Raw genomic sequence first — 72,089 nt, 5'->3', positions numbered from 1 at the left:
CTGGGGAGAGGTGTATTAGTTATTAGTTGGAGATCTGTCCTGGAGAGGGAATTCTGAACTAGGGAAGATCTGCACTGGGAAGAGGTGTATTAGTTATTAGCTGGAGATCTTTCCTGGGCAGATTTCTGAACTAGGGAAAATCTGCTCTGAGGAGAGGTGTATTAGTTATTAGTTGGAGATCTGTCCTGGGGGGGGGGGGGGGGGGGAATTCTGAACTAGGGAAGATCTGCACTGGGAAGAGGTGTATTAGTTATTAGTTGGAGATCTTTCCTGGGCGGATTTCTGAACTAGGGAAGGTCTGCACTGGGGAGAGGTGTATTAGCTATTAGTTGGAGATCTGTCCTGGGGAGGGGGGATTCTGAACTAGGGAAGATCTGCACTGGGCAGAGGTGTATTATGTATTAGTTGGAGATCTGTCCTGGGGGGGGGGGGGGGTTCTGAACTAGGGAAGATCTGCACTGGGAAGAGGTGTATTATGTATTAGTTGGAGATCTGTCCTGGGGGGGGGGGGGTTCTGAACTAGGGAAGGGGTCTGCACTGGGGAGAGGTGTATTAGTTATTAGTTGGAGATCTGTCCTGGGGGGATTCTGAACTGGGGAAGATCTGCACTGGGAAGAGCTGTATTAGTTATTAATTGGAGATCTTTCCTGAGCGGATTTCTGAACTAGGAAAGATCTGCACTTGGGAGGGTTGTATTAGTTGTTAGTTGGAGATCTTTCCCGGGCGGATTTATGAACTAGGGAAGGTCTGCACTGGGGAGAGGTGTATTAGTTATTAGTTGGAGATCTGTCCTGGAGAGGGAATTCTGAACTAGGGAAGATCTGCACTGGGAAGAGGTGTATTAGTTATTAGCTGGAGATCTTTCCTGGGCAGATTTCTGAACTAGGGAAAATCTGCTCTGAGGAGAGGTGTATTAGTTATTAGTTGGAGATCTGTCCTGGGGGGGGGGGGGGGGGGGAATTCTGAACTAGGGAAGATCTGCACTGGGAAGAGGTGTATTAGTTATTAGTTGGAGATCTTTCCTGGGCGGATTTCTGAACTAGGGAAGGTCTGCACTGGGGAGAGGTGTATTAGCTATTAGTTGGAGATCTGTCCTGGGGAGGGGGGATTCTGAACTAGGGAAGATCTGCACTGGGCAGAGGTGTATTAGTTATTAGTTGGAGATCTGTCCTGGGGGGGGGGGGGATTCTGAACTAGGGAAGATCTGCACTGGGGAGAGGTGTATTAGTTATTAGTTGGAGATCTGTCCTGGGTGGATTTCTGAGCTAGGAAAGATCTGCACTTGGGAGAGTTGTATTAGTTGGAGATCTGTCCTGGGGGGGGGGGGGAATTATGAACTAGGGAAGATCTGCACTGGGGAGAGGTGTATTAGGTATTAGTTGGAGATCTGTCCTGGGCAGATTTCTGAACTAGGGAAGATCTGCACTTGGGAGAGCTGTGTTAGTTATTAGTTGGAGATCTGACTATGGGGGGGGGGATTTCTGAACAAGGGAAGATCTGCACTAGGGAGAGCTGTATTAGTAAGTAGTTGAAAGATCTGTCTGGGGAGGGGATTTCTGAACTAGGGAAGATCTGCACTGGGGACATCTGTATTAATTATTAGTTGGAGATCTGTCCTGGGCAGATTTATGAGCTAGAGAAGATCTGCACTGGGGAGAGGTGTATTAGTTATTAGTAGACTCAAGTGTTAAGCCCCCTCCCACTGTCAGCACAAATGTTGCAACAACCATTAGCCACTGGGCCACATTGTGAGTGCTGCCTAGTTGTTTTATACTTGCTTAAGGCTACCCCCCTTCCTAGCACAGAAATGATCTATGGCCCTCCATCATTGGCGATAGAGGAAGCAATAGTGCCCCATCATTGGTTTCAGTGAAATAAATATTGCCCCATCAATGGTATCAGTAGGAGAAATTGTGCGCCATTGTTGGTTTCAGTGGGAGGAATATTGGCCCAAGGGCTGGCGAAAGGCAGCAAAGTGCTGCAGTTTTAGGACTACTGCTCTATAACATTCCAAAGTTTTAACAGGCAATACTATAAATATTTTTATAAGATGGGAGAACACAGAGATGTCATCAACAGTGTTTTGCTGACCCTTTTTTGTCCAATCAGCTCTAATATTCAAATAGCTATTTGTACACCCCAAGCTTTATGGCTTTCAGAGTGCCCTACAAGGTAAGTGACCAAATGTGTAGGTTTAGGTACCTGCTATTCATTTCTGCTTGAAGATTAGAGTAGGTTCACTTGCATAGGCTGCAAAACATTGAAGCATTAAAGCCTTCTTAACTCATTGCTAATGCTTTGCAAGTTGCAGTGACTCTAGGCCAGGGGTCTCCAAACTTTCTAAACAAAAGACCAGTTTCCTGTCCCTCAGACTTTAGGGGTACCAAACTGTGGCCATTGGGAGTAGAAAAGGTCCCAACATTAGTGGGAAAAAATAATGCCCAGTGGTTTCTTTCAGTTCAAGTAATTGTGCCCCATCAATGGTGTCAGTGGGAGGAATTGCGACCCACTGTTTTTGCCACTGGGAGGAATTGTGCCCCATCATTGGTGTCTTTGGGAGGAATAGTGCCCCATAGTTGGTGTCTTTGGGAGAAATAGTGCCCCATCGTTGGTGTCAGTGGAAGGAATTTTGTCCCTTCATTGGTGTCAGTGGGGGAAAATTACACCCCATTGTTGGTATCGGTAGATGAAACAGTGCCCCAAGGGCTGGATACAATCAAGCAAATGGCTGCATCTGGCCCCTGGACCATAGTTTGGAGACCACTGCTCTAGGCATGTTAAGATTTGTCACTGTTCACTCATTTACCAGATGAAGTCCATATGGAGGAAACAGACGTCAGGTTGGAGTGAGTTTATCCCATGACATTGCGCCCTTTGGAGACCATTTGTGATGACAATTGAATTGCCTACTAGGAGGGTGCTACATGTCAGTGTCCAGGGAGTGCTAAAGCTGCTATTAGCGTAAATCTATCTTGTTATCAGTTTATTGTAACCCCTGTGAAAGAAGCACTGGGAAAGCCAGTTCAGTGGTGAAATGGTATCAGTTTCTGGAAAGGTTGGCCTAATAAGGCATCATTATTGTCACTGTTGTGGCTATCCTTTGTAGAGGAAGCAACTGCCTTAACCAAGAGTTTCTCAATTCCTTTAGGAAGAAACTAACTTCATTTACAGAAAGTGTAACTTTTCTACCTTTTAATAATCCTGGTTTTGATGATATTACACTATGTATCCGAGATATTTGAAGAGAAGCCGTCAACCTTTTAATGATGTTATACCAGTAAGGTTAATAACCTGCTACCTGTCTGACTCTTTGCTCCTCGCAGTGGAGTCCACGATTTCTGGTAAGCGCTTCTGACTTCCCTTATGGTGACGGTCGCACATTTGGTGACATCCTTTTACTTCCGAACATGGATTGTTCTCCTTTTCTTGATTTGATCCCCATTTCAAGGACTTTGAACTTTTTCAACATTTTTCTCTTTTTTTTGATGTGTATTGGCAGCACATTAATTGCAATTTGCAAATAGCATTTTGCACTTTATATATATATCTATTATAAATTTTTGCACAAATTCACATAGTCGTGATTAAGCACTTTATGTGTTAGAGCTTTCTGACACTTTTTTCATTTCACCATTTATTGTGATGTTTATGAGTATTACATTGTTTGTATTTTGCACATATATCTACTTGCACCTTATCCAGTTTTTGCACATACCTAGGCTATTATGATTTATCACTTTAGTGTTAGAGAATTCTGACATTTTCTTTATAGCGCCTGTTTTTAGATTTTAAGCAGAAGGGGTGGCCCTCTCAGAACAGGCCCCACGACACAGATCTGTACTCACTGTAGGCAAAATCAAATCCTCTCCAGTATCTACCTTCCAGTCAGCTCTGCTGGACTTCTGGGTAGAGGAAGGGCAGCCTCCCCCTCCTTCCGGGACCCTGCTCTCCAGTTGAAAGATCCAGAACCCATGTGCCCTCGGTATTTATACAGTATGCCAGCATGCACTGAGACACTTTCCTCTGCCAATCACCAGGGCTGTATTAAATTCCTGTGCACTCATTTTTCAGGTTTCCTCCCACTGTCCAATATGCCTCCCTATTGGACCAGTGTGAAACACTTCAGACAAGCTAAGCTGCACCTGGGCACCATTAACAGACCTCACTAACAGATCCTGCTCTCTGGTAGGCAGAGAACAATATAGATTTACCTGGCAATCTCTCTGGTAAGCAGAAAAGATCCAGAACTATACTCTCTAATCTAGCACCTACCTAGAAGGGTGCTACATGCAGGGCCGCCATCAGGGGGGTACAGGCAGTACTGGTGTAAGGGGCCCCAGCCTCTAGAGGGGCCCGGCGGGGAGTGCTTCCCTTACACTTTAAAAAAAAAAATATTTTCTGAACTTCCGACCGCCGCCCGCACCGGGCTCCCCCCGCCGGGGGGGGGGGGGATTATGGGATAATACTGTTAAATTGTGCATGTCTGTGTTTAATGGGGGTGGGGGCGCCGGCGTTCTAATCATCACCAGCAAGATCGTCGCCGCACGCCCCCACCGCTGCCGCCGTCTGACTGAGGAGAGAAGAAATCCCTGCATAATACAGGCTTACGAGTGGCCGTATATCCTGGCTGGCAAGTAGCCGATTGGCCAGCACTCAGCATGGGGGTGGAGTTATCACTATGCAGGAGGAAGTGTCCCCAGCCCGCTCGGTACATGCAGCAGAAAGAAGATCAGAGTGGAGGGTAAGTGACTGAACTTTGAATGTGCTGCCTGTCCACCTGTTCTTTTGTTTGCACAGGACTCCTGATGGGACACAGACAGACTGCAGACATGATGGAGTTGCATTGTGAAAATGGCTGGGGATGATTCTGAGTGGGGAAAGGAATTACACTGTGGAGAGCCTCTTCACTTAGTAACTTTCACTTCCACCCAGAATCATCCCCATCTATTTTCACAATGCAACTCCATCATCCCCATCCCCACCCAGGGGGGGCACACTGCATTGAAGGGGGCACGCACACACGCTGGTCACTACATTCTCAGGGGGCCTGTACACCTGTCACTACATTCTCAGGGGACCTGTCACTACATTCTCAGAGGGCCTGTATGCCTGTCACTACATTCTCAGGGGACATGTACGCCTGTCACTACATTCTCAGAGGACCTGTACACCTGTCACTACATTCTCAGGGGACATGTACGCCTGTCACTACATTCTCAGAGGGCCTGTACACCTGTCACTACATTCTCAGGGGACATGTACGCCTGTCACTACATTCTCAGGGGACATGTACGCCTGTCACTACATTCTCAGGGGGCCTGTACACCTGTCACTACATTCTCAGGGGGCCTGTACACCTGTCACTACATTCTCAGGGGACCTGTACACCTGTCACTACATTCTCAGGGGACCTGTACACCTGTCACTACATTCTCAGGGGACCTGTACACCTGTCACTACATTCTCAGGGGGCCTGTACACCTGTCACTACATTCTCAGGGGACCTGTACACCTGTCACTACATTCTCAGAGGGCCTGTATGCCTGTCACTACATTCTCAGGGGACATGTACGCCTGTCACTACATTCTCAGAGGGCCTGTACACCTGTCACTACATTCTCAGGGGACATGTACGCCTGTCACTACATTCTCAGGGGACATGTACGCCTGTCACTACATTCTCAGGGGGCCTGTACACCTGTCACTACATTCTCAGGGGGCCTGTACACCTGTCACTACATTCTCAGGGGACCTGTACACCTGTCACTACATTCTCAGGGGACCTGTACACCTGTCACTACATTCTCAGGGGACCTGTACACCTGTCACTACATTCTCAGGGGGCCTGTACACCTGTCACTACATTCTCAGGGGACCTGTACACCTGTCACTACATTCTCAGAGGGCCTGTATGCCTGTCACTACATTCTCAGGGGACATGTACGCCTGTCACTACATTCTCAGGGGGCCTGTACACCTGTCACTACATTCTAAGGGGACCTGTACACCTGTCACTACATTCTAAGGGGACCTGTACGCCTGTCACTACATTCTCAGGGGACCTGTACACCTGTCACTACATTCTCAGGGGGCCTGTACACCTGTCACTACATTCTCAGGGGGCCTGTACACCTGTCACTACATTCTCAGGGGACCTGTACACCTGTCACTACATTCTCAGAGGGCCTGTATGCCTGTCACTACATTCTCAGGGGACATGTACGCCTGTCACTACATTCTCAGAGGGCCTGTACACCTGTCACTACATTCTCAGGGGACATGTACGCCTGTCACTACATTCTCAGGGGACATGTACGCCTGTCACTACATTCTCAGGGGACATGTACGCCTGTCACTACATTCTCAGGGGGCCTGTACACCTGTCACTACATTCTCAGGGGGCCTGTACACCTGTCACTACATTCTCAGGGGACCTGTATGCTGGTCACTACATTCTCAGGGGACCTGTATGCTGGTCACTACATTCTCAGGGGGCCTGTACGCCTGTCACTACATTCTCAGAGGGCCTGTACACCTGTCACTACATTCTCAGGGGACCTGTACACCTGTCACTACATTCTCAGGGGGCCTGTACACCTGTCACTACATTCTCAGGGGGCCTGTACACCTGTCACTACATTCTCAGGGGGCCTGTACACCTGTCACTACATTCTCTGGGGACCTGTACACCTGTCACTACATTCTCAGAGGGCCTGTACACCTGTCACTACATTCTCAGGGGACCTGTACACCTGTCACTACATTCTCTGGGGACCTGTACACCTGTCACTACATTCTCAGAGGGCCTGTACACCTGTCACTACATTCTCAGGGGACCTGTACACCTGTCACTACATTCTCAGAGGGCCTGTACACCTGTCACTACATTCTCAGGGGACCTGTACACCTGTCACTACATTCTCAGGGGGCCTGTACACCTGTCACTACATTCTCAGGGGGCCTGTACACCTGTCACTACATTCTCAGAGGGCCTGTATGCCTGTCACTACATTCTCAGGGGACATGTACGCCTGTCACTACATTCTCAGAGGGCCTGTACACCTGTCACTACATTCTCAGGGGGCCTGTATGCCTGTCACTACATTCTCAGGGGGCCTGTACACCTGTCACCACATTCTCAGGGGACCTGTATGCTGGTCACTACATTCTCAGGGGACCTGTATGCCTGTCACTACATTCTCAGGGGACCTGTACACCTGTCACTACATTCTCAGGGGGCCTGTACACCTGTCACTACATTCTCAGGGGGCCTGTACACCTGTCACTACATTCTCAGGGGGCCTGTACACCTGTCACTACATTCTCAGGGGACCTGTACACCTGTCACTACATTCTCAGAGGGCCTGTATGCCTGTCACTACATTCTCAGGGGACATGTACACCTGTCACTACATTCTCAGGGGGCCTGTACACCTGTCACTACATTCTCAGGGGGCCTGTACACCTGTCACTACATTCTCAGGGGGCCTGTACACCTGTCACTACATTCTCAGGGGACCTGTACACCTGTCACTACATTCTCAGAGGGCCTGTATGCCTGTCACTACATTCTCAGGGGACATGTACACCTGTCACTACATTCTCAGGGGGCCTGTACACCTGTCACTACATTCTCAGGGGGCCTGTATGCCTGTCACTACATTCTCAGGGGACATGTACACCTGTCACTACATTCTCAGGGGACCTGTATGCTGGTCACTACATTCTCAGGGGACCTGTATGCTGGTCACTACATTCTCAGGGGACATGTACGCCTGTCACTACATTCTCAGAGGGCCTGTACACCTGTCACTACATTCTCAGGGGGCCTGTACACCTGTCACTACATTCTCAGGGGGCCTGTACACCTGTCACTACATTCTCAGGGGGCCTGTACGCCTGTCACTACATTCTCAGGGGACCTGTACACCTGTCACTACATTCTCAGGGGGCCTGTATGCCTGTCACTACATTCTCAGGGGACATGTACACCTGTCACTACATTCTCAGGGGGCCTGTACACCTGTCACTACATTCTCAGGGGACATGTATGCTGGTCACTACATTGAAAGGGGGCCTGTATGCTGGTCACTGCATTGAAAGGGGGCAAGCCGGTCTTTCTGCATTGAAAGGGGGCACACTATACCTTAATTACTGAAGGCCCCTTTCATACTTTTGCGACTTCAAAGTCACGCAATTTTTTATAGCGTTTTTGCCGCAAAGCAATAATTATTAAATTTTTCTGTTTGCGCCCCCCCAAAAATTTTAAGCACCAGCCGCCACTGAATGTAAGCTGCACTGTTATATATGGGCCCTGTGATGTAAGCAGCACTGATGTACGGGCACTGTGATGTAAGTGGAACTGTTATGTATAGGGGGCACAGTGATGTACGGGGCACTGTTACGTATAGGGGGCACAGTGATGTACGGGGCACTGTGGTTTACATTTTGGAAATTTGGTGGGACGGCCAGTGGGCGGGCCATGGGGAAGATTGGTGGTCAAGCACCGGGGGGCCCAGTCCTAAAGCTGTGTAAGGGGCCCCAACATTTCTGATGGCTGCCCTGGCTACATGTCAGTGTCCAGGGAGTGCTAAAGCTGCTATTAGCGTAAATCTATTTTGTTATCAGTTTATTGTAACCCCTGTGAAAGAAGCACTGGGAAAGCCAGTTCAGTGGTGAAATGGTATCGGTTTCTAGAAAGGTTGGCATAATAAGACATCATTATTGTCACTGTTGTGGCTATCCTTTGTAGAGGAAGCAACTGCCTTAACCAAGAGTTTCTCAATTCCTTTAGGAAGAAACAAACTTCATTTGCCCGCAGAGAGAAAGAGGGGTGCTGTGTGGTGGTACTCTTGTAATTAAAAAGCTTATTTTTTGTGGAGATGGACCTCTATGAACTTAACCAGGTGAAAGAATTGTGGAGATATGCTTTACTGAAAAATATATGGATTTTAGTAGTGACACTGCCACTGGGCAGAGCAGCAAAGATCACAAAGGATGCTTAAACAGCTTTTTAGGTTGAATGACAAATACATGAGATCTGCGCTGAACACAGATTGTGCCCGCTTCAAACATCTCCCTTATTAAAACATCTTCCAGATTAAAAAATCAGCAATAGAATCTATTTGCGGGATAAGTAATGTATGATATGATTACTGCCTTAACATTTTAAGCAGTTGAAGTTTTTTTTTTTTTTCCAAGAGTAAAGGTTTTCTACATGACTTCTCTGCTGCTTCATGTAGTGTTTCTGCCCTGAGGAGGCTGTCACCATCTTTTCTGATCTGAGATGACATTCTCCTCACCTGTATTGAGAACATCTGTGCTGTGCCTGATGCTGTCATGCTCTAAACTTTAAAGGATTGGAGATTTTTTCTGTTAGGTATGTTACTATTCTGACTATGTTGATAGAGGGATCCCTGACTATAATTGCTTTGTGAAAAAAAAAAAAACACTTTTGAGAATGCGTGCGCCTAAAAGTGAACCAAAATGTTGCTCATACAGTACCGAGGTGGTTCAATGCTTTTGTCCGTGTGTGTTTAGAGGGGTATCTGTAATCAAAGCCTATATTTCAGTGTCAGGACCCACTGTGAATGTTAGCCAACAAGATAGGGCTTGTACATGTTGTACTTTGTTTTTTTTTTGCATACAAGAGCCAAGAACAGTGAGGCACAAAAAGACCTTTCTATCCAATAAATACCTCTTCATCACTCCCAAATTTGATGTTCAATTTGGTATCAGCATGTGAGAATTTCTGGAGGTGTATGGGCACCTTAACACATTTGCACCTGTGTCTGGTTCTATAACTTTAGATTGAAGATTCTTACATATGGGCAGTAGATAACATGACACATAGTTAATAAAATCAAATAAAGATCATAATTAAATCAAACATGAAACTCACTATGATTTTAACTGTTCAAATGAAGTATAAAGTTGTAACATGAACTACACTCTAGAATTCAGATTTTTGATGAGTACAGATAGAGGCACTTTCATATGCTGTGTTCCTTTCAGAGATCATCCCACTCAGCTGCCAATATGGCTGCAATGTGTACATGTGCTTTGGTAATGTAGTGTTACTAAACGCACACTTTATCAAATAAGGACTGATAACTCGCCAAGTACCAGTTCTCCATCAAGTACTACTGAGACCCCTAAACTAAGCTCAGTTCTATCACATTAAGCCCAGTCCACCTGCTAACATCAGATAAAAATATGTGAGGGTGTTCTAGTTCAGACAGTTTTCTCTCCTTCTCTGCCTGCCAAAGATATCTTTGTTTTTAAAATCAGGTTCCGTTATGTACTCAGTTTACCATCCTGCATCCTGTAAAGCAGGCATTCCTAATTTCAAATATGCGAACCAAATGATGAAGGTGTGGAACTAAATATCTAAATAACTTAAAAAAGTGTTAGTGTAACAGATGGTAACATTACTGGTTGCAGAACTCTTTTTCTGCCACAACTTGGCAATAACAAACGTGCCTTGTTTAACTAGTATCTGACCTTAGGCAGTGGCACCATGGGAGATGTAGTTTTAAGGAGGATCTGGACTACAATTATGACTGGGAAGAAACTACAATGCCCAGGAGTACCTGAGAACATGAAATAGAACCTAAAAAAGTTGGCCAAGGTCACTTTAAGTTCAACATGGCACCTGATGGCAAAGAACTCTCTGAGGATCTAAAAAAAAAAAAAAAAGAATTACTGTACATAAAGATGGCCTAGGCTATAAGATTGCCAAGACCCTGAAATTGAGCTGCATCACTGTGGCCAAGACCATACAGTGGTTTAACAGGACAGGTTCCACAGGCCTTGCCATGGTTGACCAAAGAAGTTGAGTGCACGTGCTCAGCGTCATATCCAGAGGTTGTCTTTGGGAAATAAACATATGAGTGCTGCCAGCATTGGATGGGGTGGGGGTGGAAGGGGGCGGGGGGTTCAGCCTGTCAGCTGGCAGATGACAGCCATGGTCTGCATGGCTGTCATGCCAGAAGTAAGCCTCTTCTAAAGATGATGCACAAGAAAGCCTGCAAACAGGTTGCTGAAAATAAGCAGACTAAGGACATGGATTGCTGGAACCATGTCCTGTGGTCTGATGAGACCAAGATAAACGTATTTGGTTCAGATGGTGTCATGCGCGTGTGGTGGCACCCAGGCGAGGAGTACAAAGACAAATGTGTGTTGCCTACAGTCAAGCATGGTGGTGGGAGTGTCTTAACTTAGGGGTGTATTCACTTTTGTTGCCAGTGGTTTAGACATTAATGGCTGTGTGTTGAGTTATTTTGAGCGAACAGCAAATTTACACTGTTATACAAGCTGTACACTCACTACTTTACATTGTAGCAAAGTGTAATTTCTTCAGCGTTGTCACATGAAAAGTTATAATAAAATATTTACAAAAATGTGAGGGGTTTACTAAAAAAGCATGCGTGCTTCAATAATCATAGGGGAAGTCACTGTATTATGTGATGAAACACATCAGAGGGTGTACCCACTAGGGATGATCGAATTTTTGAAAAGTTCGGTTCGACCAGAACACCCAAACTTCCCAAAAGTTCGGCCCGGATTTCAGAACCCCATTGAAATCAATGGGACCCGAACTTCGGTAATCAAAAAACACCATTTTGAAGCCCTAAAACCCTATAAATGCCCCTAAAAAGTGCCTAGGGTTCTGGGTCATGCCCCAGGGACTATTAATCACACAAAAAAAGTTTTTAAAAATTGTCATTTTTGATAGAGAGCCAATTATTGAAAAAATGAGATTTTTTGATTTTGATTTAGTGTCTGGGGGGGTCTAAAAAGTGTACATGTGAAGTTTCAGCTCTGTAGCATGTCCAGAACCATAAAAAAAAGATTGTTTGTATTATGTCACTTATAGAACAGAGATATGGCAAAAAAATGCCCAAAAAAACGCCTGCTGCAAAAACACACCTGGGCGTTTTTTTTTGGCGCAGGTGTTTTTTTGGGCATTTTTTTGGGTTCTTTGGAGGCAGGCAAACATCTGAACTTCTGTATAGGGGTATATATATATATACACACACACACTAATATGTATTTTACACTTACACATATATAGGTGTGATAGGAGCGGAGCCATATTGGTGTTAATTATTTAATTAGCGCAAGTATAGTGTTCTGCTCCTTTCACACCTATATATGTGCAGGTGTATATATATATATATACCCCTATACACATGTTCAGATGTCATGCCTGACTCCAAACATGTCCTCAAAAATCCCTATAAACGCCTGCAGCCAAAAAGCAGGCTGACAGGCGAGAAGCCATATCAGTGCTCTGAATGTGACCTAAGAGAAACGATCTTTTCTCTATAGCGGTCACCCTGATATGGAAGGGTTTTGTCACCCTGCCATAGCAGTCAGAGTCAGTTAACCCTACACTACACTACGGTCCCTTTACACTTAACACTTTCCCTACAGAAACTAAATTATTAAAGCTAACTATAGTGGAAAATAGCACCCTAACTACACTAGATATCCCTTTCCTCACACTAAAAATTGCTAAATGACACTTTGTAGCAGAAGTAACAGAACTGCTTCCACTCTCTTCCATGTCCCTGTATAACAATGCTAGGAATTTGGCGGGGGCTATCTTATATACTGGGGGGCGTATTCACTAATGATTGGCCTAGGGACCCCCTAGTCACTCCAATCACATTCCTAGCATTCTCCTGCCCCCTCAATTGGCTTTTACTAATGGTTCTGGTCCAATCACAGGCTTTTAAAGCCCATTTCCTGTCCCATTGCATTTTGGTCGGTTCTGGTTGCCGAATTCCGAACTTTTTCAGCAAAAAGTTCTAAATTCGGCCGAACCAACACAGCCAATGTTCGGGTGGACCATCGGTTCGATCATCCCTAGTACCCATGTGATGTCATCACGCCTGGAAGTCCACAAGTGGCCATTTTAATTCATCTGTCTTGGAAGTCCTTGCTTAAGGGAGAAATACACCTAGATGTTACACTGGTAATTTTTTCCAGTGTACTGGAGCATAGAGTGCATTTTGTAAATAATCTTTCTTGGCTAATAAAAGATCAGAGTGTTTGGCATACTACACTATGGGGTTGATTTACTAAAGGCAAATCACTGTGCACTACAAGTGCACTTGTAAGTGCAGTCTCTGTAGATCTGAGGGGAAGATCTGAAATGAGGGGAAGCTCTGCTAATTTCTATCATCCAATCATGTGCAAGCAAAAATGCTGTTTTTTTTTTTTTTCCTTGCATGCCCCCGTTAGTTCTACAGCGAGTGCACATTCAAGTGCACTTGTAGTGCACAGTGGATTTGCTTTTAGTAGATAAACCCCTAGGGTAGTTTTCATTATTTATTTTCCCTGTTGACTGCAAAGGCTTTGTCATTTTTGGAGTGAAGTGAGACCTGTCTCATGACCCTTGGAATACTGCTGCAGTGTTTTAACCAGGAATCTGGAAATGTTTTATCTGACCTTACGTTATGTAGGTCTTTTTGCAAGTTAAGAAGCAGAGTGAATAGGTGGTGGAGCACAGCAGTGGAACACGGCTTTCTGCACATGCATTGACATTGAAGCACGCATTCTTTTTCATGCACTTTAATAAAGCGATCTTGCACATATCATTGGTGGGCTCATGATTTATATGATTTTTATGAATAATTTATGCACTGATTTATTTATCATTTAAATATATTATATTTGGTGGACTTTTCTATGATTTATATAGTTTTTAATAATTATTTATGGACTGATTTTATCCATCATTCAATGATATTATTACTTTCTTTTTTTAAGGAGGTTATGTGTGTAGCCCCTCCTAGTTAAGTGCTAGATAGGTAGAGTCGTTTTTGACTCTGGTTGCTTATCAGCAGAGCAACAGGCCAAAGTTTTGTGCTCTCTGCTATCAGGGAGCAGGATTTGCAGTTAGGCCTGTTCTATGTGTCCACTGTGTGATTCATCTGGGCTGAGGGAGGGTCCCCACTGTGTCCAATGGGGAGGCACATTGGACAGTGAAGGAAACCCAGCCAGTGACACACAGGCTTTTTGTTACTGCCCCAGGGATTGGCACAGACTGGTTGTCTCGGTGCATTATGGGGCAGGGTATATAAAGCCAAGGACACATGTGCTCAGTGTCTTTGGGCGGGAAGCCAGGTCCCAGAAGGGGGGTGACGGCTGTCTCCTCTTCTGTAAGCAGTGTATGGTGGTCACGGGCAGTCGGCCTGGTGAACCAGAGTGTGTGGCTGAATCCAGAGGTTCAGAAGAAGCTGACTGGCAGAGTTGGGGGCAATGGTGACTCTGGAAAAACAGTGTCCGTGAGTACAGAGGAACTTGCCCATGGGTCTGTTCAGGAAGGGGACCACTCCAGAGTATAGATTCAGTGGACAGGTGTCAGCACACAGAGTGAGAGAAAGGGAGTGCCAAGTTTAGAACCCTGAATAGAATTACAAGCATGAACACTTAAAGTATCTTCATTCCAGTGGCATGGAATGGAAGCGGCCTTGCGGCATCCTCAAGTCAGATGTCTTTAATACTGTGAATAGTTATTAGTTGGAGTATCCAACTCATCCCTTCTCCTATCCCATTTCTAAATAAAACTACAAAACAACATCCTCTGGACTAATCATTGACTGAGCCAAGGACTTAAGGTACCAATTTTCTGCAACCAGTTGCTACGGGTAACCCAGGGTAATCCTAAAGGTGTAATACTCAGCAGTCCTCTAGGGGGCAGTGCTACATGTGTATATACTGTACATATATAGTTATACATAGTTCTTGTTTTCCTGCTGCAGAATACATTTGGGGCCAATCACATGCCCTCCTGATGGTATGGCATGATGGATAAGTGGATAAGTATCTGCCTGTATTTCTCAGCATTGAGGACACCATTGATCCTGACCAAAGCTCCAACTCCATTTGCAGAAACAAAGCCCCAGATTTGCATGGAACCTCCACCATGCTTTACTGTCATGCAGAAACTTATTCTTGTACCACCCTCTGGCCTTTCATGAGAAAATGCCTTTTGCTACAGCCAAATATTTAAATTTTTGGCTCATTCTTCTAGAGCGCCTGCTGACATTTTTCTGCACACCGGTTCCTATATTTACATGCATAGTTGATTTGCTTAACCTTTTTTCCATGTCCTATGCCCAAAAATAGGTTAGCCAGGTCAGTAATGTTTAGTCTGCTTCTTATGCTCCCCATAAGTGCAACTAATAAAGCTTTAGTTATTTTAAAGCATAATTCCAGCCACAAATAACAAGATAGAAATTATTAGCCCATTAAATGACAAAACCTACTTTTGTTGCAGTATTAACCTTTGATTGAAAATTTTTTTACACTGTATTTTTTTCTGTTATTAGATGTCCTCAGTCAGGTGGCCAACATCATTCAAGCCACTTCTTCTGAGCCCAGGTTGTCCTGGACCCTTCCTAGACTGTAACTAGACAGTGAAAGGAAAAGCAGCACAGTCATGAGTTGCTTTCTCTTCCTATCAGTATTCTCTTCCCCTTTCCCTGCTTTCTCTTCCTATCAGTATTCTCTTTCCCTCTCCCTGCATGCATTAATTTATTTCCCACCATCAAAATAATGTTGCTGACGACTCCCATGAACCTTCTTACATACTATGTGTAAAGAAAGGTATCTTGGGTTATATAGTTCTGGGGGGGGGGGGCATGCCTATGTCATTAGAAACTGCCAAAAAGCACCCTGCCTGCTGATTCCTCCTTCCAGCAGCTGCGCTTGAAAGAATATTATGAGCCTGGTGATGACGTCACAAGTAGTAATAAATGCTGTTTTGAGCTACAGGTACATAGTAAAAAAAATATCTTAAGACATACTGTAGAAGGGAAAAAAAGGGAGGCCTAGGGATACATTTGGGTAATGCCTATATAAATAAAAATTATGTATTACTTATTTTTTTCTATTGTCTAATTTGGTCTACTGGTGTTTAAAGTATAATATTTTTTATCACCAAAACATTCCTCAAACATACAGCATTAAATTCCAGCATTTTCTTTTTCAATTCATCTCACAACTAACTGCACAGTTCTGATAGGCAAAATAAATGAACCTATATAAGATGAAAAAGAAAATTAAATTGTGGTTTGTGGTTTATTTTGGTCCAATAAGAGTGTTTTTATTCTGGATCGTAAAAAAAGGAAAACTTTTTCTGAGAATGAATGAAGAATTATAAAACATATTTCTTCCCTAGTTTTTCAAGAGAACAAGATGCATTTGGCAGAGAAAATGCTGAAGGCAATTGTAAGCCTGAACAGCAGGAAAATTATTTATGTTCTAATGCAACCAAGAAGCAGGAACGTACTCACAATCAAATCAATTTCACGCTGATTATTATTCTAGAGAGATGGAAATGAATGTGATTATTCAGACCTGAATGGCCTTAAAACAGGGTAGAATTAATGGCCCATTTCAGCAAAGCATCTGTGGGCCTGTGTTATTACAGGAGCAGGGAATGTAGCTGCAAAATTTGCAATCAATTAAGCTCCACCTCTTACTTTTAATGAAATATTATAAAATGAAAACTTTAATATTATAAATATCAGCAATACCTTCATTTTTTTTAAACAATAATAATAATCTAGGGATCACAATTATTTGCCCCATATATTATAAAAATTCAATATTCAAATTCTTATTTGTAGTTTTTCGTTTTAATTGATGTTTTATTTTCCGGAAATGGGGTTGAGTTACTATCTAAGGCAAATAGTCTGTGCCCTGCTGGTGCAGTTGCTCTAGATCTGAGGGGAACATGCAATGAAAATAAAAAAATGCATTTTTGCTTGCACATGATTGGATGATAACAATTAGCAGAGCTTGTAGTGCACAGTATTTTTGCCTTTAGTAAATCAACCTCAATGTACCTTGGAACTTTCTAGAAAATTTGAATACTCCAGGAACTCCTGGGAACAGCCCCTTCCTTCCTTATATGTCATAGGTCACTCCTCTTCTGGGAGCGTGCTGCCACACAGCTTTAACTGTCTAGCAGTTGTTATTACATGTTATATTATGCTATTGGTATCATCCTAGCACCCCTGCTGTTTCTGGCTAGTTGGTTGCTCCCATCTCCATTTCCTGCTGTAACTCCCATTTTGTTTAGTTGTTATGAGGAGACTGCAGAGTGTGGAAGCTGTGTAACTTCATTGGAAATTTACCTATGGAAAAGCCTCTATGTTTATGCCCTTTGCTAACTTGAAGCATAAAGAAGCATTGGAGAACACCTCTGGAGTCTTTATTCATTGAGTAAACTATCTGTTAAAGTCATCATTCAACCTGCTGCACACACTTTCAGACTGAGTCTATAAGAAGGTCACAGGTACAATCGATGCTGAGACAGAACAGTAAATTTCCAAGAATCTGCAGCTTCAGAAAGTAAATTTCCAAGAATCCATCACATGGTTATCTCTGCAGCTTCAGAAAGTAAATTTCCAGAAGCATCCATCACAGGTATCTGCAGCTTCAGAAATGTGAGTAGCCACTTGCCTGTGTGTTACCTGCAGTCACCAGAAGCATTACTCTGCATATGAAACCAGACACCTACTGAATGCTTCATTACTATTACAGCCTTCTGAGATGAGCTATCCAGTCTGAACCAGTTCCAGCACTAGCTAGCTATTGTAACAAATACCCAGCTTCTCAGCCCAGCCTGCTTACTAACAGAAGTCACTACTTACAGAGCTGAGCTCTGGCAGATTTCTAACAAGACAGCAAAACTACAGTACTTGTAATTATGTCTGACAGAGATCTCACAGAGTTACCTGCATTTAGTCAAGATAAAGCAGACTCCTTACTTCATTCTCCTCGTCCTGTTAGAGCCCCTCATCCATCCTTGAAGGCAAGGGAGGTTTATGAAGCAAGTAAGGAAGAAACATCTAGTAACCTGACTGCATTATGGGAAAAGACTTTAAGTTGTATAACAGCCACTAATGAAACTAGCAACAATTCTGAGCAATTGAACACTGCTCTCTCAAGGGTTAAGAAGGCATTTGACAATTATAAAAGACTTTCTGAGAAGTACTATTCCCTATTGTTACATTCCAACATAGAGGAAGCTGCATTGGAATTAAAGGACTTTACTTCTAATGACCAGCAGAGGCATAGTACATATCTTGAAGCAAAGGCACAGATAGAAGGTAGATTAGCACAGCTACATGAAACTACATCCTGTAAATCTGCTTCTTCCAGACACTCAGGGAAATCTAGATCTGCCCGCTCATATCATAAATCTTCTTCTAAGTCATTACGGTCCTGCTCTATAAGGTCAATACTGAGCGACCAAATACTCAAAGCTCGCCAAAAGGTTGCAGTAGCCCAGGTTCAAGCCGCCTGCTCTGAAAAAGAAGCAGCCTTCAAGGCAGAAGCTAAATGCAAGGAAGCAGAAGCTAAACGCATTCAAGTAAGAATACAAGCAGAAACAGAGGCTCAGCTAGAAATTCTTCAGAAGAATAGAGAAAAGGAAGTAGCTTTAGCAGAGTTATCTGTCTTGGAACAAGCCCTATTGGAAGAAGAAGGAGCAGCTTGTACCAGCTTGGCTGCTTGTCAAGACCCTGTTGAAAGGACCCTACTGTTTGTCTTAACTCAGAACCACGACAATACAGTCCCACCTACAGTTGGAGATTCTTCTCATAATCATCCAGCAAGTGGATCAGAAGGCAATGTGTCGCCAAAGCAAGCTGGTCAACTAGACACACCTACTAACAGAGACCCTCCACAACTACCGCACGTCACAAAATCAAGTGAATCAACCTACGCAGCTCATGTGCCACCACAACCCTATGTGCATAGAGATTACAAGGGCACAGCAGAAGACTACAGAATGAACTCTATACCCCCTTTGATACAGCTCTCTTTAACTTCAAATGCTCAGAGACCTTCAGACGACAGACCCTTACCTAGATTAAACCCATCTGCAACACCTTTCTCTCTACCTACCAGCCAACATCATATACCAACCATGGTCCAAGACAGCGCACCATCAGTACCCCCTGTGGCTATAAAAACTGAAGGCACTGACATTGCAGAGTTCAGCAAGTATATGATTCGACGAGAGTTGATTACAACTGGACTGTCTAGATTTGATGACCGCCCAGAGAACTACAGTAGTTGGAGATCTACATTTAAGGCGGTAACCAAGAACTTGGACATTGAACCTCAAGCAGAACTTGACTTACTAATAAAGTGGTTGGGGCGTGAATCTTCAGAACAAGTAAAGAGACTTAAATCTGTCTACATTTATAACTTTAAAGCAGGCCTTGATGCTGCCTGGGAACGTCTAGAACAAGACTATGGGAGACCCGAAGTCATTGAATCTGCCTTATTCCAGAGACTAAACGACTTTCCTAAGATCTCTGTTAAGGACAATCATAAGCTTAGAGAGTTAGGTGACCTCCTTCATGAACTTGAAATTGCTAAGTTAGATCCTAGTTTACCAGGTCTTAGCTATTTAGACACTGCTCAGGGCGTAAATCCTATTGTAGCAAAGTTGCCTAGTTATCTTCAGGGAAAGTGGACTAGTGTAGGATCAAAGTATAAGTATGAACATCATGTTTCCTTCCCTCCCTTTTCTTATTTAGCAGAGTTCGTGCGGAAGGTTGCAAGATCCAGGAATGACCCAAGCTTCTTCTATCCAGATACAACCACCATTCCTTTAAATACATCAAGGGGTATTGCCACCAACAGTAAATTCAAGGATTTAAGGCATCCTATTGCCGTTAGGAAGACCGCGATAGCATCCAACGTCTTAACTACAGACATTAAAGCTAGCAATCTTAGCCAACAGTGTCCTATTCATAATGCGTCACACTCTCTCTCCAAATGTCGTGCATTTAAGGACAAGCCTATTGAAGAACGCAAGTCATTTCTCAAAGAGCATAATATCTGTTTTAAGTGTTGTGCATCCTCCGATCATTTAGCTAGAAGCCCCGTACACACGTACCGATTGTCGGCCGAACGATCGGCCGTCTTTTGTCCCCGGGCTGTCGTGTCCGCTGAAAAGTGCAAAAGACTGCACATGAATTTTATCCGCCAACAACAGCCGACTGCAGAAGTGATGTCATGTGATGGTTAACTTTCCCTGTGTTTTTTCTTTTCTGAGCATGCCCAGTCTTGCAAATCTGCTGTCTGTCGGCCGAAATCTGTACTGACTGGCGAACAATCGGCCGTTCTGGTGTCGGCATACAAAAATTTTAATGCTTGCACAACAGATTCTGTTCGGCCGAAAGTGCGCTGTCGGCTGTCGGAAGCATCATACTAACAAGCTGAAAAACGGCCGATCGGTCGTCGGCCGAATCTTTTCGGCCGACAATCTGCACGTGTGTACGGGCCTAGAGACTGTAAGATCGCCATCAGATGTTCTCTCTGCAACAGTGCCAAACATGTGGACGCTCTTCATTCAGACCTGTTCAAAAGGAAACCTTCACCCGGCAGCAACCCCAAGACTACATCAGATGATGGCGGGGAGAGAACTGAGCAATATGCCAACCCCGTAACCACAAGGTGTACAGAGGTATGTGGAGAAGGGCTTCATAGCAAGTCTTGTAGCAAGATATGTCTTGTAAGGGTTTTTCCTGAAGGATGTCCACAAAATTCCATAAAAATGTATGCCATACTCGATGATCAGATCAATCGCTCATTGGCCAGTACAGAATTCTTTGACCTATTCAACATTCAAGGAGAGACCTGGTCTTATACCTTGCAGACATGTGCTGGAAATGTCAATACTTCTGGAAGAAGAGCCCATGGCTTCATAGTTGCATCAGAATATGAGGACACAGAGTTTTCTCTTCCAACTCTAATCGAATGTGATCAGCTACCGAACAACAGAGAAGAAATCCCCACACCAGAGGTTGCACGTCATCACCCTCATTTGAGCCACATTGCTAACTACATTCCACCACTTAACAAGGATGTTAAGATTTTGATTCTACTAGGGAGAGACATTCCTAGAGTTCATAAAATAAGAGAGTTATGTAACGGTCCAGATGATGCTCCTCAGGCCCAGAAACTTGATCTTGGATGGGTGATAATAGGAGAAGTCTGTTTAGATCAATCTCACAAGCTCTTGGATGTAGCTTCCTACAAAACAAATGTTACCTGTCGATTGATGAAATGTCCATTGCACTATTATGTGAAGGAAAGACTTGATTTTAAGAACGAAGTTCCATATCAAGCACTCCAAAGCATTAACTGCAAGCTCACTTCTCAAAAGGACTTTGGTGATTAAGTGTACCAGACTACTTGTGATGACAACAAGATTGCCCCTTCAGTCGAAGACAAGGAGTTCATCAAGATTATGGATGAAGAGTTCTTCAAGGACAATTCCAACAGTTGGGTAGCTCCATTACCCTTCCGAGTACCAAGGCTTACTCTCCCTAACAATCGAGAACAAGCTTTAACCAGATTTGCTGCACTTAAGAAAACTCTCCGTAGCAAACCTGATATGCAAGAGCACTTTCTAGCATTTATGCAGAAGATTTTAGTGCCAGCAGTTGTCCTCACACAAACCATTTGGTTTTCAGGACCTAAGTTTTTAATGGACCAGTCTTCTACAAACTCAGAAGAAGATATCGATTTCCACCTGGAGGATCCAGATACTGATCCGGAAATCCGGCCTGAAGTTGTAGCATTGAGTTCCAACATCTGCTCAAGAAGAAACTTGGAGGTAAGACGTTTTGAACGTTTCTCCTCTTGGAAAAGGTTGGTGAAGACTATAGCAAGATTGATTCATATTGCACAGATTTTCCGCAAATCGAATCAGACGTCGTCTTGCCATGGATGGCACACCTGTAAGGAGTCACCCAATGCATTAGAGTATGAGAGGGCTGAGCTGTTCATCATACGTCGTGTGCAAGGAGAAGTCTTTGTGGAAGAGGGTGATCGCAGGGATAGAGAAGGTAAAAAAGGGGGAGGGGTATGTCTGTATATTAAGAACAGTATACAGGTAAATATGAGGGATGATATTAATAATGGAGCTATGGATGAGGCAGAATCCCTATGGGTAGAGCTTCAAAGGGAAGGCACGGTGGGGAAGGTAATATTGGGCGTATGCTATAGGCCCCCCAACCAGAGGGAGGAGGGTGAGGCGGACCTCATGTTACAGATAGGATTGGCAGCAAGGATGGGAAATGTCATTATAATGGGGGACTTTAATTATCCAGATATAGACTGGGCAGAAGGAACCGTGCACTCAGCCAAGGCTAGGCAGTTCCTAAATGTTTTGCAGGACAATTTCATGGGTCAGATGGTGAATGCACTGACAAGAAACAATGCAGTATTTGACCTACTGATTACCAACGATACAGACCTGCTCACGGATATAGAAATACGGGACAACTTAGGGAATAGTGACCATAGGTCAATTGGTTTCAGGATTAATTACAGTAATAGGAAACACAAGGGTAATATAAGGACACTGAATTTCAAAAGAGCCAATTTCCCTAAACTGCGCTCGCTGTTAGAAAATATCAAATGGGATAGAACCCTGGGAACAAAGAACACGGAGGAAAAATGGGAGTGCTTCAAGAGCATACTTAACAAGGGGATTGGCCAGTGCATTCCAAAGGGAAATAAATTTAAAAGAGCAAAACTAAACCCTGGGTGGCTAAACTCCAACATAAAAATGTATATTAGTGCTAAAGAAAAGGCCTTCAAAAAATACAAGACTGAGGGGTCATTGGCAGCATTTAAGCATTACAAAGAGTGTAATAAGAAATGTAAAGATGAAATCAGGGCGGCTAAAATAGAACACGAGAGACATATAGCGGAGGAGAGTAAAAAGAACCCCAAGAAGTTCTTTAAGTATATAAATAGTAGGAAAGCGAGGCCAGAACACATTGGCCCCATAAAAGATGATAAAGGAAATATGGCCACTGAGGACAGAGAAAAGGCGGAAGTGTTAAATAATTTCTTCTCTTCAGTCTTCACAAAGGAATCGGGGGGCTACACGAACCCAGCTTGTAAGGCCGAACTAAATAATACACCTCAGGAAGTGCCGCCATGGCTAACAGAAGATAGACTTAGAGCTAAACTAGAGAAACTTAACATAAATAAATCCCCGGGACCGGATGGCTTGCACCCGAGGGTTCTTAATGAGCTCAGCCAGGTGATTGCCAGACCATTATTCTTGATCTTTAAGGATAGTTTACAGACGGGTATGGTGCCAGCTGATTGGAAAAAAGCCAACGTGGTACCAATATTTAAAAAGGGGCCGAGATATATCCCGGGGACCAATAGGCCGGTCAGCCTAACATCAGTAGTCTGCAAAATTTTGGAGGGGATGTTAAGGGACCACATACAAGACTTTAGTAATGAAAACGGTATTATAAGTAGTAATCAGCATGGATTCATGAAAAATCGTTCGTGCCAAACCAATCTATTAACCTTCTACGATGAAGTGAGCTGCCACCTAGATAAAGGTAAGCCTGTGGATGTGGTGTATCTGGACTTTGCAAAGGCCTTTGACACTGTTCCCCACAAACGATTACTGTACAAACTAAGGAAGGTAGGTATGGACCATAAGGTGAGTACCTGGATAGAGAACTGGCTCCAGGGGAGAGTACAGAGGGTGGTGATTAATGGGGAGTACTCGGATTGGGCGGGTGTGGAAAGTGGGGTCCCCCAGGGTTCTGTCCTGGGACCAATCCTGTTTAATTTATTCATAAATGATCTAGAGGAGGGGATATCTAGTACAATCTCAGTATTTGCAGATGATACTAAACTAGGCATGCCAATATCTTCTATGCAGGATGTGGAAACCTTGCAAGCAGACCTGAACAAAATAACGGGGTGGGCAACTACATGGCAGATGAGGTTTAATGTTGAAAAATGTAAAGTAATGCACTTGGGGGCCAGAAACCAGAAAGCAAGCTACTCACTAGGGGGGAACCTCTGGGTGAGTCTAGGATGGAAAAGGACTTGGGGGTACTGGTAGACAACAAGCTTGGCAGTGGCATGCAATGCCAAGCCGCCGCAAGCAAAGCCAACAGAATACTGGGATGTATAAAAAAGGGGATTCACTCCAGAAATAAAGAGATTATTCTCCCACTCTACAAGACTCTGGTCCGGCCACATCTGGAGTATGCTGTCCAGTTCTGGGCACCGGTCCTCAGGAAGGATGTGCTGGAACTGGAGAAAGTCCAGAGAAGGGCAACAAAAATAATTAGGGGAATGGAGGACATCAGCTATGAGGAAAGACTAGAAGCACTGAACCTTTTCTCTCTGGAGAAAAGACGATTGAGGGGGGATATGATATCAATGTACAAATACTGTACTGGTGACCCGAGCATAAGGAACAAACTATTCAGAGAAAGGAGATACAATAAGACACGTGGCCACTCACTAAAACTAGAGGAAAGGCGGTTTAACCTTAAAGTGCATAAGGGGTTCTTCACTGTAAGAGCGGTAAGGATGTGGAATTCTCTTCCACAAGCAGTAGTATCAGCAGGGAGCATTGATAGTTTCAAAAAACTATTAGATGGGCACCTTAGAGACCACAACATACAGGGGTATACAATGTACGGTTAAAAGCAAACACACACACGCATCATGGGTTGAACTGGATGGACTGATGTCTTTTTTCAACCTCACTAACTATGTAACTATGTAAGAGATGGGAGTGCTTAAAGGCAATGGACCAGTCCCAAAATGTAGCCCACTATTCACACTGAACCCAGTGATCGACAACGAGGGCATGCTTCGAGTCAGTGGACGACTGAAAAGGTCAAACCTGCTAAGGAAAGAACAGAACCCCTTGATAATACCAAGAAACCACCATTTGGGAACATTGATTATACAGCATTACCATGAGAGAGTCAAACATCAAGGAAGACACTACACAGAAGGTGCAGTCAAAATTGCAGGGTTCTGGGTAGTTGGAGTGAAAAGGCAAATAGCTACGATCATTCACAACTGTGTTAAATGTCAGAAGTTATGGGGTAGACAGCAGTTTCAACAGATGGCTGACCTACCTGCAGACAGACTGAGTGAAGATACACCCTTTGCATTTGTCGGAATCGATGTGTTTGGACCATGGACAGTAACGGCTAGAAGAAGTCGTGGTGGTCAAGTCAACAGCAAAAGATGGGCTGTAATGTTCACTTGCTTAACTGTAAGAGCTGTGCATATCGAAGTAATCGAGTCAATGGATACTTCGAGCTTTATCAATGCTCTAAGGAGATTTCTTGCTCTAAGAGGTCCCGTGAAGATGTTGAGATCAGATTGTGGAACTAACTTCATTGGTGCTTGCAGAGAGTTACAGATCGACCGACAACAAGTTGGAAATTATTTGAGTGATCTAGGCTGCATGTGGAAATTCAACCCACCACACGCTTCACACATGGGCGGAGCATGAGAACGTATGATTGGGATGGCAAGGCGCATACTGGATTCTATGTTGCTTGATGTGAGTTCTTCACGTCTTACCCATGAAGTACTTACTACATTCCTTGCTGAGGTCGCAGCAATAATCAACTCAAGACCGTTGACCGCTGTATCCACAGACCCAGAATGTCCGACTGTTTTAACTCCAGCTGCATTATTGAGCCGGAAAATTGGACAGATCCCAGCGCCAAAGAGCATCTTTGATGAAAAGGACATATATAAACGTCAATGGAGATACGCTCAATACCTTGCAGATTGTTTCTGGGACAGATGGAGAAGGGAATACCTCACACTTCTCCAAGGACGTAAAAAGTGGCAAACCCAGAAGCCTAACTTAAAGGAAGGGGACCTGGTTCTTCTAAAAGACAAGCAAACCAATCGGATCCAGTGGCCAGTTGGAGTTATTACAAAGGCCATTGCTAGTGATGATGGAAAGGTCCGAATTGTGGAAGTCAGTATTGTAAAGGACGGGAGCCCAAAAACCTTCCTGAGACCAGTCACTGAGACAGTCCTAATTATGCCTGCTTCCAAAAATTCTGATTCAGTGTTATGTGAAGGAGTCACTTAGACCTCTAGCATAGTTAGCTTAGAGGAGAGGGCTACATAGCATTCTACTGTATGCAATGTTAATTGTATGTTTATGGAAAATAATTGTGTAGTGGTATCTCACGATACCAGGCGGGGAGTGTGCTGCCACACAGCTTTAACTGTCTAGCAGTTGTTATTACATGTTATATTATGCTATGTTATTGGTATCATCCTAGCACCCCTGCTGTTTCTGGCTAGTTGGTTGCTCCCATCTCCATTTCCTGCTGTAACTCCCATTTTGTTTAGTTGTTATGAGGAGACTGCAGAGTGTGGAAGCTGTGTAACTTCATTGGAAATTTACCTATGGAAAAGCCTCTATGTTTATGCCCTTTGCTAACTTGAAGCATAAAGAAGCATTGGAGAACACCTCTGGAGTCTTTATTCATTGAGTAAACTATCTGTTAAAGTCATTATTCAACCTGCTGCACACACTTTCAGACTGAGTCTACAAGAAGGTCACAGGTACAATCGATGCTGAGACAGAACAGGGAGTGTCCAATTACTTTCTGCTCTTCCCTTCTCCTCCTTTATGTAGCTGGTGGACGGAAAGCGAAGAAGAATACTATAGTGTCAATTGAGAGTCTGCAGTCCAGGATGGTCACACCAAGTAGAAGTCTCAGGGCTTATAATGTCAGTTCAAGGAAGGAATTTACTGGTAAAAAAACATAAAAATAAAATATGTGCAAAAAAAGTTCACATTTAATAATATAAAAAGATCTTTGTTGAAATCAATGGTCTGGTGACAGGATCCCTTTAAAGCTGAAAACATCTTCCATGTGCGCAATGCAATACCTTTCTCCTCTGAAACCATGTACTGTAAATGGTACTCACCCATCTACAGTATTTGGTGTTAGTGACTATAGGAAATATCACTGCTGAAGTTCTGCTTTTCAAGTTACCTCTTCTACATCAGTCTGCTAAATGTATACTGAAGGAACAGCAGTAAATTGATTAGATATTAGGTAAGGTGATATGCACTCCTGTAGGCATTTTCAGTGTCTGGTTGATGAGCATTATGCTAAGAATAGAGCTCATACTGGCTGAGAGGGCTTCTGTGCACAGGTTTGCAGGAAAGATTATATCAATACAGATTCAGGAGCAAAAATGGTTGTGCTTAAAGTAGTTGTAAAGGCTAAAGGTTTTTACCTTAATGCATTATCTTGTAAAAAAACTTTTATGTTCACCCCCCAGCACCCCCTAAAAACGTACCTGAGCCTGATCTCGATCCAGTGCTGTGCCAGAGAGCAGTAGCACTTCTCTCTCTCTATCTGCTCACAGGGATTGAGGCAGTGGCAGGAGCCATTGGCTCCTGGTGCTGTCAATAAAATACTTTGAGGAGGGAGTGGGGGCAGGACTGAGCTGCACTGTGTATGTGTAAATAAATGTACACAGCCCGGCTTGAAATCAAACCCACACATGTGCGTGTTGTGGCACACAAATAAGAGGAGGAGCCAAGAGCACTTGGGCTGCACTGTGTAAAAGCATAAAGCAGGTAAGTAGAACATGTTTAATATCTAAAAAAAAAAAAAAAAACTACTATTACATTAAAATATATACATTGAATAGGGTTTTGTAAATATTTGCTTTGAGTCACACTATAATGCATATGTAAATGTTTGTTCACACTAAATTTCATGTAGAAATGCAATTTCTGCTAATAAACGCTGCCATGCACTTTCAAACCAGGGCCGGCCCTACCATGGCTCCTGCTGGGTCCATTAGACCCAGGCGGCACTTTAACCACTTCAGCTCCGGAAAGGTTTTGCCCCCTTCCTGACCAGGCCCTATTTTGCAATTCGGCACTGCGTTACTTTAACGGACAATTTGGCAGTCGTGCGAAGCTATACCCGAATAAAATTGATGTCCTTTTTTTCCCACAAATAGAGCTTTCTTTTGGTGGTATTTGATCACCTGTGGGATTTTTATTTTTTGCGCTATAAACAAAAGAAAGAGCGACAATTTTGAAAAAAAAAAAACAATATTTTTCACATTCTGCTATATGACATTCTCAAAAAAAAATTTAAAAATCAAAATTTTTTAACATTTTAGGCCAATTTTTTTTCTGCTACATGTTTTTGGTAAAAAAAATCGCAATAAGAGTATTTTGTTTGGTTTGCGCAAAAGTTATCGCGTCTACTAACTACGGGAAAGATTTATGTCATTTTTATTGTTCTTTTTTTTAAGCCTAGGGGAGTGATTCTAACTGTGGGGGGGCTTCTGAAATTACCATACAGACATGTGATCCTATATAGAAGATCTCCCTCGGACTGAATTTATTCTCTCTGAGAAGAGAAGATTAAGGGGGGATATGATTAACATGTATAAACACATAAGGGGTCTATAGGGGTCTATATAGTAAACTTGGTGTTGAGTTATTCACTTTAGGGGCATCACAGAGGACAAGGGGGCACTCATTACGTCTGGAGGAAAAAAGATTTTGGCTTCCTACTAAAAGGTTTCTTCACAGTAAGAGCTGTGAAAGTGTGGAATAGACTCCCTCCAGAGGTGGTTCTGGCCAGCTCAGCAGATTGCTTTAAAAAAAAAAAAAAAAGCCTGGATTCTTTCCTAGGTGTAAATAATATATCTGGATACTAATATTTAGTATCCAGGTAATATTTGATTGCCTCTAGGGGGATCAGGAAGGAATTTGTTCCCCTGAAGTAAAAAAATTGGATGATACTTTGCTGGGGTTTTTTGCCTTCCTCTGGATCAACTGTGGGTATAGGATTGTGTATATGGGATTGTATAGTTGTGTTTCCTTTTTTGTTTTTTATTGGTTGAGCTAGATTGACTTGTGTCTTTTTTCAACCTCACTAACTATGTAACTACGTAACTGACACCATCACTGAGATAGAGGACACTGACCCCAGCACTCAGAGAGTGTGCACTGGCACCAGCACTGAGAGCAGACAGAACACTGACACCAGCATTGAGATAGAGGGCACTAACTCCAGCATCGAGACAAAGAGCATTGACACCAGCACCAAGATAGAGGGCACTGACTCCAGCCCCAAGACAGAGTGCACTGTGAAAGAGTGCCATGACACCAGCACTGAGATAGAGAACACTGACTCCAGCACCAAGACAGAGTGCACTAGAAAGAGTGCCATGACACCAGCACTGAGATAGAGGACACAGAGATAGGCAATACTGACACCAGCACCGAGATAAAGAGCACTGACACCAGCATTGAGATAGAGGACACGGATTCCAGCACCAAGACAGAGTGCACTAAGAGAGTGCCATGACACCAACACTGAGATAGAGGACACAGAGATAGAGGACACTAACCCCAGGACTGAGAGCACACTGACACAAGCGATGAGATAGGACACTGACACCCACTCTAAGAAACACTGCACTGATATAGAGTGCCCTGACGCCATTGCTGAGAGAGTGCACTGACACCAGCATTGAGATAGAGGGCACTGACACCAGCACTTTAAGGCTCTTAATATATGCAATTTATACAGCTCATTTTTATCGCTTGATTACTTTTTTTTATTATGGGCATGAGTGTGGCCTCATGTCTAAGTTATGCCTCAGGCCTCACAAAGTCTATAGCTGCCTCCGAGGGGCAGCAACAAGTTGACGCCCAAGAGGATTTTCTTTCAACAGTTTTGTGTGTCATTATTACTAAAAAACAAAATATGTGCAGTGCTAAAAAATATATATAAATAAATAAATGTCCGACAACATATAAAGTCCAATCAATCAAAGTAATTGTGAAAAACCTCCAATAAGACAAAAATGGTGAAAACTTGTTGTGCAGCAAATCCCAACACCAGTGAAGGTAAATTAGATTGCGCTCACCAAATGGATGGGACCCAGTTACCATATAGTAAAATCGGTCAAACGGGCTTGAGAGTGGATGAAGTATCCTGATAGGATTCACCGGCCACAGTAGAAAGCATATAGATCTCCTATATATATGGTACTATATGGTACTATATGGTAACTGGGTCCCATCCATTTGGTGAGCGCAATCTAATTTACCTTCACTGGTGTTGGGATTTGCTGCACAACAAGTTTTCACCATTTTTGTCTTATTGGAGTTTTTTCACAATGACTTTGATTGATTGGACTTTATATGTTGTCGGACATTTATTTATTTATATATATTTTTTAGCGCTGCACATATTTTGTTTTTTAGTAATACTGTTTATCACTTTTTGGTCTAGTGACTTGGTGTCAGCTGCTATATTCACTTCTCAGATAGCGCAGTAATTTATTTTTCTTATTTTTGTGTGTCATTAGTTTGCATTTAGGGCTAAGGTTATGGTTAGGAGCCTTATGAGCGGCATTTCGCCATCTCATACTGTTGCCTGTTTTTTTTGGGGGGGGGGGGAAGGGGCAGCATTTCTTTCTTGGACCCAGGCAGCACAATGTCTTTGGCCAGCCCTGATCCAAATGGAATGGAACCTGTAGGACAATGCATAAAAAAACATGCAGAACATTGCACTGGATCCCATTACAACATGCTGCGATGCAGCACCTATATGAAAATGTGTTCCAAGTGAGTGTATTTTCCTACATGTAAATGAGCTTCAGGGGAAAAAGTGCCAGGGAGAAGATTAGGCATTTAAAACAGCATGGTCTTCTTTCTGTTACACTGGATGACATTAACACGCTTCCTTAAATTCTCATCCTTTTGGTACTATGATCTACACACTATTAGAGTTAGGGCATCTATTAATAAGGATCTCTCCTCATTTCAATAGTGTAGTATGGATAACATGTGAAAAGAAGCCTACAGCTCCAGCTGCTGGCTGTATATATGCAAAACATCTAATCATTCCCTCTCCAAAATATCCTGGGAACTTTTTAGCATTATACATAAAATTTTCGTTTAAACTGAATATGGATGCTACTGCTACATTTTTCACTAATGCTATACTAGATCTTAACTATATGTGAACTACTGTATTTTCTGGCGTATAAGACTACTTTTAAACCTCAAAAAAATCCCCCAAAAATGGGGGGTCGTCTTATACGCCGAGTATAATATCTCCAAGGTAACCTAAGTATAAGTATTACCGGTAGATGAAAAATTAGGGGGGGTCGTCTTATACGCCCAGTCGTCTTATACGCCGGAAAATACGGTACATTTTTCTATAATATTAGGAGAATTAGGCATGAAGCAAAATATCTGTGTTACAAAGCCAAGATGGAAGCTACTATGCTCCAACCCTTGAGGCCAAAGCACAAGATCACACGGATTGCTGTAGAGGGCACAGAAATATGCATGTTTCCACAGTGTTGTTTCCTTGCTAGCCAAAAGAGTGAGGGGTTTTATCCAAACTAACAAGGCAGATACTGCAGTGTTTTGTCAGTAGGTAGCGATGCTTTGTTCATCTGCCTGCAAGAGAACAATGCTGTGGAAACAGGCGAGTATTCCTCTCTGCTCTTTATAGTGACCCTGCTGCTGGCATGTTGTCACCATGGTCAGGATTGCAAGTATGCCATGGCTCATAGGCAGGGCTTTTTTTCTCAGAGAATAGGTGCAGGAACCCCTTGTCTTCACCCCTGCCAACCTTCGAGCATCGTTCCTTGGTTCCAACCCCCACCCACCTCCCAGTACCGCCCCTTTCAGAGAATATAGAACCAAGTAACATAACATTTGTAGTATAAAGTTATTTGTATGGAATTTGGTAATGATAACAAGAAAAGCAGTAAAATAGATCCCTCCAGTATCAATGGACCACCTGCAACAAAATCCCCCCCCCCCCCAGCAACAATAAACCCCAGGCAGAAAAAACAGATCCCTGCACCCCACCCCCCATGCAGCAGCCAGCATCAATAGGCTCTCCAGATCCCTCCCAGCAACAATAGAACCCCCCCCCCCCACAGAAACAACAGACCTCCCCTCAGGCAAAAAAAGATCCCCTCCAATGACAATAGATCCCCAGCAGCCAGCATCAATAGATCCTGTAGCACACTCCAGCACCCCTTGCCATTACATACATTCAGTGCTGGAGGTGCTGCAACTGCATTCCCCCGCGTTCCCGCTGAAAAAAAGCCCTGCTCTTAGGTAAGTTTCTCACTGAAAAAAACCCCTGTAGGTTCAGCTTTATCACCCCAAACTAGTATGTGGCCTGGGAACCAGGAAAATAGCTTTCAAGTAATCCTTCTCACAACAGTATTTTTATTGCTATTTTTTCCTAAAAAAAAAAAAAAAAATACTACAAGGTGAGACAAAATTGTCTGACCAACTGTTATGTGCAAAAGAAACACATATCTTGATGGATTCAGATTTACACCCTAGCGTCACAAACCTTTTCTAGGACATGACAAAACTAATGACAAAGGCTGGAAGTCATAAAGAGAGCACATTTATCATACTCAAATTGTATAAGCAGAGAGAACATCATTGTAATGGATGACTGTGGCTATAAGCAAAATGCACAGTATTTATCATGCCATCTTTGAAAGGTAAGAGCAGGTTAGGATGAATATAATTTATGTTGTCCTATCTAGGGATAAGAACAATGGAAGAAAAAAAAAAAAGAAAACAGCTAAGCACTGTTTGAACCTAAACCAAAAACATAACCCTGTGTAAATTTAGAGAATCAAGCCTCATATAGAAAAAAATAACGGTATGAGGGTGTAGATGACCGTAGTAGTATGTCAAAGATTCTGGAAAGAATTTGAGCCTTATGTGGTACTGGCTAATACTTCCCCTTGGCTTTATTTAGGGTATCATTTATCCGATCGGCCCAGTATATGCTTCATGAAGGTAAAATATCCACTGCCATTTCATTTTCTTTTTTTTTCACTGTGGGCTTTTAAAGGGTTTGGTTTTTGTTAAAAGTCAGAGAAAAATTTCCGAGTGGGCCCCTAATTCACAAACTCTTGCACCCACTATTCATACCGCACAGTCTCACTTACTTATCTGCCTTCTAGGCTTGTGGATTTCCTACAATGTTAACTTTTTGGTTTTGTTTATGAATATCAGATACCATATTGTCACTAGCTTGATTACTGTTATTTGTGTAAACTGTTTACAATCTGCATTTATTTCCTGCAATACTTTGTTGTAATGCCTTTACTTTTACAAAATAAAAATATTTGAACAAGAAAGTCAGAGAAAAATTTCACCCTTTTAGCCCCGGTTCACACTTGTGCGAGTGCCGGGTGCGCATGTAATGTCGGAGCGCACTGCTCCTTCATTACATGCGATCGGCTGTGCGGTGCGAGTTTAGCCATACACTTTGTATGGCTAAATTCGCACCGCACCCGCAGCAAACACGCACAGGACCCTTTTTGGAAGCCGCATCAGGATCGGATCGCACAGCGGTTCACACTTGTGCGATCCAATCCTGTGCGAACTGCACGATCGCATTGCGATATGCGATCAAACTGGGGGTGTCGTTAAGATTACATTGACACCCCCAGCGTATCGCATATGGCAGTGTGAACTGCCGGGGGTGCGTGTGCAATGCGGGAACAGGCTGCGGATTCGCAGCCTTCCCGCACTCGCATAAGTGTGAACCGGGGCTTTTTTTACCGCGATTCTTACCGCGATTTTCAGGCGTTTTTGGAGGCAGGCATTGACATCTATCAAAAACGCTGGTAATCAGCCCAAAAAGAAGCTCATGTACTTTTTTCAGCTACAGGCGTTTTGCTTCAGGCGTTAAAATGCTCAGATGTGAACAGGGGCCATTTAAATGAATGGGGTTTTACTTGTTGGGCGTTTTGGAATGTTTTTTTTGAGCGTTTTTGGAGCTGAAAAACGCTCAAAAACGCCCAGGTGTGAATGGAGCCTTAAGGCTCCGTTCACATGTAGGCATTTTGGGGCGTTTTTGGGGAGTTTTTCTGCTCTAGGATCAGCTCTCAAAACGCCCAACAATACAAATCCTATTCATTTCAATGTCCCCTGTTCACATCTGAGCGTTTTGACGCTGTGAGCAAAACGCCCAACGCTCAAAAAAGTACATTAGCTTCTTTTTGGGCAGATTACAGGCATTTTCCATTGGTCTCTATTCAATCTAAAAACGCCTGCACAAAAAACGGCTGTAAAAACGCCTGTAAATCGCGGTAAAAATCGCGTTAAAAATCGCTGTAAAATCGCAGTAAAAACCACGCGAAAACGCTACTCTCAGGTGTGAATGTAGCCTTAAGTCCTATTTATATTACTGAGCAAAGGTTTTAAGGCAGAGGTGAGAAAATGTGGTAAAGTAATAATGGTTTCAAGATATATATTTTAGATGCTTATTTTTATCAATTTACAAAAAGGTGAGGTTGTGGAAGACAGTTTCATGTCATAGGTCATACACATGGCAAGACTGAGCACAACAAGGTAGTTATACTTTAACCACTTCCTACCCGCCCTATAGGCAATTGACGGCGGGAAGGTGGTTGCATGATCCTGACCCTCTGTCATATGACGTCGTGCAGGATATTGCGCTCTGCTCGCCCCCGGGTGGCGCGCAGAGCGGCGATCGGTGCTGCGGTGTGTCACTCTGACACACCACATCTCCGATCTCAGTAAAGAACCTACTGACGCAGGCTCTTTACCATGTGACTAGCTGTGTCCAATCACAGCTGGTCACATAGTAAATAGGAAGAGCCGTTGATTGGCTTTCCTCAGTTCGTGCCTGACAGGCATGAGTAGAGGAGAGCCGATCTGCGGCTCTCCTGGCGGAGGGGTCTTTGCTGGTAATCAGAGCATTAATTACCAGTGCAGACCCTTGGGGGGTATTACTAGAGCCACCAGGGATGCCCACCCATGGCCACCAGGGATGCCCACCCATGACCACCAGGGATGCCCACCATGGCTCCCAGGGATGGCAATCAGGGCTCAGGGAGCCTGCCAGCGGTGCCCTCCCCATCAGTGCTGCCCACCATTGCCATCTATCAGTGCTGCCCACCAGTGCCCATCATTGCCATCCATCAGTGCCACCCACCAGTGCCCATTATTGCCCACCAGTGCCGCCTATCAGTGCCACCCATCAGTGCCCATCAATGCCACCTATCAGTGCCCATCAGTGCCGCCTATCAGTGCCCACCAATGCTGCATATCAGTGCCACATATCAGTGCCCATCAGTGCTGCATATTAGCGCCACCCCATCAGTGCCTCCTCATCAGTGCCTGTCAGTGCAGCCTCATCAGTGCTCATCAGTACAGGAAAAAACGTATCTATTTACAAAATTTTATAACATGAACAAAAAAACTTTTTTTTTTTTTTCAAACTTTTCGGTCTTTTTTTATTTGTGTAGCAAAAAAGAAAAAACCTTGTGGTGATCAAATACCACCAAAAGAAAGCTCTATTTCTGGGGATAAAATGACATAAACTTAGTTTAGGTACAATGTTGCATGACTGCGCAATTGTCATTCAAAATGCAACAGCGCTAAAAGCTGAAAATTGGCCTGGTCAGGAAGGGGGTGTAACTGCCCTGTATTAAAGTGGTTAAATTAAACTTAATGCAGTAGATGAAAGGCACATCATTGACATCAGAAGAGAACTGGCGGAAACCAGTGGGACCCAGGTACACCCATCTACTGTCCAGAAGGTCTGGTGAAAATTGGTCTTCATGGAAGAATTGCGGCCAAAAAAGCCATACCTCCAAATTGGAAACAAGGCTAAGCAGCTCAACTATGCATGAAAACATAGGAACTGGGGTGCAGAAAAATGAAGTAGGTGCCTTCGACTGATTATATGAGATATAATGCTCCATCCCCTGTCACCATTATTTAGCCAGCCAGCCAGCCAGCCAGCCAGCCAGCTGGGTCTGTGTTAATTAATATACAGAACTATTACTAGAAACTATTTAAAGTGTTACTAAACCCACAACAGTAAAATCAGTCTATATATGCAGTAAAGCATGCTTGTTACACTCACTGTGATACCGAAGGGATTCATCCTCAGCATTGTGGAAAAAGATGGTTTGATCCTGTCTTCTCTGATCCTCCCCTTCTTCCAGAATCCCCAATCTATCTTTTGAAAGAACGGAGTCTTGGGGACACTCTGTGCATACTTAGTTTGGTGTGTATTGCTAGAGAGTTATTTTTTTTTCTTGGGAGAGTGCATGTGATCAGCATAGTGCCAATTAGCACCATCCAGATAGAGGGTCCTACAGCCTCATAGGACAGTCAGAGTAGAATGAAAACTCCTCCTACAAGCTTTAACCAGACACCGATAGATGCCATATACTGCTGATGGGAAAAGGTATTTAGCAGTTTATATTTACTAAAATAATTACATTTCCATGTTTGGTGTACTGTGGAATACCAGATATAGTAAATGCAGGGTCCAGGGTTTAGTAACACTTTAATCCACACATTAAAAATAATAAAATATATTTTGTAGTCCTATAAGTCAGGGTGATAAATTTAGTCTTTTAATTTAACCACTTGCCGACTGCCGCACGACTATTTACGTCGGCAGTCAGCCCCTCACAGGCAGAGCGACGTAGGGCTACGTCGCTAGCCTGCAAGGGTTTTGGGAGCGAGCGCGCTCCCGCTAGGTCACGGACCCCCCCGCGTGTGTGCCTGGCGGACCCGATGTCCGCCGGGCACTGGCGATCGTCCGTGACAGCGGGAGAAAGGCAGGCGGCTAGTGTAAACAAAGCCGCCTGTCATTCTCCCCTGTGTAAGAATGGTGATCAAACGGTTCTACTATGTAGGACCGTTGATCATTGTTCTGACACACACAGCCACAGCCAATCACAGTTAGAAACACGCCCCTAGGACACACTTAACCCCTCCCTCTCCAATACAGTTAACTCTTTCACTGCCAGTGTCATTTTTGCAGTAACAGTGCATATGTATAGCACTGATTACTGTAGTAATGTCACTGGTAACCCCAAAAGTGTCAAAAATGTCAGTCAAGGGTCCGATCTGTCCGCCCCAATGTCGCAGTCCCGCAAAAAAAATCGCAGATCGCCGCCATTACGCGTTAAAAAAAAAACAACAAAAATCTTTCCCTTTGTTAGTAAACGCAATAACGTTTGCGCAAACCAATCAAAATACGCTTTTTGCTATTTTTTTCAACAAACATATGGTAAAAAAAAAAATTGGCCTGAAATGTTAAGAAATTTAGATTTTTACATTTTTTGGGGGGGAATTTCATATAAAAAAAATGTGAAAAATATTGTTATTTTTGCAAAATTGACGCTCTTTTTTTGTTTATAGCGCATGATCAAAAAATCGCACAGGTGATCAAATACCACCAAAAGAAAGCTCTGTTTGTGTGAAAAAAAGGACGCCAAATTCGTTTAGGTACAGCATCGCATGACCGCGCAATTGTCCGTTAAAGTCACGCAGTGCCGAATCGCAAAATAGGCCCTGGTCGGGAAGGGGGTAAAATCTTTCGGGGCTTAAGTGGTTAAAAAAAGGAGTAGATTTAAAATATTTTTTTTTTTTAACTTTCAGTTTTTACTTGAACAAATAAAAGAAACTACTTTAAAAAAGGATCATCATTATCACCGTCATGAAGGGCAGGAAACACAAATGACCTAAGCAGAGAAAATAAATTAGTATAGCAAAAAAAAAAAAAAAAAAAGCAGCACTACAGTGTGCCATCATGCTCAGAGTTAGAGAAATAGAGAAGATTGTCAAAAAATGAGTTATTTTAGGGAATCAGGTAAGGTAACCTCAGTTCCAATTCCTGCTGTCATGGACATGATACATGTTACTGCGAGTTACCAAGCCTTGCTCAGAAAAGGCAAATAAAATCTGAAATATTATATCTGAAGATTTTGTAGCCTGTGCATTGTATGTAAAAATCAAACTGTCCTGTCTTCAGTAGCCCTACATCAGGGGTGTCAAACTGAATTAAATCGCGGGCTGCATCAGCATTACGAATGCCCTCCAAAGGGCCGGTTGTATCTGTAAAACTAGATGTCAAGAGCATCCCCTACCCTTACATAAGAAGTCAAGAGCCTCTCCACCATCAGAAGTTGAGTCCCTCACCCTCCCTTACAATCACAGTGCACCTCTCTTACCTTGTGGTGCTGCTGGGAAGAAGCTGGAGGCATTGCTGTAAAGCAGAAAGTATAAGGTTTGGAGGAGGACTGGAGCTCTCCTGCAGCTACAGGAGAGGTGTGAGGGCCACATAAAATGGCCTGGAGGGCCGGATTGGGCCCATGGGCCTTGTGTTTGACACCTGTGCCCTACATGATCTGGATTAGCTGCCATATGGCACTTTTCCACTGCAAGTACCGGCTCGGCTCCACTTGGCCCTGATTGGCCCTACTAGGCCCGGTTTGGTTTTCCACTGCATGGTACCGCATGGTACGGTGTTGGAACAGTTTGGTACGGTTTGCTTTTCCACTAAAGTAGTACTAAAGTAAGTGGGTGGGATAACAACGATTCTCTGACCAATCAGTGGCTAGTAGTGACAAACAGTCAAGGCTGCATGCAAAGGATTGTGGGATATGGTACCGGTACGGCCCTCTTGGAACCACACCTGAGGTGGTACTGTTTATGGTACTGTTTATGGGGCTTTTCCACTACATGGAACCGAACGGTTCGGCTCCAGTGGCGGCTGGTGCTCAAAATTTTTGGGGGGGTGTAAAAAGAAAAATGTAATAGGTATTGCTTTGCGGCAAAAAACGCGGTAAAAAAATTGCATGACGTTGAGGTCATGGTACAGCCATGGCACAGGTGATGGTATAGGCATGGCACATGTGATGGTATAGGCATGGCACAGGTGATGGTACAGGCATGGCACAGGTGATGGCGCAGGCATGGCACAGGTGATGGCACAGGCATGGCACAGGTGATGGTATAGGCATGGCACAGGTGATGGTATAGGCATGGCACAGGCATGGCACAGGTGATGGTATAGGCATGGCACAGGTGATGGCACAGGTATGGCACAGGTGATGGTATAGGCATGGCACAGGTGATGGCACAAGTGATGGTATAGGCATGGCACAGGTTATGGCATAGGCATGGCACAGGTGATGGCATAGGCATGGCACAGGTGATGGCATAGGCATAGCACAGGTGATGGCATAGGCATGGCACAGGTGATAGCATAGGCATGGCACAGGTGATGGCACAGGTGATGGCATAGGCATGGCACAGGTGATGGCATAGGCATGGCACAGGTGATGGCACAGGTGATGGCATAGGCATGGCACAGGTGATGGCATAGGCATGGCACAGGTGATGGCATAGGCATGGCACAGGTGATGGCACAGGTGATGGCATAGGCATGGCACAGGTGATGGCATAGGCATGGCACAGGTGATGGCACAGGTGATGGCATAGGCATGGCACAGGTGATGGCATAGGCATGGCACAGGTGAGGGCACAGGTCGGCTTCAATCACTTACCTTCTGACGGCGGCGGGATGGCGGGATTCCGGGAACCGAGACGAGCAGCGCCGTGGACGTCCTCCTCTTCAGTCTTCTGTCTTCCGGTCCGGGCGGCGGGAAGGAGATCGGGCGGTGACAGTGCGTGACTGACGCACGCACCGGCACCGCCCCCATTGCGAGTCAGCGATGTCCTGGATGATGATTGGTCCAGGCTGGAGACTGGACCAATCACAGCCAGGATATCACGAAGGTGGGGGCGGCTCAGCGCTTTTTCCTGGGCCCAGGTTACGCCCCAAGAAGGCAGCCAATCGGCGCCTCTTCTGGGTCGTAGACCCCACCCCCCCCCCCCCTAGCCACCAGGCCCAGCACATAGGCCTGCGAACACGTTTTTTTTTTTTCAAAACTTTATTTGTTCTTTTTGTCATTTTTTTTCTTTCTTTTTAGGGGGGCGGCGCTCTGGCGCCCCCTATGCACGGGCAACCACTGTTCGGCTCCCTTTTGTGCTTTTCCACTGCTGGTACCGCATGGTACGGTGTAGGAACGGTTCGGTACGGTACGGCGGCGCTTTTCCACTACATGGAATCGAACGGTACGGCTCTCTAAAACAGTACCACCTCGATTTTGGTTCCAAGATGTACCATACCGGTACAATATCCCACAATCCTTTGCATGCAGTCACTACTAGCCACTGGTTGGTCAGAGAATCATTGTTATCCCACCCACTTACTTTAGTACTACTTTAGTGGAAAAGCAAACCATACCAAACCGTACCGAGCCGCTTCAACACCGTACCATGTGGTACCATGCAGTGGAAAACCAAACAGGGCCAAGCAGGGCCGAGTAGAGCCGAGCCGGTACTTGCAGTGGAAAAGTGCCATTAGAGAGCCGTACCCTTCGGTTCCATGTAGTGGAAAAGTGCCACCGTACCGTACCGTACCGAACCGTTCCTACACCGTACCATGCGGTACCATGCAGTGGAAAAGCACAAAAGCGAGCCGAACCGTTCGGTTCCATACAGTGGAAAAGCGCCTATAGATTGGCCAAAAGAAGCACAGGCTCCCTGTTTTGGTGATGTGATGCATGAGATTATCACTGACTTCTATTGCTTGGTTAGAGAATATCTGAATGGCTGAACTCCATTACATCAGAATATTGTACCATCAGTCTGTGGATTTAAAAGTAGGAGGGTACTCTTTTTAATTCAAGTTTTTATTTTTGGTATTTCATCTCTTGGTAACAAAAAATATATGTATTCATTCTCACATGCATCAGCTTGGGGCAGATTTGACTACATGACCTAGTTCTTCTGATGGTTCATCCCCTGATCTGCTGAGGCCCAAATTGAATTCCCTTTTCATTCAAACTAAGCAGCTCAAATCTGATTCACACGTCAGAGTTGAAATTGATGTATCAGGGGTGCATGTGTCAGGAGGAGTGGCAACAGAGAGAAATAAGCTTTCTAAGTAGTCTGCTCTACACAATCTAGGCATTACTGCTTGCAATGCACTTCAATCGCAGTATACTGCAACTATCACAGGCATTATCTGTCACCAAGAAACCAGTGCTGGACTTTAACCAAAGTATCATCTTTAGCAGCTGGATCTATGCATAAGTGAATCCAAGCACATCTAAACTGCAGCAGTACACTACAAAATAAAATTAGTTTTCAGTTTATATATATTCATGTTCAAATAATAGATTCAGTAAATAGATCTCAGTAAATGTGCAGGCAAATCTAAATGGTGATTGTGTTTTATGCAGTGAATCTTACAAAATTCTTCAGCAGAAAAAAGTAATAAGCCATCAGCAGTTCGACCATTTACAGCTTTATAAATAGTGTGTTTTTTTGTTTTTTTTGTTTTTTTTTTTTCAAATATACGGTCATGTGGAAAAGTAAGTACACCCCATGAAAATTGTTGGCTTTTTCAACATATTTCAGTAGGTAATCAGGATATCTTCATTCAAACCATTTATAGGCAGGTGCCTACATTATATTGTGTTAATGCTGTTTTTTCACATTACTGTGATGTGTACCTTTAACCACTTGCCGTCCAGGGTAATTTAAAATTAGCAATATTTTGCTAGAAATGTTCCTAGAGTCAACCCCCAAACATTATATATTTTCTGAAAGTAGAGATCTTAGAGAATAAAATGATGGTTGTAATTTTGTTTTGCAAATTTTCAGGGAAAAATACATGTAGCATACCCCCTAAGGAGTCGCAGATGAACTGGGATCCCCCACCCTGCACAGCCAGGCACACCAAATTTCCACAGACACTTCAGAGACAAGGAACAGTCTGCAACTTTGTTTATGTGGTTTATTGAGGGTTAATAACTTGGACGGGGATGGGAAGTTATGGGATGCTCACTTGGCTTCAGCAACAACTTGGCAACAACTTCAGGGATATCTTTCATATACACAGTTTCATATACAGCCCCTCAACACTCCTCCAGCACTTTACTTGCTTGCAGTACCTGCTGAATCCCTGTTTGTGGATCTGACAAGCACAGTCAGATTTTTAGCAATGGCCCTTTGCAGGCAGGAATTTAAAGCCTCTTGTTGTGTAGAAACCACTCAGCGCCATCTCTTCAGGTACTACCAACCAGTGGCGTCACTAGGGTTGGTGTCACCCGGTGCGGTAACTCACGGTGTTAACCCAACCCTTTTAATAATGTTTTTTTTTTTTTTTTTTTCGTAAATCATAGCATATAACACTAAATGTAATGGAAACAGCGACATTAATAACTAGGAGAATTAAAATGACCTTTACATTACAATATCATATCCCATAGCCAGTGGCGTAACTACAACCTTCAGGGCCCCGGAACACAAAACATGAAGGGCCCCCCTGACCTCCCCCTGAAGGCTGTGGACATGGTACAGGGGGAGATGGTTAGAGGCTGTGGACATGGTACAGGGGGAGATGGTCAGAGGCTGCAGACATGGTACAGGGGGAGATGGTCAGAGGCTGCAGACATGGTACAGGGGGAGATGGTCAGAGGCTACAGACATGGTACAGGGGGAGATGGTCAGAGGCTGCAGACATGGTACAGGGGGAGATGGTTAGAGGCTGTGGACATGGTACAGGGGGAGATGGTCAGAGGCTGCAGACTTGGTACAGGGGGAGATGGTTAGAGGCTGTGGACATGGTACAGGGGGAGATGGTTTAGAGGCTGCGGACATGGTACAGGGGGAGATGGTCAGAGGCTGCAGACATGGTACAGGGGGAGATGGTTAGAGGCTGCGGACATGGTACAGGGGGAGATGGTCAGAGGCTGCGGACATGGTACAGGGGGAGATGGTGAGAGGCTGCAGACATGGTACAGGGGGAGATGGTCAGAGGCTGCAGACATGGTACAGGGGGAGATGGTTAGAGGCTGTGGACATGGTACAGGGGGAGATGGTCAGAGGCTGTGGACATGGTACAGGGGGAGAACATCAGAGGCTGTGGACATGGTACAGGAGGAGATGGTGAGAGGCTGCAGACATGGTACAGGGGGAGATGGTGAGAGGCTGCAGACATGGTACAGGGGGAGATGGTCAGAGGCTGCAGATATGGTACAGGGGGAGATGGTTAGATGCTGTGGACATGGCACAGGGGGAGATGGTCAGAGGCTACAGACATGGTACAGGGGGAGATCGTGAGAGGCTGCAGACATGGTACAGGGGGAGAAGGTCAGAGGCTGCAGACATGGTACAGGGGAGGTGGTCAGAGGCTGTGGAGGGGTCTTACCTGGCCGCGATGAGAGGCGCGCGCCACTGCTGGTCCACTGCGCCATTACGTCACTGCTGACAGAGAGGAGGCGGGACCGATTACTTAGCTGAGACTGAGAGGAGACAGGACGGAGAGGAGGCGGGGCGGAGGCAGGACGAAGTGCTTAGCTGGGAGGAGGCGGGACGGAGAGAAGACATCCTCGGGTCTGAGAGGAGGTGGAGGTGGGACAAACTGCTTAGCTGGGAGGAGGCGGGACGGAGGTCGAGCATAATTGTAATAATGCAGAGCTAGCTGATTAATTTTTTTCTCGACTTCAGTCCCGTCTCCTCCCAGCTAAGCAATCCGTCCCGCCTCCTCTCAGACCCGAGGATGTCTTCCCTCCATCCCGCCTCCTCTCAGCTAAGCAACCAGTCCTGAATTCTCCAGATTGGCCAATCCGGGCCTGGGTGTCACCCTCCCCCCGGTGGACACCCTGGTGGGGTCCGCCCCCTCCGCAACCCCCCTTGTGACGCCCCTGCTACCAACCCACCATGCTGAAACTGCCCCTTTCACTAGCTCTCCATGCTAACTTTCCTCCACAGTCCTCCAGATTGATTCACACCAGTCCACCCGGCTGACTCTTCACCAGCCCACCTGGCTGATTGGCACAGCGCGGTCTTCAGGAACAACTAGCTACATGTGGCAGTTACCCCCCCCCATAAGTCCCCAGTAGTGCTACAGTTACTCACACTGTCCTCACTCTTGCTCCCGTGCCCCCCAGGAAGGGCTTTCTCCATGTTTTATGGCAGGATCCTTCTAGCACCTGAGCCCTGGCCCAGGGTCACCCTCCCCCCCCCCAGTCTAGGGCACCCAAGAGAGCCACCAACAGTCTCCACAGCACTATATCTCCATATCCCCCCTGACTGCCCCTGCTGGCATGGCCCATATCTATTTATGGGGTAATCTCTGCCCCTTGTCAGCCCACTTCCGGGGATTGGCTGAGGCCCCACAAATATTCATAGCAGCCCCTCCTAACCCCCATCCTCTAATTCTAGAAGATTCTCCAATCTCCCAGACTAGGGAAAGGTATCAGAGAGAGCTGCCACGATTGGTCATCCAGTCCTGGCCTCTAATAACCCTGACCAAATTCCCTGGCTAATTTTTTGGTAAAATACAAAAGATGATGTGTCAAGTAAACAGATACCAAATATGTCAATATTTAAAATTGTGCACACCTGTGAAATGGTAAAAAAAAATGACCTTGTGGGGTGGTTTAGTGCTTCACGTTCATAGTGGCAGGTCTCCATGTTAAAGCCCACTGTGGAACAGAGTACCTCTAGCGATCATCCTGCCTGCATCCTACCAACCAATGAGGTCATCAGTTGCTAAGGACATGTCAGGCAACTGCACAACTTTCTTGTTTGCCCACCAGAGTGCAGATAAGAGGGAAGGAGAGAGCCGGAAAGGGGTGTGTGGGCTATGCTATCTCCCACCTTCCTGTGTACACACTCAGAATACACCCACATCCGATTGTACAGGCAGATTTTTGTCCTTTGCTGACCCACCCCTGAGAACTCTCTGTGGCACCCCTAGGTGCCACAGAATATCAGTTGACAAACGCTGACTTTAACAGAAGAAATGGTAGAATAAGGACTGGCCTACTGATCCCTGGTTTGAATGGAAACCCACAAACATCTGGCAACTGAAAGAATTTTGTAAGTGGCAAAACATTTTACTGAGTTGATTCCAGGGACTGGTGGGCAGTTATGCAAAACGTCTACAAGAAGTTGTTTCTGCTATAGGCGACAATAATAACTTTTGAGGCCAAGGGAGTATTTACTTTTTTCCATGGTATACCAATACATCTGTTTTTTTGTTTTTTTTTTTAATGATTGAAAAACCACCTTTTCATGTGTTTTTTTTTTTTTTTTCAAGAATATCACCTTTATCTGTAGGTAATGTTTAAATGGAGATATCATTTTTGCCTGTTCAAATATGTCAAGAAAGCCAACAGTTTCCATGGAACATACTTTCTTTTTACGTGACTGTACATTTGCAATATCTAGACACAGACCAATCCTTACTCCTTACAGTGCCTTGAAAAAGTATTCATGCCCCTTGAAATTTTCCACATTTTATCATGTTACAACCAAAATGTATTTTATTGGGATTTTATGTGATAGACCAACACAAAGTGGCACATGATTGTGAAGTGGAAGGAAAATGATAAATGTTTTTCAAATTTTTTTACAAATAAATATCTGAAAAGTGTGGCATGCATTTGTATTCAGCCCCCTTTACTCTGATACCCCTAACTAAAATCAAGTGAAACCAATTGCCTTCAGAAGTCACCTAATTAGTAAATAGAGTCCACCTGTGTGTAATTAAATCTCTGTATAAATACAGCAGTTCTGTGAAGCCCTCAGAGGTTTGTTAGAGAACCTTAGTGAACAAACAGCATCATGAAGGCCAAGCAACACACCAGACAGGTCAGGGATAAAGTTGTGAAGAAGTTTAAAGCAGGTTTAGGTTATAAAAAAATATCCCAAGCTTTCAACATCGCACGGAGCACTGTTCAATCCATCATCTGAAAATGGAAAGAGTATGGCACAACTGCAAACCTACCAAGACATGGCTGTCCACCTAAACTGACAGGCCAAGGAGAGCATTAATCAGAGAAGCAGCCAGGAGGCCCATGGTGACTGGAGGAGCTGCAGAGATCCACAGCTCAGGTGGGAGAATCTGTCCACAGGACAACTTTTGAACAACATTGAAAGGGTAAAGAATGAAAACAGGGAGGGGGGGGAGATGGATCCTTATACCTATTGCTTTCTGTTTTGTCATTTTAAGCCATTTTTTGAGAAGACTTTGAAGACTATAAAGTGCTAGTAAATGCAGCTCACTAACAGGGGAGGACTGAGCACCTTTGGTTGGGAATGGGGAGCACAATCAACCTAACCCTTTAATGGCAGGGACAGATTTTTGTTGGCATGGTGAAAGGTTGGGGTTCCTAAATGCAATGCATTTTTGACACATCTTTTTACATCTTTCAGCATGGGCTTCCTTTGTGGCTCTTCAATTTCAGTCACATGACATCCCCACAAGCCCAGCCACTGCTTATAAAACAGATTAAATGGACCAATCATAATCTGCATCAGTTTTGGTCAGTAGGTCAATATGGATGGGGAATTGTACAGGGCTGTGACTAGGACTTCATTTATGTAATAGGCCATTATAGAAATGCTTTCTTCTTATGCAAGGTAAAGCAAAGAAACATATTTCGAAACCTATGTTTATGTGATTAGGCTTCATAATGTGTTGTTTAATGTTGCCGTAAAGATTAAATTCACCTCTAATAATAGGCATGTTATTTTTCTGTGTGACTTTGTGTTTTGCACTGTGGAATAAAACCAAAGCATTTCCTCTCCTAGACAACACTTACGTAGAATTATATCCCAAGGGACAATTTCCTCAAAGTAGAATCAAGCGTTACAGTATTGATTATGCTGGGCAAACATGTTTATTACCTACTTATCGAGCAACATTTCTCTGGCACCTACTTGTTTCAAGAGGCTGATCTGCCTTCCACATAGACAACATGTTGACAATTACAAGAAGAACATGGTAATCAAGGCTGAAAGCTCTTTAATGTAATTAAATAACCCATGCATATTGAGGACATACAACTTACAGCATGCTCTTTGAGCCAGAGATGCTCATGGCACAGATACAAACAGGCTTGACTGCATCTCATTATACAGTATTTGGTGCAGGCATACAATTAGTACTTCAGCACACTGTAAATAAGCAGCCTTGTAGTGTTGCAAGGTCAGACTTTAAAAAAATCATTCACATAGAATTAAAATGATGCAGCTATGACAACATGAAATTAAAGGGCAACTCCTGGCAAAAGCTAAGCACAGTAGAGTAGGACATTTAGGCAGTGTTGCCAACCTACCAGACTGAAATTTACTGACACAACACCCAAAATTTACTGGCATTACCAAGTTTTTACTGGCATTTCCAAATGTTACACAATTACAGTTTTAAGTGCACATTTCAATATTTAGCCTATAAACAAGTATAATATTCAATTAGAAATTTGTTATAAGGTAGATAATAAAGTGGTTGTAAAACCCTAAGGTTTTTCCCCTTAATGCATATTATGCAGTATGGTGAAAAACTTTCTGTGCTGCAACTGTCCCCTAGACTCCCCCCCCCCCTTTTTCTTACCTGAGCCTGATCCGATCCAGCGATATGCTTGAGCACAGTGACTCCAGCCACTGTCTCTCCTCATTGGACAGATTAATAGCAGCAGGAGTCATTGGCTCCCACTGCTGTCAATCAAATCCAGTGACAGGGTAGCAGGGGTGTGGGGCAGAGTCCCACTGTTTATGTCAATGGATGCAGCAGTGGGACTCTGGAGCAAGCCCGCTTTGGGTGCCCCCAGGGAAAGTAGCTTTGCATTGGGGCACCTGATGAAGAGGAGGGGCTTGGTGTGTCAGCGGGGCACCCCAGAAGAGGAGGACTACACTGGGCAAAATGATTGCACAGAGCAAGTAAGTATAACATTATTTTTATTTTTATACAAAAACAAACAAGGGTTTACACCTCTTTTAAGGAGAAAAAAACATATTTCTTATTTATTTTTGATAAAGTAAGTAAGTAGCTCAGGGACAGGACTCAGCAGGTAAATAAATTAGAATAGGCAGGCACACACACATCAAATTGACTCTCACAATTACACTGACAGAAGTGTGCAGCAGCACCAACTCGACATGTCTCCTCCCGAGTCACAGTCTCTCTCCACGCCAGGTGGTCCCTTCAGTCTACTCCAGTCCAAACAGCACTGGCAGTCCCGCTCCCGGCTTGCCTTGCTCCCTTCCCACAGACCCGCATATGAGGCTCCAGCCACTGTGCTTGGCTCTCTTGCACCATAACATTATACAACATGCTCAGGCACTGCCTCCACCAGAACCGCCTCCCGCTGGTACCACCCGAACACTCTTTAGCAGACACTCGGATGGTCTCAGCTGGCTCTGGACCCGAACTGAGCATGCGCAGTTCCAAGCCAGTTCCAACCATCACAGCCATATCTTTAACTGGCAACCTGGCATGTCACTGACATTTAATGGCAGGAGAAAAGTGCCCATTTTTTACTGGCTGTCAGTAAGAATATAAGTCTTTTGAATATAAACTGAAAAGTCTAGAATTGTAGTGTACCATCATTTAATGTCTGATTTAATGTCATGCATTTTTTGACACATTGGTCTTTAATTATCACCTGGTGCCCTCTGGTACAAACATCAGAAGTCTCCCATTTAATTACAAGCCCCACCACTATACATGTATTTCCCCTTTCACATCAGAAGTCCTCCTTTACATCAGAAATCCCTCATCTTCACATCAGAACCATTCCTATACATCAGAAGTCCTCCTTTCACACTGGAAGCTCCCCCTACCCATCAGATGTCCCCCCTTCTAATTTAAAGCCCCCTTTCATATAAGAGTCACCCCTTTAACAACAGAAGGCTCTGTTCACAACAGCAACTCCCCCCAATATAAATCAGGGTTCCCCTTTCACATTTAAAACCCTTTCTCCAAATCAAAGTCACCCCTTTCATAATTAGAAGCTCCTACTTCATATCAGAAGCCCCCTAGCCTAGGGGTTTACACTAACTACTGCTGGGACAGCTGTGGCCAGGTTTAAAGCTGAGCATAATGAGAGAAGGTAGGATGTAAAGCACGCAAGGACAGATTTAGACTTTAGGTACAATTTCACTTCATCCTCACTACTTTAAACAACCTGTAATTTAAACAACCTAATTATGGATGTAGAAATATGGGGCAACTTAGGAAACAGTGACCATATGTCAGTTAGTTTCAGTATAAATTATGGAAATAGGAAACAAAAGGGTAATACAAGGACACTGAATTTCAAAGGAGCCAACTTCCCTAAACTGCTCTCTTTGTCAGGTGATATAAAATGGGATAGAATCCTAGGAACAAAGAACACGGAAGAGAAATGGGAGTGCTTTAAGAACATACTAAATAAAGCAATTGGCCAGTGCATTCCAAAGAGGAATACGTTATAAAGAGCTAAAATAAACATTGGGTGGCTAAACTCCAAAATAAAAATACATATTAAAACTAAAGAAAAGGCCTTCAAAAAATACAAGTCTTAGGGGGTCATTGGCAGCATTCCACCATTACAAAGAGTGCAATAAGAAATGTAGGAGCGCAATCAAGGCGGCTAAAATAGTACCTTGTCACAAACACTAAAGGCACATAGAGGAAGAGAGTTTAAAAAAAAACATAAATTCTTTAGGTGTATATAAATAGTAAGAAATTGAGGCCAGATCACATTGGCCCCATAAAGAACAACAAACGGAATCTGGCTGCAAAGGACAGAGAGAAGGCGAAGGAGCTAAAAAAAATTCTTCTCCTCAGTCTTCACAAAAAAATACCCATCTTGTAATGCTAAAGTTAATAACAAGTCACAGGAAGCACCTTAGTGGTTAACAGAAGACAGACTTAGAACTAGACTTGAAAAACTTAACATAAATAAGTCCAAGGGACCATTTGGCTTACAGCCGAGGGTCCTTAAAGAACTCATCCAGTGGGTTGACGAATTTAAGTACCTGGGTGTCAGGATCACTAAAGACCCCAGAGATTACCTCTCTCACAACGTTGGACCGACTTCGCGAACGCTGTTCGGGCTGGGGGTCCTTGCCTCTGAATCTTTTGGGCCGCATTAACATAATCAAAATGATTTTTTTGCCTAAATTTCTTTATGTTTTTCGCCATTCCCCGTTGTGGATCCCCGCCGTTTTTTTCCGTGACCTGGACGCCTGTATTGGCTCTTTTTTGTGGGCTGGCTCGCATCCCCGGGTGGCGCGCTCTACCTTACAACTCCTGGTGTCCTCGGGGGACTGGCCCTTCCTCATTTCAAATTTTATTTTTGGGCTGCCGTCCTGGTTACCATACACTGGTGGTTTGGGGGGTCTAGGTCGAATGCAGCAACGTGTCTGGAGGCTGCTTGTCTGGGCTCCCTAGCGGGTCTCGGCAACCTGGCCTACCGGGCTTATCCGTCTCTTCCCCTCCCCAGCAGGACTACTCTCCAGGTTTGGAAGGTGGCCAGAGTGCGGTTTCTCCAGCCTAATACTTGGTCTCCTTATCAGCCCCTGTGGGGCAACCCGTCGCTCCCTCATTTGCAGATGCTTCCTGATCCACAGGTGTGGGCCCGATGTGACATCCAGCGGCTAAAAGACATTATGCCACTTGGCACGCTTCCGGACTTGCGTGGCTCCTTCGCCCTGCCTCGCTGGATAGGTTTCCGCTACCTCCAACTGCGACATGCGGTTCGTGCCCAGTTCCCGACCACCCCAGTCCTACAGACCGATCGTCTGGAGGATGTGCTCGTGCAGGCTGAGCTCCTCAAGCCTCTTTCTGCCCTTTACGCTACCTTGTTGGTTTCGGACTCTCCTGCCCTGGAGCGTCTTTGGCAACGCTGGTCTTCGGATTTGCCTGCCCTAGATAGGGAGGAATGGGAGGACTGCCTGGGAAATGGTTCCAGATCGGTCATTGCCTCTAGAGACAAACTTATCCATACTAAATTTCTGCACAGAGTTTAATTTCACTCCACTGAGACTGCACAGAATGTATCCTGCGAGATCGGCCGACTGCCCTAAATGTTTAGTAGCTGAGGACTCTTACTTGCATATGTTTTGGACTTGGAGGAGTTTTGGGGTGCTGTGTTTGACCTCGTCTCCATCTCACTGTCACACGCACCCCGGAGCTGGCACTCTTAGGCATTCCTGATAAGGTTAGACGCTCTAAGCACTAGCGGCTGATGATTTCTTTGTTGCTGTATTATGCTAGGAAGGAAATCATTCTTCGCTGGGGTTCCCCCTCCCCCCCCCCACGCTGACTGTGTGGGTGGCCCTTGTGAATGGGGCTCTCCCTCTGTACAAACTTACTTACATTAATAGAAACTGTCCCCACAAACTTGTCTGCCGGGTTCTGTACCTGTTTACTTCTTTCTGTATTTTCTGTTACTGTATGTATGCAATGTTTCCCCACCACGCTTAATCCTGCGCTACTAGCGCACTGGTTTCTCCCATCTGTCTATGATGCTGGCCAATGGCTACACGTTTGTTGTATACTGTTGTTTAATTCTGATTTTTTTCAATAAAGAGCAACCTTGTGTGTAAAAAAAAAAAATGTCAAAACCTACTGTATATAGCAAAAGAGCTATAGCATATAAGGATTTTTTCTACTGCTATTTATTAATTTTTGGTTTAAGATATTGAGCATCATTTAAAAAGTGTGGAAGACTGAATGCTGTTTTTAAGTCAATAGTGGAGAAAACAGAACATGCCCATGGTTAAACCCAGAGAAGCTGTGGTATGAACAGGGAATCCCTATCTGAAATGATTCACCATAGTGCAAATGGAAGAAGCAGAATCAAAGCTCGGTGTGGCACCAGGAAGCAATCCATATAAAGTAGATTGAGTGTCCATGCATCAAGCAAAAACAGATTCAGAGATGAAGGTCACTGCAGGGAAGGGGTAAGCAGAGTTCAAATGAGATCAAATAAGCAGGATCAACAGCAAAGTCAGTCTGAGAACAACAAACAGAATCACACTTGTATATGCTTCAAAAGAGTAACCAATGCATGAAATCAATTTTCCTTTTAAAGGAGCTTACATTATTTAGAAAGTATGGAGTTAAAAGCATGCTCTGTCTTTTCCAACCAAAAAATGCACATTTTTCCTGAGAACATAGATAGAGTACTAGTGCAAGCACATAAGAAAGTGGCAGTAGCAATGGTGGTCAAAAAGACTCACCAAAAGCAGTAGGAACAGCAGCAACAGATTGATGGTAGGCCAAAAAACAATATCTCTCCTGCGCTCAAGTGGTATGTGGAAAGGTAAATGGTCTTTGTAGCACAAAAATAGGTGGTCTTGCTGCCCCCTCAGAACCAAGGGTATCCGAAAAATCTGAAAAAAGACAAGGGACGATTTTGGCTCTGAGGAAGAGGGTTCTCCCTCAAAATGCATAAGCCAGGTCATTGTGGATGCCATCACGCCATCCAGCAGTATAGAAGTGGCCTGGAGGCAATCTGTTCCCAATTCCTACATGCATGTATACATTTTATGTTTGTGAGTATAATGTATGCTACCTATTTGGATTTTAATAAACTTTTTTAGTGGTAATGCACAAGGTCGGTGTGCCCTTCTCTTGTTGTTGTCTTTCAGATTGATGGTAGGCCCTTGTGAGATGGCAGCAAAGGAAGTAGTAGAAAACCCCCAAAAAAAGATCTGGTGGAAGCTGCATGACAGGCAAAGGAAACCCAGCTGACTGCTTGGAGATCGCCTTCGCCCCAAGCAGAAAAAAACATTGGTAATTATGACCAAACAAATGGCTGGGCAGATCCCTGAGAGTTAATTAGTTACAGAAAACACCCTTTTCTATCATAACATGGATTAACCTTGCAGACAACCCTAGGAATACCCCCCATAAAAACCTCTATAATATATATATCAAAATATTTTTTAAAAAAGGTAAAAGGGCTATATATGTGCTTTCCTTGGTCTTGTGATGGTAGTGATGGGTTTCGCTACCAGGTCTAGGTCTTTAGGATAATCCTACTAAGAGGTGAGCAAGCCAGGGTCCACTAGAAGGTATAGCAGGTAAGGATCAAGCAGAGGTGTAGTCAGTAAAAAAGCCAAAGGCTAGTAACAAGTGATTGCAGGTTGTGATCAAGTAGAAGCATAGTCGAGGAACAAGCCAAAGGTTTTTATTGAGTGGTTGTAAAGATACAGGCAGCACCAGGAGCAACAAGAGCGAGAGAGAGCACAATAAGCTGGCAAACAGGAAGAGAGCACAATAAGCTGGCAAACAGGAAGTGCAGAGACATGGCTTAAATCAAGAAGGAACAAAGGGTTTAAAGTTCAAGAGAATCAAGATTCAAGGCAGAACCATTAAAGTGGTTGTAAACTCTCATTGATTATTTGTACCTATAAGTAAGCCAATAATAAGGCTAACCTATAGGTACTGTAAATATCCCCTAAACATGCACTGTTAAGCAGACATCATTGGCGAATGGGCTCTGAAGGAACACACTGCCTCCCCTCTCCCCATCCTGGTGCACTAAGTTACCTGACTAGAAAAGACCATTTACTGAATACGTACAGAGATTATCATATCACTACTCTAACTTTGTGGTAGCCGCAATATGGCACTTACTAGCGAGGTAGAAGAAAGTCAACTCTTTACCAGTCACATGATTAGTTACATGACACAATACCTTTTTATCTAATTCAGCTATTGGAGATACCTCTGCTTTATTCTACTATTGCACAGGCAAATCTGTTGTTTTTTTTTCCAGATAAAGGGATAATTTACACTTGTAGCAGTGCTAGTAGAGATTTGTGTCTCTGTTCTGACCAAGATAGTACCAACAAAAAATGTATACTTCTGTTTTCGTAGAGATTACAAGGATAATCTTCTCTTTGACCTTCAGCAGCTGAAAGAACAAATATATTTCTTCAATAACATTGATACATTTTTTCCCTATCTTCTTTGTCTTAAAGAGAAGACAAGTGCTCCTGCATCCTAAAACATTGAACGATGAAATAAAAAATATGAAGGGGCAACAGGATTTTTCTTGGTAGCAACTAAAAACATGTAATCTTTATCACAAATATCATATAGAAACAACATTTATTATAAAAACGGAGACATAATAAAAATTGCCTCATAATTGGCTATACTATGCCACAATGATGATGCCAACTTGCACCAAAATTATGGTAATGCAGGATGAAAAAGTAGACGTATAGTTAGCCAGTTCTTGACATGTTTCACAGGAATACAGTGAGGGAATTACAACATGATAATAGTAATAATAATAATAGAAACCAATGAGTGTATATACACTGCTCAAAAAAATGAAGGAACACCTTGAAAACACACCTGGATATCAACTGCATATCTACACTGATATGGACTGGGTAATGTGTTAGGAATGGAAGGATGCCACATCGTTTGCAATGAAAATGATCAACCTACAGAGGGCTGAATTCAAAGACACCCCTAAAAATCAAAGTGAAAAAATGAAGCAGCAGGCTAGCCATTCTGCTGAAATTTCACCTTTTCTAACTGTTTTTCACTAGTTTTGTATTTGGCTAGGGTCAGTGTCACAGGCAGTCCCACTCCTCCAGGATGGCACATCAACACGTGCCATTGCCAGAAGGTTTGCTGTGTCTCCCAGAACAGTCTCAAGAGCATGGAGGAGATTCTGGGAGACAGGCACTTACTCCAGGAGTTACTCTAGGAGAGTTGGATAGGGCCGTAGAAGGTCTTTAACCCATCATCAGGACTGGTATCTGCTCCTTTGTGCAAGGAGGAACCAGATGAGCACTGCCAGAGCCCTAAAAAATGACCTCCAGCAGGCCACTGGTGGTAATGTCTCTGACAAAACAATCAGAAACTGACTTCATGAGAGTGGCCTGAGTGCCCGATGTCCTCTAGTGGGCCCTGTGCTCACTGCTCGGCACCATGGGGCTCAATTGGCATTTTCCATTGAACAACAAAATGGCCAGGTCCGCCACTGGTGCCCTGTGCTTTTCACAGATGAGAGTAGGTTCACCCTGAGCACATGTGACAGACGTGAAAGGGAGAACGTTATACTGCCTGTAACATCATTCAGCATGACCAGTTTGGTGGTGGGTGGGTGAGTGATGGTCTGGGAAGGCATATCCATGGAGGGAGACAAAGACCTCTACAGGCTAGACAATGGCATCCTGACTGCTATTAGATTTCAGGATGAAATCCTTGGACCCATTGTCAGGCCCTACACTTGGGCAGTGGGTCCTGGGTTCCTCATGGTGCAGGACAATGCCAGGCCTCATGTGGTGAGAGTATGCAGCCAGTTCCTGAAGGATGAAGGAATTGATACCATTGAATGGCCACCATGCTCGTCTGACCTAAATCCAATAGAACACCTCTAGACATTATATTCAATTTCATCTTACGCCACCAGGTTACACCAGGAGCTCAAGAGCTCAGTGATGCCCTGGTCCAGATCTGGGAGATCTAATGCCCCAACTAACTATCTAACTATTGCCCAGCTATTTCCTGACTTGTTCTGCTTTCCCTAGTATTAACTTTAAAAAAAAAGCATTTAGCCTTCCACATTTTATAAATAATGCTAGATATTTTTTGATAATTTTAGGATTTTCATCCCTAAACAATCAAATAGATCAAGATGATCTACTAGCATTAATTTATTTTAATTAATTAATTCATGTGTTGCCATCTTTACTCAGCAGAAGGCAAGCATTTTGAAGACTGTCCAAGAAACATGTTGCTCGATCAGTGGCTGCAGCTGCTGATCAGCCAGTGGCGGCCCGTGCATAGGGGGCGCCAGGGCGCCGCCCCCCTACCCCTAAAAAAAAGAAAAAAGAAAAAAAAAATGACAAAGCGAACAAATAAAGTTTTACAAAAAATGGAAGTGGTGGCTAGGGGGGGGGGGGTGGGGTTTACGTCCCAGAAGAGGCGCCGATCGGCAGCCTTTCTTGGGGCGTAACCCGAGCGCAAGTCTTTGCGATTGGACACCCCCACTTTCTGATATCCTGGCTGTGATTGGTCCAGTCTCCAGCCTGGACCAATCATCATCCAGGACATCCGATCCCTGACGTCACAATGGGGGCGGTGCCGGTGCGTGAGTCAGTCACTCACCGTCACCGCCGCTCGGAGGACGAGGGAGAAGCCGCTCCCCTTCCCGCCGCCGCCGCCGCAGAGAGGACGGACTGGATCGAGGAGGGAAGAACCCGCCGCCGCCGCCAGGTAAGTGCATTAAATTGAAGGGAGCACGCACGCTGGTCTCTGCATTGATTGGGGGACAATGCTGTCGGCACTCTGCATTTATTGGGGTACAATGCTGTGGGCACTCTACATTTATTGGGGTACAATGCTGTGGGCACTCTGCATTTATTGGGGTACAATGCTGTGGCACTCTGCAATCATTGGGGTACAATGCTGTGGGCACTCTGCATTTATTGGGGTACAATGCTGTGGCACTCTGCATTTATTGGGGTACAATGCTGTGGGCACTCTGAATTTATTGGGGTACAATGCTGTGGGCACTCTGCATTTGTTGGGGTACAATGCTGTGGCACTCTGCAATCATTGGGGTACAATGCTGTGGGCACTCTGCATTTATTGGGGTACAATGCTGTGGGCACTCTGCATTTATTGGGGTACAATGCTGTGGCACTCTGCAATCATTGGGGTACAATGCTGTGGGCACTCTGCAATCATTGGGGTACAATGCTGTGGCACTCTGCAATCATTGGGGTACAATGCTGTGGCACTCTGCAATCATTGGGGTACAATGCTGTGGCACTCTGCAATCATTGGGGTACAATTCTGTGGCACTCTGCAATCATTGGGGTACAATGCTGTGGGCACTCTGCAATCATTGGGGTACAATTATGTGGCACTCTGCAATCATTGGGGTACAATTCTGTGGCACTCTGCAATCATTGGGGTAAAATGCTGTGGGCACTCTGCAATCATTGGGGTACAATTCTGTGGCACTCTGCAATCATTGGGGTACAATGCTGTGGGCACTCTGCATTTATTGGGGTACAATGCTGTGGGCACTCTGCAATCATTGGGGTACAATGCTGTGGCACTCTGCAATCATTGGGGTACAATGCTGTGGCACTCTGCAATCATTGGGATACAATTCTGTGGAACTCTGCAATCATTTGGGTACACTGCTGTGGCACTCTGCAATCATTGGGGTACAATTCTGTGGCACTCTGCAATCATTGGGGTACAATGCTGTGGGCACTCTGCAATCATTGGGGTACAATTCTGTGGCACTCTGCAATCATTGGGGTACAATTCTGTGGCACTCTGCAATCATTGGGGTACAATGCTGTGGGCACTCTGCAATCATTGGGGTACAATGCTGTGGCACTCTGCAATCATTGGGGGACAGTGCTGTGGGCACTCTGCAATCATTGGGGGACAATGCTGTGGGCACTCTGCAATCATTGGGGACAATGCTGTGGCACTCTGCAGTGATTGGGGACAATGCTGTGGCGCTCTGCATTGAAAGGGGCATGCACGCTGAACTCTGCATTGTGGGGGCACAGCACAGTGTTCATTGCATTGAAGGGGGCACAGCACAGTGTTCATTGCATTGAAGGGGGCACAGCACAGTGTTTATTGCATTAAAGGGGGCACAGCACAGTGTTTATTGCATTGAAGGGGGCACAGCACAGTGTTCATTGCATTGAAGGGGGCACAGCACAGTGTTTATTGCATTGAAGGGGACACAGCACAGTGTTTATTGCATTGAAGGGGGCACAGCACAGTGTTTATTGCATTGAAGGGGGCACAGCACAGTGTTTATTGCATTGAAGGGGGCACAGCACAGTGTTTATTGCATTGAAGGGGGCACAGCACAGTGTTCATTGCATTGAAGGGGGCACAGCACAGTGTTCATTGCATTGAAGGGGGCACAGCACAGTGTTCGTTGCATTGAAGGGGGCACAGCACAGTGTTTATTGCATTGAAGGGGGCACAGCACAGTGTTCGTTGCATTGAAGGGGGTACAGCACAGTGTTCATTGCATTGAAGGGGGCACAGCACAGTGTTTATTGCATTGAAGGGGCACAGCTTCAAAGTCACGCAATTTTTTTACTGCATTTTTTGGCGCGATGCAATACCTATTACATTTTTTTTTTGCGCCCCCCCCAAAAATTTTGAGCACCAGCAGCCACTGTGATCAGCGTATTCTAGAAACAGTGGGCACTCTTGACAAGAGATTCCTCCACATCCATCTTATTTGAATGGATGGAGGAATCTGTTCAGAGGAATCTGCATGGGAAAAAAAGTTGTCTATGGCTAGCTTAACCAGTCTCTCTTCCTGCAATTTAAATTCTGTGTGTGCAGGAAATTAGTGTTACTGAATCACTGACTCGCTGTCTGCTTGTTAAAGGAATCAATGACTTCTGGAATTTCATAGTTGCCAAGTGTCTGAATCTTTCTCACAGCATCCAGAACACTGGGTGCTGGAAAACTCTCTGAATTCCAGTACCAAGCACTGTAATTATGCTGTACTATTGGGATGAAGACCTCCTGCCCAACAACAGTCAAAATACATTTTCAGCATAAGTAGCATGAGGAAGATTTATTAGGTAGGTAACCAATGAACACCAATATTTACTTTTGCTTCCACTGACGCTAGCGATATGGAGCTTATTTTATCTCAATGAAGAGGCCCTTTTTTATTTCCTGATACCAACGAAGGTCTCTTTTTATCCCACTGACCCCAATGATCGGAGTTATTTTACTCACACAGAACCCAGTGATGGGACTTATTTTACTTCCATGTTCTCTTTAAGGTACTCTCATGCACTATTCGATCTAAAATATAGCAAATCATGGGGGTAAGGTGTGAAACTACAAGCCATGCACTGTGAAGCCACATCTACATCTCTGTTGGCCCTGCCACTTTTTGGCCATGACCCATGGGTCTGGCTGGCGCTGAACTTTTTTTCTCAGACACCTCATGGTGTCCCTCCTAATTTCTTTAGTTATTGGCAACTATAGAATTTTAAATACTATGGGTGTGATTTTTTTTTTTAACCAAGGCAAGCCTGAATGTATAAAAATATCTGACACAATGTAAAAGAAAGAAAACAGAGAATGATCCATTGCAAATACAGGTGAGGCTGCTAAGCTTCACAGCCTATATTATAACATGTTCTATCTTCCTTGCTGTCACTTTTCTGACAGTGACAAGCACAGCAAGATCTTCCTTAAATATCCAAGCTTGCAATGACTTTTAAAAATAAAAGTGTCACACATCTTACATATTGAAAATGTCTGCCTCATTTATATAATGCTTTTTAAAAGTTATTTTACTGCGATATATTTCCTTGAAGTATTTCAACTAACACTCAGATATGTAAACCAAAGTGAAAAAAAAAAAATATATATATATATAACTGTATATATTTTTTTTTTTCTTTAATGATTTTTTTCAGGTGACTAACTAATGCTTACAACTTAAAGTGACACTAAACTCCTATTTAAAAAAGAAAAAAAAAATGTATTTAGTTATGTATTCTTAACTTTTAAAAGTACATTCTATTACTTCTTGTGATCTCTAAATGCCTTTGTTTTTGCTGCTGTGATCCAACTTTCTGTTAAAGGGTGGGGATGTTTGTTCTCTATGGTCCCACTGTATGTAGTAACATAACCACCCTCTTTTTCTTGCTCCTATGAAGAACAAGGGGCTAAAGACCATAGGATTTGTAGTAAGCATAGAGAAGCCCACATGACTGCAATGAACATTGCACTACTTGTTCCAAACAAATGGCCTTGCTGTCATGCATGTAGGCAGGTGCAGTCTACTTTCTTCACTGCAGGTGGTGCTCACACACAGCAGCATTGCAACATTGCAGGGAGAGAGGAAGTCAAGAGGAACAGAATTCCTCTATGGCAGTGGTCTCTAAACTGCAGCCCTTGGGCTGGATGCGGCCCTTTGCTTGCCTTTACCCAGCCCTTGAGGCAATATTCCTGCCACTGAAACCAAAAATGGGACATAACTCCATCCACTGACACCAACAATGGGGCACTCTTCCTTTCAATGACACCATTTCCAATTACACCAATGATGGGGCATAATTCCTTACACTGACAACAAAAACTGAGCACTATTTCTCCCACTGACACCAACCATTACTCCCCCTAATACCAAAAATCTGGCATTGTTTACCCACACTACAAACAGTCCTGCCCCACTAAAGCCTGAAGGACAGTAAACTGGCCTGTTTTTTTTTTAGAAAGTTTGCGGTCCTTGCTCTATGGTTTCCTGTGTCACTGGGGAAGCTATCCAATTGTATGCTGCCACCCTGTTTGACTAGCAACCATCTTGGGTCATGCAGACCCATTTGGGTTCAGATTGGACAGGCCACATTCTACCCCCCAGGACAGATGCGGTCTGCACACCGGAGATCTACTCTGCTAAAAGTTGCTGTTACTTGCCGATAATGGTTTCCAGTTTGATGTCTTCCCTTCAGGTCTTGTCAGTTACTGGATTCTGCATTAATACAAGTTCTGTTCTCTGCAAATAGAGCCTGTGTAATTACTGCTGCCGCACCACGCTGCACCTCCCCACATGCCCCACAGAATTCAGGACACTGAGCACATTGCTGCTAGCGAACCATTGGCCTTTTGCTCCCAACATCTGCCGTTTACACAACAGAGGGAGACAACCCTCGTGCATAGAAGGAGGGTGTGCTCAAGTGGTTGTATAGGAATAATACAAGTGACCAGTTCTCTCAAACTCCAAGATAACCAGTTAAATAATGTCTCTGCATAACTGAAGTTTAGACATCATATGTCCATCAACTTCTTCCTGGTATTCCTCACGTTATCCTTCCTCTGAATCCAATCTTCCTTTACAGTGACCTCAAATAAGAAATATAATATAGTGTAGTATACTCAACCTACCATACCTCAAATCTTATCCTATGTGTTCACTTTATCAAAAAAATTCCATGTAAAAAATGAACAATATGTGTATATGTCCTCCAGTGATCTTCTTTATATACTTGGTGTGTGTCTAATCAATAGCTATCAGATTCTCAGCAACTCTGTGCCTCCTTGTGCCCGTGCTTCAATAGACATCTTGCATAAAGATGCACAGTTTTATAATAAAAAAAAAAATACCAATGTAGTACAATATTGTTTTCCAAAAATATTATTCAGATAGAAAGCCTCTCACCCTAGCTGTGCATTTCCAATAATACAATACAATAATATAATAGAAAAATTCTACCAAGTGAAGCACCTCAGCTCAGACGCTTTGAACTCCTTACCTGACTTCCAAAAATCCTTTAATGAACCTTTTTTCCTTCTTTTTGCTGCTCTTCGGTGTGACTTGTGCAAGTAATCCTCAGAAGTAAAAAAAAAACAGCATAGCTTGACTGTCTGCTTTTGCTGCCCTTACTTCCTCCGGCGGCTGTTGTATTGGGGATTAGGGATGATCGAACTTTTGAAAAGTTCGGTTCGACCAGAACACCCGAACTTCACGAAAGTTCGGCCCGGATTTCAGAACCCCATTGAAATCAATGGGACCCGAACTTCTGTAATCAAAAAACACCATTTTTAAGCCCTAAAACCCAATAAATGCCCCTAAAAAGTGCCTAGGGTTCTGGGTCATGCCCCATTAACTATTAATCACACAAAAAAAAGTTCTTAAAAATTGTCATTTTTGATAAAAAAGCCAATTATTGAAAAATTAAAAAAAAAAAAAAAAAGAGATTTTTTTTATTTTTACTTTGGATTTAGTATCTGGGGGGTCTAAAAGGTGTGCATGTGAAGTTTCAGCTCTGTAGCATGTCCAGAACCATGAAAAAAAAAAGATAATTTTTCAGTAGAACAGGGATGTGGTTCGGGAGCCTCCTTTAACTTTAACAGCTATATGATCTTTTTTTCTGGTTCTGGACATGCTACAGAGCTGAAACTTCACAGGTACACCTTTTAGACCCCCCAGACACAAAATCACACAAAAAAAAGTTCTTAAAAATTGTCATTTTTGATAAAAAAGCCAATTATTGAAAAATTAAAAAAAAAAAAAAAAAAAAAAAGATTTTTTGATTTTTACTTTGGATTTAGTATCTGGGGGGTCTAAAAAGTGTACATGTGAAGTTTCAGGTCTGTAGCATGTCCAGAACCAGAAAAAAAAAAGATTGTTTGTATTAGAAAACTTTAAGCACAGGAATATGGCTTCTCTGCTGTAACACCTTGCCGGTTTAATAGCAGGCATTTTTTTGGGTTCTTTGCAGTCAGGAAAAACATCTGAACTTGTGTATAGTAGTACTGTGCACAAGTTCTGATGTTTTGCCTGCCTCCAAAACCCCCCAAAAAATGCCAGCAAAAACACACCTGGGCATTTTTTTTTTGACGCTAGCGTTTTTTTTGGCATTTTTTGGGGTTCTTTTGAGGCAGGCAAAACATCTGAACTTGTGTATAGTGGTACTGTGCACAAGTTCTGATGTTTTGCCTGCCTCCAAAACCCCCCAAAAAATGCCAGCAAAAACACACCTGGGCATTTTTTTTTTTTTTGACACTAGCGTTTTTTTGGCATTTTTTGGGGTTCTTTTGAGGCAGGCAAAACATCTGAACATGTGTATAGGGGGTATATATAGGCATAAATGTCTGAATATATACCCCTAGACATATATAGGTGTGATAGTAGCAGAAATATATTACTGTAAATGATTTCATTAGCGCAAGCATTTATTTCTGCTACTATCACACCTATATATGTCTAGGGGTATATATTCAGACATATATGTCTATATATCCCCCCTATACACATATTCAGATGTCATGTCTGACATCAAACATGTCCTCAAAAAAGCACTGGCAGTGGCAGCCCCTGCAGCATTAAAAAATGCTTGCTGGTGAGAAGCCACATACCTGTCCCGAAGCAGAGAAAACGGAAAATTCCTATCATACTTACCGTAATTTTCCTTTCCTGATAGTCTCCATGGCAGCCTACGTGTGGGTTAACCCCGCCTCCACTCCAAGGGTATAGGACCCCCCTCCCATAAATTTCAGCTCTCAGGTACAGCAGGTGTTCCATATCTTAGCCGAATCCAAGACGAGAGGGTGGGTACTCCGGCTGCCATGGAGACTATCAGGAAAGGAAAATTACGGTAAGTATGATAGGAATTTTCCGTTTTCCTGTCTGTCTCCATGGCAGCCTACGTGTGGGAAATAACTAGCTCACTCCACACGGGTGGGAATGCTTTAGCAAAGAAAATTTTAATTCATGCTATTTGCAGACAAAACAGTCAAACCAAAATTAACTGAGGACAGAGAAGCAGGCTCTACACAATAGTGGGTCATAAAAGTATTGACTGATGACCACGAAGCCGCTCTGCAAATCACATCTGGAGCCACGTGCCGCGAAGCCGCCCAGGAAGTAGAGATACTCCTTGTAGAGTGCGCCGTCACCGCCTCCGGAGGAGCCAGCCCCTCAGCTCTATAGGCCTGTTGGATAGCTGCCACTATCCATGAAGCGATAGTCCTAGATGAAGCAGGTTTACCTCTGTTCTTTCCCCAGAACAGGACAAAGAGGTTGTCAGACTGCCTGAATGGTGCAGTTGCTTGAAGATAGGCTTTTAAGGATTCTCCTACATCCAACGGATGAGGATTGGACTCATTAGATGAACGGAAAGTAGGCAGGACAATCTCCTGATTCTGGTGAAACACTGAGGTGACTTTCGGATTTGAATTCAGCCTGGGTATCAGTACTACCCGATCCGGAAAAAAAGTCAAGAATGGTTCTTTACATCCGAGAGAACTTAATTCAGAGACCCTTTTAGCCGAAGTAATGGCTACCAGGAAGACAGTTCGGATGGTCAGGTCCTTGATAGAAGAAGAGGAATCTATGCCCGATTTGGAGAGGGCATTTAGGACAAGAGGTAGATCCCATTTCGGGAACCTAGGTCTTCTCTGAGGATTGAGCCTGATTGCTCCTTTGAAAAATTGTTGAATTAGTGGGTGTTGGGCCCACATGACCCCGGAGAAGGCCGATAAGGCCGAAACTTGAACTCTAAGAGTTGCCACTGAAAGGGGCATATCCAGACCAGCCTGAAGAAAACTTAGTATTTCTTGAATCCCAGGGACTGAGGAAGACATACCTTCAGGATATGCAGACTCCATGAATCTTGCCCAGATTCTACAGTATACTTTATTAGTACTTGGTCGTCTAGCATTCATCAAGGTGGAAATGGCTGTAGATGGGCAGCCGAGCGATTCCAACCTTTCCCTCTCAAGAACCAGACCGTCAACCGGAGAATTGCAGGACAGGGGTGCACTGATGTTCCCTGAAGAAGCAAGTCTGGTCTGAGGGGAAGAGGGACCGGGTCCCGGTAACTCAGTTGTAGGAGTAGCGGAAACCATGGCCTGTTCGGCCAGAAAGGTGCCAACATCACTATCTCCACATCTTCCGCTTGAAGTCTTTGCAGGAATTTGAGAATGATGGGTACTGGAGGAAAGGCGTAAGCCCTGCTGAACTCCCACCTGTCGGTTAGTGCATCTGTCCCGTAAGCTTGAGGACACTTGCCTCTCGTGACATACTTCTCCAACTTGTGGTTGCAAGGGGAGGCGAACAGATCGACTTCGGGAGATACTCCCAACGACAGAATCCATTTGAACGACTCCACATGGAGCGACCATTCGTTGTGGTTCAACTGGACCCTGGACAGAAAATCCGCTTGAACATTCTGTGAACCTGGGATGTAAACTGCCGAGATGTTTACTAGGTGAGTCTGGGCCCAGGACATGATCGGGTCTAATTCTCGTAGCAGAGAGAGACTCCGTGTCCCACCTTGTCTCTTCACATAAGACACTGCCGTGGTGTTGTCCATCCGAATCATTACAGATTTCCCCTCTAGCAGGTGTTGGAAAGATCGAAGACCCTGGTAGGCTGCTCGGAGTTCCAGTATATTGGAGACTGGAGTGTGTCTCTGAAAAGACCATCTCCCCTGTGTCATCTCTGTCAGACAATGAGCCCCCCAACCTGAGTTGCTGGCGTCTGTTGTGATTATAGTCCATGAGACTGGAACCAGAGAATGACAGTTGAGCAGATTCCTGCGTTGCAGCCACCAAAGAAGACTGTATCTCATGCTGGAGGAGATATGAATGTACTGATCTTTCTCTTCTGTGTTCCATTGTTGTAGGAACCCTTTTTGGAAGGGCCTCATATGCCAGAGAGCCCATTTGACCATTGGAGCCGTGGACACCATGGTGCCAATGATTTTGAGGCACTGAGAGGCTTTCAGCCGAGGAGAGGAAAGAGCCGGAAGGATTCTCTCCCTCACTACCGGTATCTTCTCTAATGGGAGAGAGATTGAATTCTCGACGGTGTCGAATTGCGCCCCAAGATAGACTAGGCGCTGAGTGGGCTCCAGCTGACTCTTTTGTAGGTTTAGCAGCCAGCCAAACTCTTTGAGGGTCGATATGACCTGATCTCTGTGCGCCAATAACTGATCCTTTTCTTGAGACAGAAGCAGAAGATCGTCTAAGTAATGATGTAGACGTATACCTTTCAATCTTATGAAGGCTACCACTGCTAGAAGAACTTTGGTGAATACTCTGGGTGAGGTAGACAGGCCGAAGGGTAGGCAAATGAATTGCAGATGCTGATTCCGAACACAGAAGCGAAGATATTTGTGGAAGTCGGTTGCCACAGGTACATGAAAATACGCATCCTTTAAATCTATTGAGGCGAGCCAATCTCCCGGCAGTACTGCCCTTTGATAGTTGAGAGTGTTTCCATCTTGAATTTTTCGTTCTTTATGAACTTGTTCAGGTATGTGAGATCTATAACAGGTCTCCAGGCCCCGTTCTTCTTCTGGACTAAGAAGAGGGGTGAGTAAACCCCTTGAAATTTTTCTTGTTCCGGAACCGGAGCTACCGCTCCTTGAGCCACCAAAGCGTCTACATAGGCGAGCAAGACTTCTCTTCTCTCTTCTAGACAGGGTAAATGAGTTGAGATGAATCTTGGAACTGGATCTGCCAGAAATGACCATTTGTGGCCTGTAGAGACCGTCCTGACGGTCCAAAAGTCCGTGATTGAGGCCGCCCAGACATGCTGAAAATGGAGAAGACGTGCCCCCACCTGACATGCCTGGACGGGCCCAATCTCAAAAAGATTTAGTGGAATCTTGTCCAGCAGGCGCTGGATTTTTTGATGACCTCCGAGTAGAGGATTGACCACCTCTCCAGTTTCTTCGGAAGTCTCTATTAGGCTTGTAAGAGCGTGCATCTCTTGATCTCTCCGTGTATTGCCTCCTAGGTTGAGGCTTCTTCTGACCAAATAGTCGTCTGTCTTGCGGGAGGAAACCTGACTTTCCGCCAGTAGCCTTGGCAATGGCGCTGTCTAGTTTGTTTCCAAAAAGGGAAGTACCCTCAAAAGGGATCTTACACCATGCCTGTTTAGAAGCTGGATCTGCAATCCACGGGCGAAGCCACAAGGCCCTCTTTGCTGTTACTGAGGATAGCATCGATCTGGACAGAAGACGCAGAACATCAATAGATGCTTCTCCTAAAAACACTGAAGCCAGCTTGAGTTCGTGAATAGGGGAACTTTCTACGGCTTCTTCCGAGAGACTTCCAAGTTTGGATTCTATATCGGAAACCCAGACTTCCATGGCTTTAGACATTGTTGCTAATGCCATCACAGGTTTGCAGGCCGCGCCGGCCGTCACAAAGATCCTCTTTAGGTCCAGATCTATCTTCCTATCCAAAGGGTCTTTGAAAGAGACCGCGTCATCTAGTGGCAAAGTGACATGCTTTGCTAATCTTGTAACTGCCGCATCCACAAGAGGAGCAGATTCCAGACGGGCGACATCTTCAGGTTTAAAGGGATATAATTTCCCAAGTTTGGAGGATAAGGAAGACTTACTATCCCCTTTACTCCATTCTTCAGTAATCACCCCTTGTAATTCAGAGAGGGAAGGGAAGTTGATACGCTCCTTACCAAGGTGCTTGAAGAACTTCCGCTGCTTTTTCTGAGGAGACACAGGATCCTCCCATCTGAGAGCTTCTTTAATGGCTCTGATCAGGGGTGAAACTAGGGCGAACTCAAAGCCGCCTACAGCCCCTTCTTCTTCCGAATCACTGTCAGATGACTTTGCAGAAGTAATACTCGGTTGAGAGGGGCCTTGATCTTCCTGCACTTCCCCTGGAGAACTGGATGTGGTGGGACCAAGTGGTGGGACTGTACCCCATTCTTTCAGGGACTGTTGTACTATTCTCTTCACTAGAGATTCCAATCTTTGATCCTTTTGCCCCCTCTCACCGGCTGCATGAGCAAAACATGGCTCACATAGGGACTTGTCCTCCGGGACATGCGCCCCACAACCCCAACAGGCTCTCTGGTGTGTGCGGTGACTCTGGTATCGTGTATGGTGTCTGGGGGAGGAATTAGAGCGTCTCCCTTGCTGCCTACTCCCTGATGGAGATTCACGGCGTTTAGATCTGGAGGATGAACTCCCACGAGGTCTGACAGGGTCTCTTTCTTGTGGTAAATCAGGCCTGGGAGAGCTGATGGAAAAAAGAGAAAATCGGGGAGACACTGGATTTAGCCATGACCTAGGGACCAGCAAGCCCTCCCCGCCCCCCCCTCTGAAAAATGCCAGCACCCACCTGTTGTGAGAGGGCTGGCCACAGGAGGGCGGTGACGCAGGATCCATACTTCAGGCCAAACAACCAGACTGATAAAGAAAGGTAATACATATCAGACACCATGTCAGTGATACATTGTGAGGTGACAACCCTCCGCCCCCCCCCCCCCCCTCTGCAGTCAAGTCTCCATTGCACATACCTGTAGCAAGGAATCCAGAGACACTGGGAAGCTGCCGCAACGCCCACAGTACATTCCCAAAGTACAGGGGAATCGTCAGCTGTTTAAATCTCCCGCCGGAATGACGTCAGCGGTGATGCGGCCGCGATCGCTAATGCGCATGTGCGAACCAAGCCTCGACTTCGCTCGCGGCGCACTGCGCATGCGCGGGACCACGAAGCGTCTACCGATTGGACGCTAGAAGCAGAGGAGGAAGAGGAAGGGTTTGTTGGAACGCAGGAAGGGTTTGCTGGAACGCAGGAAGCGTTCCAGCGCCATTGGGCCAAACAAACAAATTGTACAGTGATAGGAAAGGAGACAAACAAAGTGTACATAAATAACAAATACCGCTGCCATGAAGGGAAGCAATGCGAATCTTCAGACCCATGTCAGAGAATGCCAATCAAGCTTCAGTCAACCGCAGAGAGCAGGGGATTTTAAATGTCACTCACCCGCCCGTGGCTGGGCTCTGGACATGCAGACACCATCCAAAGTATCCTAAGGTAAGCTGGACGTAGTAAGACATCAGAAGTGTAGGTCCTTGGAGGAGGACAAAAAATGAACACCTGCTGTACCTGAGAGCTGAAATTTATGGGAGGGGGGTCCTATACCCTTGGAGTGGAGGCGGGGTTAACCCACACGTAGGCTGCCATGGAGACAGACAGGAAATGATCATTTCTCTATAGCGGTCACCCTGCTATGGAAGGGTTTTGTCACCCTGCCATAGCAGTCACTGTCAGTTAACCCTACACTACACTACGGTCCCCTGACACTTAACACTTTCCCTACAGAAACTAAATTTTTGAAGCTAACTTAAGTGTAAAGGAGCACTCTAACTACACTAGATATCCCTTTCCTCACACTAAAAATAGCTAAATGACACTTTTAAAGTAAAATTAACAGAACTGCTTCCACTCTCTTCCATGTCCAGTATAACAATGCTGGGAATATGGCGGGGGCGATCTTATATACTGGGGGGCGTATTCACTAATGATTGGTCTAGGGACCCCCTAGTCACTCCAATCACATTCCTAGCATTCTCCTGCCCCCTCAATTGGCTTTTGCTAATGGTTCTGGTCCAATCACGGGCTTTTAAAGCCCATTTCCTGAAGCATTGCATTTTGGGCGGTTCTGGTTGCCGAATTCCGAACTTTTTGGGCAAAAAGTTCTAAATTCGGCCGAACCTCGAACACCCAATGTTCGGGCCGAACCGATGGTGGACCCGAACCGTTCGATCATCCCTATTGGGGATTTCAGGAGGTTGCAAGAAACACACATTCAGGCACTTACACCATTTGCATTTAAAAATGAAAGGCCTTTTAAATGAGTGTATCTTTTAGGGCCGATACAAGAAGAAAAATATGTTGAATCATCATTTCTCACTTTTTTTTACTTTAGTTTGAAATACATCAAAGCAGCAATAGAAGACTGCCTAAAATGCCATCTAAACCCTGCTATACTCAGCAAATCAGCCAAGCTTATGTTCATGAAGCTGTAGCACTGCTCAAAGAGCTCAATAAACCTAATAAGCAGTGATGGAAGGGTAGCTCTGGCAGCACTGAGCCCAGCCTGATGCAGGAGGAGCCAAGACAATCCCTTTAAAGTGATACTATCTTTTTAATTAAAAATAACAAATGTGTTATACTTACTTGCTCTGTGCAGCCCCGATCCTTCTCTTCTCAGGTCCCTCTTCTGCTATCCTGGCCCCTGGTTCTTTTTTTTGGTCATGCTCCAGGCCACCTGTTGATTGCAGTTGAGTTTCAGAAAGGGAAGGAAGGAAGAGCCTAAAAATTGCGCTGAAAATGAACCAGCCCTGATCTCGGAAGCTCTACATCCCAAGGAATGAGTAATTGACCTGTTACACTTATCCCCATGTGGTTTTCCCAGCCCTCCGTAGCTGATGGTTTACCGTAAGCAGTGACTCTGGTGGTTGCTGGTGTCGAATTGCAGAGCGGGCGTCCGCTGACTGGAGAGCGGAGAGCCTGGGAGTGGACTGGACCGGGGCTGAACTGCGCGGAGCAGCAGGTAACACGGGGCGTCAGAGGCTGGTAAGAGACGCCTCGGTGCCGGAGCAGGGAAGGGGCAAGACAAGGAGGAAACGAGCGCTGCGTCGGTGGGTGGCTCTCCTGGCTGGGCTTGGAGAGCTGGGGGTCACGGTCCGGTGGACGAGCCAGCCCTTAGAGGACTGCCGTGATAGCCCGTGGCGCAGCTAGAGGAGGGGGAACAAGGGTGAAGGGGGATGGGGTGGGTGGAGGGGAGGGAGGGTTCCTCCTAACATGAATTTTAGAATCATATTTAGAGTCCCCTCAAACATTCTTGATTGCTCTCCACGTCATCCGACAATCTCCCGGTCTAGAGGCCGCTAGGAAGAAAGAGTATTAATGTGAAGGAAGGTGAGGGGTGGAGTGGGAAGAGCAAGGATGGGTAAAATAAAATTTTTGACTTATATTGTTTGTGGGTTAAACTCACCAAGGAAGAGACATAAAATATTAAAAGAAATCAAACAATATGAAGCAGGGATAATATTCCTCCAAAAGACGCATTTTCCGCATGAATCAAAAATAAAATTATTTTCAAAAGATTACCCAATCTGGTTCTACGGGAACTCAACAACAAAGAAAGCAAAGGGAGTGGCCATCGGAATGGCTAGGAACATACAGTTTATCACAGGTGGCAGGTTGGTTGACCCGGAAGGCAGGTTTTTGTTCTTGAAAGGGAAATTATTTAACTCAGAATGCACACTGGCAAACATTTACTGTCCTAATAAAAATCCAACAGGGTACCTAGAAGCAATATTAGGGAAATTAATGGATTTCAAAAAAGGTAATGTCATTATGGCAGGGAAATTTAATTTCTGCATGAACCCCAACATAGACAGTACGTCACATGCACGGGGGATAAAAAAAAAAAATCAATTAATAGATATATGGAGGGTTCAACACCCCAAAACACTAGAATATACATTTTATTCACCCGTGCATGAGTCATACTATATAATATATGCTATAGCATAGATTAGTGTAAGCAGTAGTAAAAACAAATATTGAGATAGTAATGCTAGCGGCCCACGCTCCAATAGATATGATAAAGAGGTTACCGGAGGCACAAAAAAAGAGAAACGTTTGGTGAATAAATGAAGACTTATTACAGGATATAGAAGTGGAAGACAGAATAAAAAAAGAACTAGAACAATTTTTCAAATTAAATGAAATGGGTGAGGTCTCGGAGGCTACAGTATGGGAAGCTAACAAGGCCTATACTGTATAAGGGGCATTCTGATATCTATGGGAGCAAATAAAAAAGAGGGAGAGAACCAAGAAAAAGAGACCTTTTAATAAAATTAATCTACGAACTAGAACAAAAAGCTAAACAAAAACTTGATGAGGAAGTCAAACATCCCCTAGGGATAAAAAGGGACAATCTAAAGAAAATGATGGCGCAAGATATGAGGCGAGTGTTTCATAGAATTGTGAAAGAAAGGTATCAATGGGAGAATAAGTCAGGAAAATTCCTGGAAGGCATGTTAAGGAAGAAAAAATCAATTAATTTCATAGAGAAAATAAAAGATAAAAAGGAGATGTAGTGTTCTCTACCACAGAAATTGCAAAGGTATTTCAAAGTTATTATAGTTCGTTATACTCTATAAAAAAAAAAGGCCCATATGAAGAAAAAGTAGAAAGATCTAAATAGATAAGAGAATTCCTAAGAACAGCGAGACTACCTCATATAGTAGAGGAAAAACTAGAGACCCTGGAAAAACCCATCACAGAAAAGGAGATCATTATGGCATTAAAAGAATCAGCATCAGGGAAAAGTCCAGGCCCCAACGGGTTTACAACAATATACTTTAAAAAATTCAAAGAACAGTTAATAACAAAAATGGGTGCATATATGACCGGGTTGGGACTAAATTTTGAAATGAGAAAGGAAGCACTATTAGCATCTGTAACATAAATGAAAAAGTAGGGTAGCTTTGAATTAGCAAGATATGAAGTGATCTGTAGAAATAGTATAATTGTAGATGTAGTGTCATTTTAGGTTATTAAGAATTGTAGTGTTCAGTATCAGTCATACACATATGTCCTGTTATTAGCATCTGAAAAGGACAGGGCCATTCTCTAAGATAGAGTTGACACCTACATGCCAATGAAACCTTCCATACAAATGGAAAGGAATTGTCACCTTTTGGGAGCATAAAAGAGAGCTGCTGGTCACCTTGGCTGCGGAAATCCGCAGGGGGCGACCATAGGCTCCCACACAGTCTACAAGCGTTTATTGCTATCATCAGATCAAAGGAATGTATTTTATCTCTCATAAAAGTTAAAATATTAGTGGCAGAGAGATGAAAATAATTCCTTCTTATGGTTCACGTGTTGGGCTACAAGTACATGTAAATTTGTGTCTGTAGCGTGTGTGGAATCCTAGAGAATTGCACAAAGCCATTTTATGGCTCCTGATTGCAGCAGGCAAGCAGTGTTTGGTACTGTCGCGATCAGACCGATGCGCTGGTGTCAGAACTCCTATCCCTGACCCAGCGGTCAGCGCCGTTCTGGGTCAATTAATCTCTGGTCAGTTCAGAACACGAAACATTGTGTGGGCTGAGATGGGGACACCCCCTGGGGTTGATTGGTCAAGGGCTAAAGTCCAGCCCACATTCATATTCCAATAAATTGGGAAACCTGAGATTTGCACATTGTTCTTCCATGAAG

Source organism: Pelophylax lessonae (assembly GCF_965119305.1).
Source record: "Pelophylax lessonae genome assembly, chromosome: 7".
NCBI lineage: Eukaryota > Metazoa > Chordata > Amphibia > Anura > Ranidae > Pelophylax > Pelophylax lessonae.
The sequence above is the reverse complement of the archived record's forward strand: the minus strand, read 5'-3'. Positions refer to the sequence as shown.